At 39.0% G+C, this 72,089-nt stretch overlaps 2 protein-coding genes and 1 long non-coding RNA gene across 7 annotated transcripts; all 3 read left to right on the top strand.

Moving 5' to 3' along the window:
• Window positions 1–23,670: 23,670 nt before the first annotated feature.
• LOC143880276 (RING/U-box superfamily protein) lies at window positions 23,671–50,901 on the top strand. Of its 4 annotated transcripts, none has more exons than XM_077383120.1 (3): window positions 23,671–24,094; window positions 48,775–48,840; window positions 48,949–50,901. In XM_077383120.1, the coding sequence occupies exon 3, from the start codon at window positions 48,958–48,960 to the stop codon at window positions 50,668–50,670; it is 1,713 nt and encodes a 570-aa protein (XP_077239235.1). In that variant the 5' UTR covers window positions 23,671–24,094; window positions 48,775–48,840; window positions 48,949–48,957; the 3' UTR covers window positions 50,671–50,901. The 4 variants fall into 4 exon arrangements, with proteins under 4 accessions (XP_077239235.1, XP_077239234.1, XP_077239237.1 ...); XM_077383119.1 differs by having other exon boundaries at window positions 23,672–24,094; window positions 48,952–50,901; XM_077383122.1 differs by lacking the exon at window positions 23,671–24,094 and adding an exon at window positions 46,799–47,965.
• LOC143878968 (uncharacterized) lies at window positions 37,192–37,887 on the top strand. Its single transcript, XM_077381182.1, has one exon. It carries the CDS (start codon window positions 37,192–37,194, stop codon window positions 37,885–37,887), a length of 696 nt encoding a protein of 231 aa, XP_077237297.1.
• Window positions 50,902–65,919: 15,018 nt separating the features above from the next.
• LOC143880275 (uncharacterized) lies at window positions 65,920–71,874 on the top strand. 2 transcript variants are annotated; one of them, XR_013251620.1, is made up of 2 exons: window positions 65,920–66,493; window positions 70,098–71,874. It is a non-coding gene; the product is annotated as an uncharacterized LOC143880275 (long non-coding RNA). The 2 variants fall into 2 exon arrangements; XR_013251619.1 differs by having other exon boundaries at window positions 70,038–71,874.
• Window positions 71,875–72,089: the final 215 nt, after the last annotated feature.

Here is a 72,089-nt window from a genome sequence, read left to right as displayed (position 1 = left end):
TCTTTCAGTGGGGAAAAAAATACGAAACCCTCTCGAAAAAAAATAAGAAACCCTCTTTCAGCAAAAAAAAGGAGAAAAAAGAGTCAAGTTAGAAGAAACTAGCCTTAGGAGGCGACTGGAGAGGAGATTTGCAGACAACCGGAGGGTTGCACCGAAGATTTGGGACGAAGAGGGGCGTAGATGAGCTTATTTTCAGGCGGAAATTTTTCTCCTCGCCTCTACTTTGAAAGAGAAATGGATAGTGTTGAAACCATATCAAATAGAGCATAAGAAAAACCCTACAAATGCTTTCACACACACACACACACACACACAGAGAGAGAGAGAGAGAGAGAGAGAGAGAGAAGGAAAAAAACATGAAGCCCCCTCTCCCTTCTCCATTAGAACATTATTTGCAGCAAAAAAAAAGAGCAAAATAGGATAAAGTAAGAAAAAAACTAACCTGGAGATGGGGGGTGGAGATTTGCAGGGCACAGAGAGAGAGAAGGGGGCGGTGGTATTTTTCTTCAAACTAGGGTTCTACTAGAAACCCTATTTTGGAGAAGACGCTTGCTTTTTTCCTCTGATTTCTAGTACGGAGAAAAGGGAGAAAAGACAACACACCCTTCAATCGCTTATTCCATTTTTCTTTCCGCCAAGGGCCCACGTTTGAACAACCAATCAAAACACTCCTCTCTCCTCGACCGCATGAAAGTAAAAAACTGTTGACTGCATACTCTTTTTCCTCTCTCTCTCTCTCTCTCTCTCTCTCTCTCTCTCTCTCTCTCTCTCTCTCTCTCTCACACACACACACACACACAGAAAAGTGAGCGTACTTGGTCGAGTAGATAAGGTTATCTACTCGGTCGAGCTAAAAACGGTGGGGGCCGACATTGTTTGGGTGATTCAAACCATTCATTTGAAAGGCACTTACCTACATAGGGTGTCCACAAAAAATCAGACCCATAGGATCATCCTAACCCATCCAAATGTGGAGGGAAAATGGGGAAAAATGGACAGACACAGTATGTCCACAAATGTGCCCATTTTTCCCTTCACTGTTGGATGGGTTAGGATGATCCTCTGGGGCTAATTTTTTGTTGACACCCTATCTAGGCAAGGACCTTTCAAATGAATGGTTTGGATCACCCAAAAAATGTTGGCCCCCAAGGTTTTAGCCGACCGAGTAGATAAGCTTATCTGCTCAACTGAGTACGCTCATATATATATATATATATATATATATAGAGAGAGAGAGAGAGAGAGAGAGCTGGGGCTAATTTTTTGTGGACACCCTATCTAGGCAAGGACCTTTCAAATGAATGGTTTGGATCACCCAAAAAATGTTGGCCCCCAAGGTTTTAGCCGACCGAGTAGATAAGCTTATCTACTCAACTGAGTACGCTCATATTATATATATATATATATATATATATATATATATATATATGAGAAAAGTGTTCCTACACGATCGTGTAGATAAGTTATCTACTCCATCGGCTTAAAATACAGTGGGGGCCCACATTGTTTGGGTGATACAAACCATTCATATGATAGGTCCTCACATAGATAGGGTATGAACAAAAAATCAGCTCCGTAGGATCATTCCAACCCTTCAATTTGTGGAGGTTAAAATGGACGAGTATAAACCTTCACAAATCTGTCCATTTTTTACCTCCATAGTTCGAAGGGTTAGGATGATCCTATGGAGCTGATTTTTTGGGCACACCCTATCTATGTGAGGACCTATCAAATGAATGGTTTGGATCGCCCAAACAAATATGGGACCACTGTGTTTTAAGCCGATGGTGTAGATAACTTATCTACACGATCGTGTAGGAACACTAATCCCTATATATATATATATATATATATATATATATATATATATATATATATATATATATATATATATATAGAGAGAGAGAGAGAGAGAGATAGGGAAGAGTTGCTGCGCTCGAGCACAGAAACAGGAGGGTGGGGACATTTGGGGGGAGGGTGATCCTAACCATTCATTTGGAAGGCCCCATCATAGATGGGGGGCCTACCAAAAATCAGCTCCATTGGATCAGGAATGGGTGTCCATTTGTGGGGCCAAAAATGGACAGATACTGCACAATATCTGTCCATTTTTGGCCCCACAAATGGAGACCCTAAGGTAATCCAATGAAGCTAATTTTCTGTTGACACCCTACCCTTGAAAAGGGCCCATCAAATGAATGTTTTGGATCCAACCCAAAATGTAGCCCCACCCTGTTTTTGTGCTCGAGCGCAGCTAAGCTTAGCTGCGCTCGAGCACAGCAACTCTGTCCTCATATATATATATATATACTAGTAAAGCACCCCGCGCGATGTGCGGGCTAGAAAAAACACTTAATGATTATAAAAAGATGTGTTAATACTATTATTTAGAAAAATTGCATTAATTATAATTATTTCAATAGGGAAAAAACATATAACAAATGGAAGTTTTGATTGGCAGAGGTTAAAAGAGTGCAAGAAAATGAAAGTATTGAATTGCAAGAAAATAGGTTAAAAGTTTTCAGTGATAGACCTATTTACATGGCCCAACATATGATTGAAACTTCAAACAATGTAGACCCCATGAATTTTTTAATAAATACATGTTAGAGGGTGCCTGTAGTAGCATATTTTTTATAAGTAGAGGGCCTACCTATTTCGAAGATCTTGTGTAGTCATTCCTTACCTAAATACGCCTTTCGCTAAGAAAACCGTTTCCGTAGGATGATTCTAAAAACGAAAAAATTATTGATTAATTAAAAGAATATTTCATTGGATACTTCAATTTCTTTATTTTTATTTGGTAAAGTAATGGGAAGCCCTATTAGAATTGGATGTTGGGCTAAGAACAAATCATTGCAGGTTTCATGCTAGGTGAGACTTCCATCTGCATATGAATTTTGTTGATTTTATATATGGCTGTGAATATGAGAGAATTTTAAAAGAATATAATAGGCAATGAGAGAAAGAAAGAGGGAGGAGGGGGAGATGAAAATGAAAAGGAGAACAAAAGCTGGAAAAATAAAAAGCTATATTTACAAAATATTTATTGATACAGATATTTATGCTAAAAGTTATTAGCCATGTAAAAAGTGGAGCAGAAAGTAACAGGTAGGAAATATGGACAAAATTAGTATGACTGAGAGTGGCGATGACTGTTGTAGAGTCAGCTCTCCCATTCTCTTTTTTCAGTTCCTAATTGAACATGTTACAATGCAATAGTTAAGTAGTGTGATTAGTAATATTCTAAATAAAAAATTGTAATAGAGGTGAGGAAATGACATTGTTTTCATATGAAATGTTGAAACTGTCAAACATACCAATTTTCTTGTGGAATTTCTACGATTATTGTAGACATGGTTGTGAATAGTTGATATGGATGATCAGTGATTCTATGAGGCAAGTATATTTCTTTAGCCACTACGTTATATATATATATATATAATAACCACTACCTTTTACTAAGTTGTCAAACCTATCAATGTCTTCATTGATAAGTGTAAATAATAAATATGAAGTCGTTAATAGATTCACAATATACAACTAAAGATAAAGCATTAAAAAATAATAAATTAAATTGTACCTGTTCATCAGTTAAAATAAGTTGATTAATCGGGCATTGTTTTGTAGTATATTAAATTCATAAATATCGGAAATATTTTTAATCCGACATTTGATATTCCAAGTTGGTCTGTATGGGTGCATGTATATAAAAGAGGTATGCGAAGGGAGATTCATTTTGCAAAATAAAACATATGATAAGATAAAGAGAGAATAGAAATTTCGTAAAACCCAACATAGGATATTTGAAGGGGGGAAATAGAAAGTCATAGAGTGAATGACATATGATAAAGAAGCAATGAAAAATTGTTGTTGAAAAAATCAAAAAAAGATCGAAAGAAATGTGACAAAACTTTTATAACCTAAAGGAGTCATTGGGTGCCAGCTTATTTTAGGGACACTTTCACTGCTGGCATGTCATCCAGTTCACGTAGCAAAAGCATCAACTCATTCTTTAACGGATTTGTTAACTATAGTACTACTCTACAAGAATTCGTCGAACAATATGATAAGACACTTGATGATCGTCGAAAAAAAGAAGCTGAAGAAGATTTCAGGACAAAATCTTCAAACGCAATATTATTATCTTCAATGAATAAATTAGAAACAAAAGCTGGCAAATGTTATACAAGGTCAATGTCTACCCTATTCCAGATAGAGATGAAGGATAGCAATGATTGTTGGTTTGACTTATTGGGTGAGAATGACAAAGTGACAGAATATAGTGTAGGATTGAGTGATGAGGAGACTTAGAGATGGTGCAAGGTTGTCTATGAAGATTCTGAAGAAGGTGTGATGGCTACATGTGAGTGTGCCAAGTTCGAGATGGAGGGAATTTTATGCTAGCACATCCTTCGCGTAATATCCCTGAGGCATTTAAGTAGCATTCCCGAGCAATATATATTGAGTAGATGGACAATTGGGGCAAGATTTGTTTTCGACGGTGGGGTGTCTACGGCCGAAGAAGATAATGATGAGATGACAACTCTTCATAAATGGTTCCTAATTTTGAAGTATCAAAGATATTAAGATGAGTATCAATGTCCGAAGAGCTTGTTTAAGACGATGGATGAAACTCTTAATGAATGGATTGCGGATGGTGAACGGCGTAAGAAAGAGAAGCAAAATGCCTTGTCTACTAGTGGAAGTCAAGTACAGTCTAACATTGTCATGGAAACCCTAGAGATATCTATTCACGACCCCCAGATTATGAAAACCAAGGGCCGTTCGAGAAATGCTACACAGTTTAAATCTTCGATAGAGGTATCCCAAGCTGGATCCAAGAGACGGAGGTGTAGAAAATGTGGAGAATTGGGCCATAATATGAGAACCTGTAAAAAGAATTCAAAGGTATCGATTTGTACCTCCTTGTCTAGTTTTTTTAGGGGAGATAACATATATATATCACTTTTTTTCATTTACTATGTGTGCCAATAGATGTCGACAAAAAAGGATCAAGAGGAATCAAATGAGGATAGACAAGAAAAGGAAGACGAAGCAGAAGAGAACCTAATGGCAGATTGAACAACTACAACAGGTAATTTTGTTTTAGTTGTGCTCATAACCCAAACACTGCAACACATTATTTTTTCTCGTTTTCTTTTTCCTTTTAATGTGTCTGCTATATATAACTTACCTGTGCTTTACTATGGTACAGATTAATTGGCAGAGCGTAGATGGTGCTGTGGACATCCCAACTTTGAAGTATGAAAATGATTAATCTTTAGATATCTATTCTAAAGATGGTTGTAACTTCTGCCGAGTGTACATAGAACCCAGGGTGTGGTGGTTTTGCACATGGAAACGGTCACTATTTCTTTATCTTTCATGAGCCATGTGTAGAAAAAAAATATGTGCTTAAATTATGCATCCTCCACTAGTTGGTTGTAACTTCTTCCGAGCGTCAAACTAATTACTGGTGCTTTTTGGCAATGGCCCATTGTTTGGACGGTCTGGATGACTGATTTGTATACATGATTTGGTTGTATGGGCACTTTAAGCCAATGGAATTCCTTTTGTTCTTCACTGATTTGTATACATGATTTGGTTGTATGACTACTGATTTGTATACATGATTTGGTCAAGAAGACATCTCACATGTGAGTTCAAGAGAACATCTAAGAGGTGGGAGGGCTGTTCTTTAATGGCTTTTCATCACATCTCCACTTTCTTATAAGGGTACAGGGTGTTCAATGGACCTTATGAAAATGAAATAAACATCAAACCTAATCAATTTTTATAGTTCAAACATATGTGTTTGTTGTAGTAGTTCACCATCTATATAAATCTTTTTAAGGACTAGACTCAAGCCCATACACAACTCAAGAAGAATATAGCAACAACAGCGAAAATGGGTCGTATTGTTTCTTGCTTTTCAATTTTTAAGTCCAATCAAGGTAAAGTTGCAGATGTTTCTTCGCATTCCAAACTAGAGAAGAGGAAGACCACAAAGAAAAATGAAGAGAAGAAGAAACGTGAGAAGAGTGCACCTATCGTAATTCCAAATTTCACTTCATATTATCGTCACTCACTTCTTTAATTGACAGGGATGAGAGAATTAGGGTGATTTTTATTCCCCGAGTCTTTTTCTATTTTGCCCAACATTGTATGCATTTATGCAATTATGCTCATCCATTGATTTTTTGTTTTTTTGTAATCCATTTTATCCGATTTATTTTTAATTAATAGATTCTTTATTAATATCATCCCAAACATGGCTATGCCTTGTTTGGGATGCTGGAACTTTCCATAAATTCTAGTAGGCACTGAGTAAAAAGGAGTTAAAAGGCAGAACAGGTCATGAGCATCTAAAAATTTCAAAACATTGAGCATCTCTACTTTCCAAATCCATTGCAATATGACTACAACAAAACTCACCACTTTCAAAACATTAATGCTCTTTTCTTTATGGTTTAATGAAGAAATTTTCCTTTAAGATGGGTCACCTTTAGCACTTTATGATTTAATGAAGAAACTTTCCTAAAACTAGTTCTTTGAAATGGTGCAGGTTTGATGGCTGAAGAAACAGTTCTCCATCAGCACTGAACTCTAATTTACATAATCCAAGCCAAAGTCAGCTCTCAATCTGACACAAGGGCTTACAATTACATCTGCAGAACCTAAGACACGAGAGAGGAAGCAAAGGAAGAAGAGCCAAAATATAAATCATAGACATACAAAATAGTCGACCCAATTGAAAAACCATTTGACAATTAAGTGTCCATATGTGGGACCCGATCCCGCGGGAGGGGTGCGGCCCGCCTCCCCCTCTTGATCTCTCGTACCCACGCGAATGGCGTGTGCCTTATTATTATTGATATAAATCAGCTTTTCCGTGAACTAGGGATCACTAAAGCAATCCGAATTTCACGCAAAAGAGAATGACCTGAGTCGCCACCTAGGTAAGGGACCTATGACCCATAAGTGACACTGCAATAATCTGCGATCCCAGAAGTCTAGATTCGTTACCTGATTACGAGAATGGAAGGTATGACAGATTACCACCATATGCATCATTCTTGCCCAATAATCCGGTCTTCAATTCCAAAGATTAACTCTCTTGAATTTCTTTTAAAATGCTCATTTAAACTATTCTGATGTGATCTACGTGACATGCACCCTAAATCTAATCTCGATGTGGTTTCTATATACGTCTTTTGATTTTCTTAAATTGGTTTGATTCGATCTATGTGAGTGTTCTCCTAAATTCTAATTTTGGGAAAAATCTTAAGTGATTTAATCAATTTAATTTAGGATTTTAAATGAGAGAAGAAATAAAAAACTATCATAAAAGCCCATTGATTGTGTGTAGGGCTGACTCGTGCAAGGAATGCCATCCAAACATCCAAGCTGCCTACGTACCCAAGCCTCACTGGGATCAGAGTCGACGTAGTTCGGTGACCTAAACTAAGCTACATGCCTAAGACATTTAGGACATCGATCTAGACTAGACTAACTGTTTCAATAGTTTAAAAGAGATTATTTAATTCTAGTTGAGTAGCTTTTATTATCCTAGGACTTCATCTAAGATGCTATATGGTCCTATCTAAGTGCAAGACATCCCCTTAGACTAATGCAGGTGAACCTAGATCTTAGCTTAACTAGGCTTGTCCTATGGGAAAAGAGTTAACTAGTGTAACTAAATCTATAGCCCAATTGCTATCAATAACAATCGGCCGTGATGAGACTGGACTCCTAATTCTAGGACACCCTAAAACCTAGATCGTGACATAAGGATTCCTAAAGAGGGCTCTAAAGGTTCCTACGAGATGATACCGTAATCCAACAGTTCCAAAATAACTTAAACATTGATTAATCCAACTCAATTTATTAAGTTACTGATTTTCGGTTCTCTTAAGGGTTCCTAATGTCTGATATTTAAGGAAAACCTAAGGCTCTAAGGGTTAACAAGTTTCTTGCTTTGGTTGCACTCATGGAAGGAAATCATGCTTTCTACACTCATACAATTTGGCATATAAGTTATAATATCTTATTGCCTGGCATGTTCTCAGGATTTTGGTGGACAACGACCTTGGAGCCAACAACACATTATAACTTAGATACTTAAACCGTATAAGATAGATCGCAATTGGTAAACGATTATGAGTACAACCCATGCACCTAAAAGATTAGATGCATATTAAAAAATTTGTGACTTTTAGATTTAAATTTGATTTTTAATGGATTTATCAATTTCAGACCAGATTGTGATTTTACAAAGCAACACATACCAATGCTATTCCAATTCGACTCAAGATTCATAGAAATTTAATAATGATAACATATGACATTCAGAAAATTTTCATGATTTTTAGAATTAAAATAAATCTTTTATAAGGTTTTTTCTAAATCCAACCAGGTGGCAAATTCACAAAGCAACATATATAAATCCTATTCCAATTCGATCAACCATTTTACAGTAATAATATATTAATATTATAAGCCTACTGTAAAAATATCATCGATTTTTATTATGATTTACCACAAATTAAAAATTAGACAAAATCTGAAAATTTTGAACCAAAAACAAAAAACACATATCAATTATAATCCTAAAATCATGAAAAATTCACAAAAAGATCAAACATGAATTTTTATTTTTATTTTTTCTAAATTTCAGCTTCAGAAGATCAGAATTTAATCAAAACAAGTAAATTTTATTGGAAAATAGCCACTTTATGGGCAAAACGAAGTTGTGATTTTAAAACAATGAAGGAAATTGATTTTTCAAAATTTTATTCCACAAATACTCTTAAATATTTATAACATATTATGCTGGAAAGTTTCGTGATTTTTCAAACTCATTTAATATTTATTCGAATTAAAACAGACCTTAAATCAATTAAAATTATATTAAATTAATTTGAAAAATCATGAACATTTTTGAGTGATCTGGAAATATTAAAAAACTGCTGGAGCCAAAATTTCAGCTAATTCCGACTTATTTTGCTATAGATTTGATTTTTTCATCGAAAAATTACTCTTTTCTAGGCAATTGCTCGAAGAGCCATATCGGCTTCAAAACGAGCGAATCATGGCTGAAAATTTAGGTTTCTAGAAGTTTTTAATTATATTTTATTCTCAGAAAGAACCAGATTTAAAGAAAACTATTGATTCAAATCACTTGCTTTGAAAATCGGATTTAAACCCATATCGAAAGAGCTTTGAAAGAAAATTGATTTTTAAATCATAGAAATTTAATTTTTAAGTAAAAATCTGGATTTAAAAAGAATATGATTCATATTAGATCATGTCAAAATTTCATCCAAAAATACATCCATATGCATCATATATGAAAGAAAACTCAAAAACCTAACCTAGCATGCTTTTTCTAGTTCTAGTTTTGAAGGGAGACGAATACTGACCGTTGATCGCTTTTTCCTGTCTCTAGGGCTGGCAATCCAAGATATACGCTTTGACCAGCCCTTAACACACCTTATAAAACCTCAAAAATCGATTGAATAATCTCCAATATGTTGTGTGTTGAAGAAGAAGTGGAGAAATCCAATAGTACTTTGTGTAGGACACTTGTGGAAGAAGAACCAAAGCACTCACAAAGGGGAAAACGAATGGGAGAGAGAAGAGTGGGACAAATTTTCAAGAGCCCCTCCAAGGGTTGGGTTGGTTGTTTATATAGAAAAAGTTAGGTTTGGAAAAGGAATAGTAATCTCCAATGTGAGAGCTCTTACCTTTAGCTAGTTTCCAATTTTCTTCTTTTGCTCTCTTTCTCTTTAGTTACTAAATTAGATTGGCTTCTAATTAGGATTACTTGCAAAGCAAGGCATGCCATTTTGCATAAGGTAGATCTTTCAGGACTCTTCTAGAAGCTCTCACACAATGGAAATAACATATATATGAAAGATTCTTGTCCAAAAAGGACTGCCCAATGTTGGAGCTCTTTTTCGACCTATTTAGGGGTAGAATAAGGAAAACTCATGAACTAGAAAGTTATAGATCATTTTGAGACATTTGAAACAAGTATAATTGTAAATTTTTTAGACGAGAAGGTAAAATGTTATGGCCATTTTAGTAACCTGACCATACTAGCCCTTTCTAATTATAACTCTTCCTTTCTTTTTCTCTTTATTATTTTTTTCAAAACAAATATGATGTCACCAACCACCTCATCCCATGTTGGACGTTTTTGCATGTGGCCTCCCCATGTGAGGCGCCAAACCATATGGGCCAACCAACATGGGTGAGTCCATATGGGCCTCTCACATGGGCTTTCATCCAATTGGGCTTTTTATGAATGTTTTGGTTTTTTTTTCTTTAAAATTTCTATAAAACCTCATTAAATCCAATCTTTTATAAATGACCTGTCCCATATAACCTTTATGGTGCAGCCCCAAGCACATGGTCGAGCCATCTTCTTTTGAAAACATAATTTTTCGGATCAAAATACCCCTATTCGATCAAAACAACGAAAAGCGACCAAAATGACCTCAAATCGGATTGCCTTTAAAGGGGAAAGTTAAAAATAGAAAGTCTTCATAGTCAAACTTCAAAAATAGAAAGTTTTTAAGTTTGCTTCTTTTGATGGGTGATATCAAACAGGATCATTTGGAATCCCCTGAAAATGCCCTTAGCACTCAAAATTTCTAAATCAAGTGAAACCCCTGAGAGATCCTAAATTTAGCAAGTTTTTCAAAATTCATGGAATCACTCAAGATTTCTCAGACACAACTTGGGGGGTCAAATGTGACATATTAGAAATGACCAAAATACCCCTATAGTGCAAGAATTGATGAAAAATGAGGAAAACCCCGAGAAATTCCAAAAATAGCAATTTTTCCTACAATTAGAGCTTTTGACATACACATTTGAACATACTACATATCCTTTAAATGATAGCAGGAAAAGTTAATCAATTCTCATAATTTTCACATGCCGAATGTATAATGTACAGAAAACTGATGCATACTATAATTAGAGCTAAATAACATAGCACTAAAACAAGACACTGACACTAGCTTCACTATGTTTACACAATTGAATGGGGGCTGCTAATATCATAATGAAGTGAAGGATGTAACACCAAAGTGGTAAGGGGGGCTATACATATCAAAGTGAGGTGAATGATGTAAACACTAAAATGGTAAATGGACTGTACATATCAAAACGAGGTGAAGGATGACAACACCAAAGTGATAGGAGGGCTGTTCATATCAAAATGAGTGTGAGGGATGTAACATATCAAAAGAGTGGGGGTTGTTAATATCAAAAAGGGTATAAGGGCTGCATGGATGTCTGAAATTTCATCTAACCCACATATCTCCAGCTGACATAATTGAATTATTTTCATAGTGGGACTTACATCATCCAAAACAATGAGACACAAGGTTCTACATGATGATCAAAACCCTGTATGGTCTCTTTTAGGAATTTACAAGTATAGCAAAAGAGACTAACACATGATTTCAAACAAAATCCAAGCATTCCATGAGGGTTCCCTGATGAATACGGGTAGAAAAAGAAAACCAACAGACATTGTCATGGAATCCTAGCACTAATACTTCACAAAAAAGATGAAAGACTAACCCTCTATTCCGACAACACACATCATTTCCTCTACATATTTCTTTGGGTAATTAAATGAGATATAAAAATGCCACTAGGACTAAGCAAGTCCCCTAAGGATGGGCTTGGGATAACTCCTTCATCGCCCTTATCTCAACAATATGCTAGCTAAATTGGTTTAAACAGTCAAGTCTTTATCTTAATTCACCTCTCAGATTATAAAATTATAATTAGGAGTCACATATAAACTAACCATTAAGAACCTAAATAATACCTAGTCCCATCAAACATATATGAATAAAATTTGAAGTATGTGCGGGAGAAAATGATCCAATCCTAATCGTTTTGATAAACAATTATGAGTATGCAATCTGATTTCAAGCTTATTGGAACCTAGAAGAGAAACAACAATCCCCATATACCCACATTTTCATTTTCAAAACTTATGAACCTGTAGAACCAATTTTAACAACAAAATGACATTATCAGATGTTAACAATAACAAGGGTCATAAGAGACAATGTCTCAATTAGAGTCCTGGAAAACCCAACAAATTATAACTGTGACAACTATTAAAAAATAAAAATTTAGAAAAACAAGGGACATATTGAAATACCTTCCGATATAAAACGCTTAAATCATTGAATATGACCCTGTTTCTTTTGACATATACAAATAATACACATGTGAAAGCAATTTATCATAAACAGCATCACTCTCTTTTATTTGGAATCAAATTTCTGTTGGGTCAATCATAACGATTATAATGAGATGGACATGAAGAAATAGAAGTATATGTGTCCAACTACAAATTCTACTACATCTAGAGGCAATCAACCATCAATCATAACGATTATAATGAGATGAACATGAAGAAATAGAAGTATATGTGTCCAACTACAAATTCTACTACATCTGGAGGCAATCAACCATCATTTCAAATCATTTTTCCAATAAGTTTATCCTTTTTAAGAACAATGTAATGTGCAGTCCCAATATAAGATGCTAGCCAATGAAAAAAAAATGCAAAAGGAAGGATACAAGGGAAGTTAGAATTTAGAAAGGACTTCGAGCTTAAAGTGTAGCACTCAAACTGAGTAGAAACATAGAGGAAAATTTGCAAAAGAAAAATCAAAACCTGACACAAAAGGTTCAATCATTATGGGATCAAAAGCACTTAGGTAATATGAAGCAAAAAGTGAAGGAAAAGAATAAGCCCTCATCAAGCTTTTGACTTACACATTCGAACAGACTACATATCCTTTAAATGATAGCAGGAAAAGTTAATCAATTCTCCTAATTTTCACATGCTGAATGTATAATGTACAGAAAAGTGATACATACTATAATTAGAGCTAAATAACATAGCACTAAAACAAGACACTGACACTAGCTTCACTATGTTTACACAATAGAATGGGGGCTGCTAATATCATAATGAAGTGAAGGATGTGACACCAAAGTGGTAAGGGGGGCTATATATATCAAAATGAGGTGAAGGATGTAAACACCAAAATGGTAAATGGGCTGTACATATCAAAATGAGGTGAATGATGACAACACCAAAGTGATAGGAGGGCTGTACATATCAAAATGAGTATGAGGGATGTAACATATCAAAAGAGCGGGGCCTGTTAATATCAAAAAGGGTATAAGGGCTGCGTGGATGTCTGAAATTTCATCTCACCCACATATCTCCAGCTGACATAATCGAATTATTTTCAAAGTGGGACTTGCATCATCCAAAACAATGAGACACAAGGTTCTACATGATGATCAAAACCCTCTATGGTCTCTTTTAGGAATTTACAAGTAAAGCAAAAGAGACTAACACATGACTTCAAACAAAATCCAAGCATTCCATGAGAGTTCCCTAATGAATACGGGTAGAAAAAGAAAACCAACAAACATTGTCATGGAATCCTAGCACTAAGACTTCAAAAAAAAAATGAAAGACCAACCCTCTATTCCGACAACACACATCATTTCCTCTACATATTTCTTTGGGTAATTAAATGAGATATAAAAATTCCACAAAGAAGAGAAAGAATAAAAAAATAATCCTCTTTTCTCAGCCATTCCAGCATACCTTTTCCTTTCTATAGTTATGCTACAATAAACCAAAAATTAATTGCAACTCTTAAGTCTTTCCAAATTAATCAGAGAAGAAAAAGACAAGTGAATTCAATCAGCCATCAATAACATATATTATATATACTGTCCTGTACCAATTATGTTGTAAGGTATTTATGTCAAGCACTACAAATTTGGTCTACCATAAATTGATAAAACACATACAGCTTGAGCCCAGGCCTTGAAAATTCAAGTAAACAGTAAAGAGACTCAAGAATTTGGTTGATTTACAGGACAGACATGAGATTTGGATAAAGGGTATACTTTGCGTACCATTTAGGCTTAGCAATATCAATATAAGCATACAAATATAATCATAATTCCAAATGCTTACAATATCAGCAGGTTACACCATGATTTTGGGTACACCAAGTAGCTAATTGAGAGGGAACTGGAAGTATTTAAATCCATGGAATAGTAAGTTCCTGAGCTCTACTGAGTAAATATAATTAACGGAAGTATTTCCTTGCATTTAAAGGCACTGGCACACCAACACTTAAATAGAATTCTCACATAAATATCTTCAAACAGTGGGCATGCCATCCCAATTCACATAGCAATCAAATCCCAATTCACATAGCAATCAAGAGTAAAACCGAGAGACATGAGGCTCAGATTTCTTGCAAACTTATAAATCTAATAAATTACAATTAACTCGTATAAGGCTAAGAATGTGAGCTTCTAGCTTAGGTTCAAAAATGGGGTTTGAGAAGATGGGTTTCAAAGGGCTTTAAAGTAGGGTTAAGATGGAGATAGAATGGGAAGATTAGAGAGTTGGATACCTACAAGTCCAAAACATGAAACAAAACAGATAACCTACTGAATCTATATGCCTATAAACATAGTTGTGCTACTATCATTCCCACTGAAATGAAGGAAACAAGGAGGTTATTTCATTCTAGAATCTGGTGAGGATCAATTTTCCCATTGAAATCCTTATGTTTGAATATAAAACAACAGGTAAATACCATACCCCGACATATCATGATTTTCTTGTAATGCAAGAAGTCAATATTTCCTAAACCTCAGGTTTCAACTAAATTCATTAGTCAATGAAACGAACGTAAATGCAAGCAGCTCAACACATTGACAGATCCGACAAAATAATGCCTATTTAATTCGAAAGTCATACCTGGCAATCATACCTACTCAACCAAATTTTCCAAACAAAAGGACATGTGAATTGTCCTAGCACAAACATGCTAATTATTTCTAAAAGAACTAATCAACTCCATGCAGCTGTTAGGAAAATAATCAAAGTCTTTGGGATCACATGGCAATGATAAATGACTAACATCAATGAGCTAAAAGACAAATCATAGGAAGAGATAGCATATGCCCATCAAGATCCACAAAGTCAAAATAGAACCAGAGCTAAAGATTAAACTTATCTAGGTGCAACTCAAATACAAATATTATTAAAGACTCAAAGTTAGAATGAGATCAAGGCTAGAGTGAGATCAGACGCAACAATTCTTACAAGTGAATTAGGTGGGGGACAAATTAAATCGGTGCAACAATTGGAACATAGTAGTGCTATTACTAATGTGTTAGAATTCTAGCACAATCATTACCCTACTCCCATAGTTGCATCAGGCCCATCCAAATTCATGCTATTAAGCAATCATAAATTCACAAGATAACCTCCCTGGAGAAATAATTCTACATCAACCTCTCTTATTCACATAAGCTCAAAACTAAAGAATGGCATGTACAGGGTTTTAACACTTAAAAAAAATTGAGAGAGCATTGAGAAATCGACGATTGCTCCACCATTGAAGACATTACAAAGAGAACTATCCTGGAATAAGGCTTTTGGGTTTTTAGCAAAACAACGGCATCGAAATCACATTATGCATTCAAATCCATATTCCTCATCAGATTTTTTTAGGCAATTATCAAATTAATCCACAAATTCACACTGCCTCATGAATTTTCACTCATAATCTTTATCATGCCTAAAGTTTCTTCTATGAAACTCATAACTGATCAAAAAACTTGAGCATTTACCGAATCATAAAAAAAAAAAAATGTATTTCCTTTTAGATGATCTAATGACTAAAACTACTAACAAGTAAAACTCCTTTAGAACACAACAGATATGTTGACAATTCAATCAAAAGGATAATCTATCCATATTACTACAAATATCGAATTAATTTTCACAATATAAACGAGAATTTAAAGAAGATTACCTGAATAGCTGAGAACTAACCTTCAATTTCCATCTGTGCTCTCTTTTAATGCTTTGGATCTTCAATTTCTGCAACAAAACTTTTTTCTTTCTTTTATTTGAAGAACATTGATGGCCGGCAGGAGCTCTGATGAGATTGCCGGAGAATAGAGATCAGAGAAGAAAGAGAAGGGAATTAGGGTTTCAGGTGAATTTTTCTCTCTCTCTGGTTTTAGAAAAATTGCTCTGCTAGGGTTAAGAAAATCCTCATTCATAATGACAAATGAGAGCTTAACTTGGTATATATTGGCTAAGTGAGATGATGATATTGGCACTACTACTTTTGATGGGTGCGCGGATGCACGAATTTTGGTAGGCGCACGAAGAAATCATGTCCTATTTGGATTATGCTCTGCAATCTCCAGGATGATTCACCCCCCTTCTGCTTACACTATGATACTTACTCGCCTCGTCTTATTTGGCAAACCTTAACGGATTTGGACGAAATTTTACAAGGACCTAGCTGGGACCTTATCCTACCATAAGATGTAATTTTAGGCTCTAAATCACTGATTTGGATGGCTTTCTATTTACTTAAAGTGGTTTAGGGCCAGTCAAAATGGGGTGTCTACAAAAGCCCAAACTGATTGTTCTTCTTTTCTTTGTAAATCCACTTCATTTACGCACAGGAATTAAGCCTAACCATAATAAAGGATAAAAGAGTAAAAGTTTCTGATAAATCTCTTCAAATATGCCAAATCAAGTCAAGAGACTAGGTTTACCCTGGGCATGAGGGGTGCCTAACACATTCCCCAAATGTAACCATAACCCTTACTCAGATTTCCGTAAGGACCAAGCCTTAACAAACAGAGCAAAATTATGGGTTCTAGGCACCCAACCTAGAATACAACTGTGGTTACTGCTCTTTCAATGAAACTCGGATCTCTATCCACGTTTTATCGAAAAAGCAGACACGGGTCCTAGGCCCTAACCTAGGTGGGGACTCTGAAGCTCTCTTTCTTATGAAATCCGGACCTCGATCCCGAGTTCACAAGAAACGCAGACCATATCCCACTCTTCAAAAGAGCACCCAAAGGGGTGATCTCGCGCCTCCCATAAAAAGCAAGCGAGCTGCTGCGGGAAAAAATCGGCTCCCACACATAGATTGAGGGGGAGCTAGATTTACATTCTTCATACCCTAAGAGGGAGCTTCCACCTCATAATTAATTTGGTTTGTCATTATCAAAAAGGGGGAGATTGTAAGCCCAAGGGTTCACCATATCCATGTTTTGATTATCTACAAACTCAAATTGATTATATGATGCTAATGGCTTTGTTAGTGGTGTTGTTTAGCTAGGTTTTACCAAAATCGTCACTAAGTGCAAAGCGGAGGCTAGGAGGTGAACTACACATGGTGACTCACTCATGGACCCAAATTGGAGATTAATCAAGATTGAGACAAGTCACATGAATCAAAGCAATCAAGGAGTTCACTTGCACAAGTGGATTGGCCAAAAGCTCAAAGATCAACCATTGGTGGTGACCCTTTCAAAGCACTCAAGTGTAGTAGCCAATTCAAGTGGAGGTTCCCCATGGACCATCCAAAGCCAAGCCAAGTCAAGCCATTTAAGATGTTGAAGCCAATGCAATCCCAAGATTGAGAGTGTTATGCTTAAATTGTATTGGAGATCATTCAAGTTATTTTTACACATTTTCAAGACATTTTCTAGGGTTTTTCAAATTGATTTTCAAAACATCTATAAAACTTAAATTTTATCATTTAAACAAGTTTTAAATGGCTATACAAGCATTATTTGCAAAGGCCTAAAGTTATACTAAAAACCCTTAATTGAATTGCACATTTTCAAGTGATTTTTGCACATTTTCAAGGGATTTTCAAAGTGATTTTTAAAATTAACTTAAACCTTGAATTTCTCGGCACAAATAAGTTTTAAATGATCATACAAACCTTTTTTCGTAAAGCGAAAAAGTTATATCAAATTTCAAAGCTAGATTTCAATGTATTTGTCATAATGTGTTTCGAAGGTCTGCCCATCAGTTGAATACTCAAATGAACTCTAAATGAGCTGAAATTTGGTATGAACCTTCCCCTAATATGAAATGATATTCATACCAAATTTGGGAAGAAAAATCATCCAGGAAGTTGGTGTTTTGGCCAACCAGATCCTGGACCATACTTTTGGCTTACCTTTTAAGACTAGTATATTCCTTACAAGAGGGGTCAAATGATCTCCAAATGAGCTCAAATTTGGTATGAAACCATATCTATAATCAAACATTATACACACAAAATTTGGGAAGAAAAATCATTCATTAGCATAGGGAAAAGCCAAACCCGATCACGGACCAGACTTCTGGTTGATCATCTGGTTACTCCCTGGATGCAACCAGACGATGGACCAAATGTCTGACCAGATGTCTGGCTAGATGTCTAGTCTAGGAAAAATAGATCTGTTGGGCAATGGATATGTGGGTTTTGAATGTGGCAAATTTCCCTTTTGCCCTCCAACGGTCATATCTTATTTTTGCAATATAGGCCATTTAGACCTTCAAAATTAAGAGTTTTAAAGATCAAATCCTTATTTTTGAGCTTACACTTTCAAATCTTCAAGTTTTTCCTCATACTTCTTCAAAGCTCGAACTTGTGCAATTTTACACTTGAAGAAGATCTCCTTAGGCTTCCATTGTTATTCTTTTGGAGAGTTGAGAGCATCCATTGTATTATCCAAGCCTATTAAGAGGCTAAGAGTGTTTGTTCTTTGATTTGTCATCTTTGTAAACAGGGTTTTACGCTTCAGCCCTTGAGAAAGGATAAGCTTGCCTATAAGAGGGTTTGACACTTCGGTCCTAGAAAGGAGAAGCTTGCTTGTACTCGGCTCATTGATCCGGCCTTGTGGAGGATCGACATATTGGAACCCGCGCGTGGACGTGGAGAGTGGATGTACGGCTTGGTGTTGGATCCAAGTCCCGAACCACTTGAAATCTTGTGTTCCTTGTCGTTTGATTCTTCTCTCCTTTCTGCAAATTTGTATTGTAATATCTTTTACTTATTCTTTTAGAAATTAACAAGGGATAGTTGCATCTTCAATTTCTAGGGTTTAACACAATGCAAATTCAAAATTTTGAATTAGACCCAATTCACCTCCCCTCTTGGGTTGCCTAGTGGGATTTCAGCATGGCTACTTGTGAGAAGGTTTTCTCATAGTCAATTCCAGCCTTTTGACTATATCCCTTCACCACGAACCGTGCTTTGTAGGTCTCTACCTTACCGTCAGGGCCTTTCTTCCTCCTGAAGATCCATTTGCATCCAATGAGCTTAATGTCCTTTGGTGGATTAACCAAAGTACAGACCCCGTTAGTGTACATGGAGTCCATTTCAGATTTCATAGCTTCCATCCTTTTTTTCGCATCGATGTTTAACGTCGCTTCTTTGTAGTTGAGAGGATCATTATCATTTTTATCTAAGATCATATCATATGTCTCACCCAAGTAGACAAGTCTATCGGGTTGTTTGATCACCCTACTACTACGACAGAGTGTTTGTATAGGTATAGTGAGTTCTTGCTCAGTGTTTTCCTTTTTCTCCATTGGAATCTCAGGTTGCTCTTCCAAGGAAATTCTATTCCCTTTGACAGTATTTTGGGTGAGCTCTTCTTCCAAAAATACCCCATTCCGGCTTACAAAACAGTTTTGCTCGCTTGGGTTATAGAATATATAACCCTTTGTTTCTTTGGGATATCCAATGAAAATACACTTTTGTGTTCTTGTCTCCAACTTATCAGTACTTATCTTTTTAACATGTGCGTGACACCCCCATATCCTAATATGATTCAATGAGGGTTTCCTGCCAGTCTATATCTCATATGGAGTAGATGATACTGATTTAGTTGGGACACGGTTTAAGACATAGATAGTCATTTCTAGGGCATATCCCCATAGAAACAGAGGAGCTTCTCCAAAACTCATCATTGACCGGACCATGTCCAACAAAGTCATATTTCTACGTTCTGAAATACTATTCAATTCTGGTGTTGTAGGTGGGTCCATTGAGAGATAATTCCATTTAACTTTAAGTAATCCCTAAACTTGTCCAAGAGATACTCTCCACCTCTATCATAGCGAATAGTCGTTATTCTTTTCTATAATTGATTCTTGTAAGACCAAGGGTTCAACCCTATCTATATTTTGATGATCTACAAACTCAAATTGATTATATAATGCTAATGGATTTGCTAGTGTTGTTGTTTAGTCATGTTTTATCAAATTCATCACTAGATGCAAAGTGAAGGCTTGGAGGTGAACTACACATGGTGACTCATCTCATTGACCCATATTGGAGATTGATTAAGATTGAGCCAAGTCACATGAATCAAAGCAAACTCAAGAGTTCACTCACTTAAGTGGATTGACCAAAAGCTCAAAGATCAGCCATTGATGGGGACCCACTCATGAACCAAAGAGAAGGCTTTCAAGAATCATTCAAGAGAGTGCATAGAATGATAGAATGTATATCCCTCTCCTTAGGACTTATTTTTTATCAATGCACACTCAAAAATACCCCAAAACATTTTCAAAAGTGACCCCCTAAATCCTATCATAACTGGTCCAAAATATTTTCACTTATTTTTTAAAATATTTTAACAGAAAGATCTCATTGTTTCCATACAAATCGAGTATAAGAAACTCGGTCAGGTTAAATACAGTGGGGGCCCACATTGTTTGGGTGATCCAAACCATTCATTTGAAAGCCTCTTACCTATATAGGGTGTCCACAAAAAAATCAGATCCATAGGATCATCCTAACCCATCTAACAGTGGAGGGGAAAATGGGGAAAAATGGACAGACACAGTTTGTCCACAAATCTGCCCATTTTTCCCTCCATTGTTGGATGGGTTAGGAATCAAAATCCGATAAGAAACAAAGGAGATATGAATTTTACAACTTAAGAGCTGAAATTTGAAAAAATATAGCCGTTGAAGTTCTAAAAGTTGCACAAAATTATGGTTTTGCCCTTGTAAATGCTAGTTTTGCTTTCTAGCTATATATATGAGTTAAGACTTGCATTTTAAGTCAAAAAAAAGGTTTTCCAACATATCTACGGCTCATCCAAACACTTGCAAACCCGATTTGCCTTGAATATCCTCTCTCCGCCTCATTTGTGCCTTGATCTTGATTAAACTCTTTTGAGAGTGGATTAAGCTTTACTTGTAATCTTCTTTGAGGGAATATTTGTGTGAGCTTCAACTTGTAATCAAGCCTACATAGAGGCTATATATTCTTCTTATTCTTCTTACTTCTTTAAGATTGTAAAGAGAATTTTACACTTCGGCCTTTTAGAAAGGATAAGCTTGCTTGTAAGAGGCTATTCGATTCGGCCCGCTAAGAAAGGTGAATCAAGCTTGTAAGATGGTTTTTTTATCCGGCCCGTTAAAAAAAGAAGATCACATAGTAGAAGCGCCAAGGAAGTCTTGACAAGTTGTGAAGACCTTAGTGCCGAGACTAAGGTTGAACCACTCCAAAATTATCGTGTTCATCTTTTCTTCCTCTACCTCCTTCATCTTGATTGGTAACAGTTCTATATGTGTAGAATAACCTAACCCTTATTTTTTGCCCTCAAGTTATTTTAGTATATTGATTCGGATTAGTGCGTAGCCCGTTTATTGCACCCAGGTTGCCTGCTTATGGTCTCTATCTCAATGTCCGAGATAAATCACCAAATGTGTGTATGGAGCCTAAGATTGATGCCATTTATGAACACGAAGAAATGTCTAGTCTCTGCCCCAACTGGGAATAGTTGTGAAGGTCACATGAGAAAACAACCATAGAATAATCTTCATCAAACAGATATCTACGACTAACTTTTTACACTGCAAGCGATGGCCTGCAAGGGATGGCCTGGAGAAGAAAAGGGACCGAATATCATTTCCTCCCTCTACTCAATATAAGCCTACGACCCACGGGGGAATGGAGTAAAAGCCAGTCTTCACCTCTCAGCTTACCTTTTTTGAAGTTTATTTTCCAACCATTGACTGCAAAGTTCGGATCATCTCATGAGTGCGATTGTCTGGTCATACTATCTCAAAGAATAAGTCCTACCAAATGAAGTGTTTGGATCACATATATTCGTCCCCTTTTCTTCACAAGATTGTCTGGTCATACTATCTCAAAGAATAAGTCCTACCAAATGAAGAGTTTGATCACATATATTCGCCCCCTTTTCTTCAGGCCACGCCCTTTAGTGTAAAACATATGAGATTTTATATGGTGTGTGGCTGTAAAAACCCGTATTTTTTCAAAAAGTACAGTACGGCCCACGCATGGGATGATCCAAACCGTCCATTTGTTGGGACAGAACGTAAATAGGTTGTGCCACAAAAATCATTTTCATAGGATGATCCTAACCCCTCGATTTATATAGTGACTGTAATTTATGGAAACTTCTATAGATTGGAGGGTTAGGATCATCTTATGGAAATAATTTTTGGGGCATAACCTAGTTACGCTGTGTCCCAACAAATGGACGGTTTTGATCATCCAATGGAGTGGACTGTACGCACTTTTTGAAAAATACAGGTTTACATGACCACACATAATATAAAAATCTCATATGATAGAGGGAGCTATCCCAAGCACGGTTTTAAATTTCAATCGATTTCGGTGAGGACCGAAACCGAAATGTATCGGAAACGAAATTCCGAAATTTTGGAAATTTCGTTCAAAATTTCGCCCCAAAAAAAAAAAAAACCGGATTTTCATTAGTTGTACGGAATTTCACCTTAAATTTCGGGATTTCGGCTAAAATTTTGGTTTCGGATATGGCCGAAATTTAAAATCATGATCCTAAGTAGGGGTGGACATGGTTCGGTTCGGTTCTGGGGTATACCCAGAACAGTACCATATATACTCGGTTCCCAGAAATTGGAACCAGAACCAAACCACTTATCTTTGGAACCAAACTGAACTTGATCGGTTCGGTTCTGAGCTTACCCAACCTTTGACCAAATGGAGATATTTTGCCTAATCTTATATTTTTCCTAATCTTCTCAATAAAGAAAATTTTCGTGTTGTTTTTTGCTCCATGAACTACAAACAGTTAGATGAGGAATTCTAGATTGAAGGGAGCCCTTGCAAAAAATAGGTGAAAGGGCTCTCCTATTGGCTGCACATCACCATCATGCATTAATAACGGCTGAAAAGTCAAACATGATGGTGATGTGCAGCCAAAGGGGGAGCCCTTTCACCTCTTTTTTGCAAGGGCTCCCTTCAGTTTAGACTTCCTCCAGTTATATTGGTTTTCTATCAAATATTCATCATTGCGTCCGCATCAAATTAGCATAAGAACCTCTACAATCTATGATTTTAGCAGGATTTTTCAAGGTTGGCCGTGGGAGAAGATTGAATCCAGATGATGTTTTGGGACATTTGGAGGTTGAAATTATCAAGGGTTCATGGAAAAAGAGGAATGGGGGTGATTTTATCCGTTAGGGAGCGCATCACGCTCAGTTCTTGGTTCCAGGAACCCAAACCCAGAACCGAACCATATATAATCGATTCCCAAAAATCTGAACCCGAACCGAACCATTTAAAATTGGAATCAAACCGAACCAAAGTGAGTGGTTCGTTTTGGTTCCTCGGTTTGGACCCGAACCATGTCCACCCCTAATCCCAAGTAAAAAAGAGGGGGCAATACATCCCTTCCCCTAAAATGTCTTCTTATGATAAATAAGTGGGACATCCTTCATGCGCTCAGTGCGTAATGCGCGTAGACGCTCTTTTTACTTTTCGGGGCGGAGCGAAAAAAATTAATTCATTTAAAAGACGACTCGTTTTGGCAAAAAGCCAAAAATCCCGATTCTCATTCCTAAAAAAAAAACGCCCTTTCCTCTCTTAAACCCCATCGACGCGATTCCCCGATCTTTCATTTTCCAGGAAGGAATTTCTCACATTCGATCCCAAATCCAGTGTTTAGGGGCTCTTTGTCCTGAATCCTCCATTTCTTTCTTCTTTTCTCGAATCTCCCGAGGACTTCTCTCCTCCTTTTTTTTTTTCCTTTCTTCTATGATGTTTTTTGAAGAATCTGTAAACCATCAGTAGCTTGGAATTAAATATATGAGACGCTAATAGGCTGGAATTTGTAAAATCTTCGACGATCGGGCGGGGAGGAAATGCGAATCTTTCTAGAATAGGTATCATTCCATTACTCTTTTTTTCTTTCTTTCTTATAAAATCTTGATGTTATAAAATTAGTGCTCCTCTGATATTCTAAAGATGCTTATGCTCATTTTTCTTATAATGTATGCTTATAGATTTCATCATTTCCCTCGTTTCAATTCGATTTGTCATATTTTGATGTTCTAAAACTATTGCTCCTTTGATATTTGAAAAGTTGTTTTGGATTTTAGCAAGGAAAGAATCTTCTTGATTGATGGGTGTTTCCTAATGACTGAAAGAAATGCCGTGGTTTTTTCTTAGAGAATGTAAGAATGTCGGTTGATTGAATTTTCTGAAGGCTTTGTATATTTCATAGTGTTGATGATATGATTTTTTTTGTCGGTTAAAGAAAGGAAATTTGCCAAAGCAATTGCTTTATTGGAAGACTTGCACTATTCACAGATGAAACCGAATGGCATACAATGATGTTAAGTATGTGACAAAGATATGAATTCTACTACTAGTCATTTTGTTATCTCTGCTGATTTGTCACTCTGCATTCATAGATGGTGTAGTTTCAGTTGCATATTTTGTACGGGGATGTTATGCCATAGTTTCAAGACTGCTCCGTGTTATTGTGGACTCCCTCAAGTTGACTCCTTTTTACCTTAGATACATTTTTTTCCGAGTTTGAATTTTGTCCTACAAAGTCAATCAAAAATCCTTTGAACTTCTCAAATTATGACCTCATCAACCGAGCATGCGGCCACGTTGTGCTGATTCGACTAGGATTTGCTTCGGCCACATTTTGACTCACATCTGCATTTTGAAACACTCTGTTTTGCATGCCCATTTAAATCATATATTGTGGGAAACAACACTACTGAACATGCAAAAACTTTAAGAAATGTAGTTTTGGAATAATCTAATACAGAAAATCTTATTCCTGGATCAAATGTACAAATCCCTGAGGCTATAATACTACTGACAAGTGATGTGGTTGTGAACGGGCTATTTTCATGCTAGTGCATCAAAATGAAAAGCTCGCAAATACGTTGACTATTGTGGCATAATCTCTATATGTAGTTTAGGATGCACATTGAGAACGACGAGATTAGAAGGATCATGGACAGATTCCGATAATCTTGGCACAGTTATTGATGCAGGGGCATCCTTCGAGAAGAAAACCGGGGTATATAATGCTTCATTTAGTCTGAATTTTAGTTGTTTTTATTATTTGTATATATGTCGAACCATGATGACTTTTAGCTGATTTGTAGGATGATTTTAGGTGGTTTTAAGTTAGATCTTTCTTGAAAATGTGAATAGTAATTTCGAGTTTATTTTTTTCATTTTAACTCTACATGCTATTATGATTTCATGTTTGTAGAGTTTTCTCTCCCACCATTCTTACTTCATCTTCTGTTTCTGCGACAATTCGACATGGAAAAACATATAATAACTGATAGCACCATAAGTGACATCTACGTCAAACGTAAAAGGAAACAATTTAGTATCTAAGGGGATGGTGATGGAGATGAAGAGAAGCGACGTGGGGGGGAGGTGGGTGGTCGATTAGAAAGCTAGAATAAAAAAATAATTGTAAGGGAAATGATATATTTGCTCCGTTTTCTTACTTGGGACAGCCCCCTCTAGTGTAAATGAGTAGTAAAAAATACACTAGAGGCAGCTGTCCCAAGTAAGAAAAGGGGCGAATATATCCCTTCCCTAATTGTAATTTGGTTTGAAAATATTAGAGCTTGTGAATTGGTGATTTAGGTTCCAAAATCCAAGGTTTTATGCTTAATATTTGAAATGGTAGAATTTGGAGTGTTAGTGTGCTTAACACCATCTTTTAGAACGAGGCGAAGGTTTAACTCAGCATTGTAATGGAGAGAAAGAGGAAGGTTGATGAGGTTGTTACTTCCTCCTTTATTTATTTTCCTCTACCCTTTCTTCAATTTCCGCTTCCTTTTCTTTTTCTCTTCCTCTTTCTTTCAAAATCAAACCGCTGAGTAATTTGCTTGAGGCGAATGTTTAACTCAACATTTTAATAGAGAGAAAGAGAAAGGGATGAGGTTGATACTTTCTCTTATGTTTCTTTCTATCTCCTTGACGTTAAAGTGCTTAACACCATCTTTTAGAATGTGGCGAAGGTTTAACTCAGCATTTTAATGGGGAGTGATAGAAAGGTGGATGAAGTTGTTACTTTCTCTTATGTTTCTTTCTATGGTGTTTCTCTCTGGCCCATTCGAGGAGAATGGACAAATAATAAAGGTTTAGGGTACTTTGGGTTAGAGTTTGGTTGGCTCCGAATGTAACTTCTACACTGACTAAATGTTTTTCTCGTTGTTTTGTGTTTAATTTGTAAACGTAGGATGTCTCCATATGCATCATGAAAAAACTTATATTTTAGATGGCATCATGTCAACACTTGCATATGGTGTTCAGTCGAGTGTTTATTGTGTCATGTTTATTGTGTTTATTGTGTCATACGTGTGTTGAACTAGGTCATATAACACTGTGTCCTAGCACACCGGAAATAGGAAATTATGTGTACGATAAGTCTAGAAGTTTTATTTAGCTAAAGTTAGCTCTCTAAAAATACGATTGGAAAATTAACTGCTTTCCAGATGTTCTTAGGCTGAAAATAGTAGGAGTTTTAGCTTATTTTGGACTTTAACTTTATTATTTAGTGTTTCCTTGGGATTGATATAAGAAATGTAAGGGATTATTGGGGGGATTGCAAATTCATTTTAGTGGTTTTGATTTTTCTTTTTCTCCATTATTTTGGTACTAAGGAAAGATCCTGATTTATTGAATGCTGGTGCTGCTAACATGACTGTGAGGAGAAGAGGGTGTGGACATTGTAGTATGAACTTGAATCCAGCCCAACGCTTAGATGCAATACAAGAGACCACAAGGTAGAGGGATAGAGTGTTGTAGTAGCAAGCAATTGAAATAGTAATAGCAGTACTGAGTTGTATATAAGTGAATGTTTCTCTCTTGAAAGTTCTCAATTTCTATTCACTGACTAGTATCATCTTGTTAAACAGAGAAATGAAGATCTAAACTTGCTCATAGACCAGGGCATCAAGTTTCACCTTGAAATTTGATCTTGATCATATGTCAAGGCTAGATACGACTCCGTGTGCCGAATGTGAAATATAGAGTTGGAGAATCCACTGACCGAGAAGACAAAGTGAGAGAGAGAGAGAGAGAGAGAGAGAGAGAGAGAGAGAGAGAGAGAGAGAGAGAGAGAGATTTTCAAAAGGCAGTGTCAAGAACAGTCTGACTGAGAAGAGAAGAGAGAATATCTCCTTGCGTTTTAGGTCCTAGTTCAGAACTATGGAGGATTGTAAGATAAATTAGAATTAGTTGAAGAAGGCACATTCGAGGAGGAAGAAAAAAAATCCTTTTCACAGTCACGCAAAGAATGATTATGCTCAAAATGTGGTGGATTGGAGAAGTGGGTGGTGTTTCTGGATTTTTCATAAGGCTTTGATGTTCTAGATTCTTACTTATGTCCAAAGAGGATACATGTAATGTTGATTATCTGGACGAGTAGGTCGATATTCATATCGTACGGAGTGGTTGACTGATGTAACTTCTACGATGAGGAGGAAGTTCCCCTTCTCATTAAAAAGAAGAAGATGAAACTCTCAAAAATTTTGATATGCCCATTTATGATGGTGAATCAAATTTTTGAAAAAGAGGATATCAAGGAAGAGTACATCATATTGATGTGTGAAAACAAGGTGAAATTCTCTATGTTAGATGAAAATGCATGAAAACTTTTCAAGGCTCGTTCCTTCAGATACTTGCTTCATTGGAAGGATTCCTCCAAACATTTCAAATAAAACTTTATGGTCGAAGATATTTTACCAGAATAGGTCAATGGTGGAGGCCAAAATGAAGAAAACTTGAGGATGAGTTCCCTCCAACCATGAAGGTTTGGTGCAAAAGCATCCTTCAATGAGAAAAATGACTTAAGGGCTTCGTATGGTCTAAATTTTAGGGGATTGATTGTTTCTGTTAATAGGTAATTATGTTGATATTTCTTTATCTGATTTTAGGATGAGTTAAGCTAGGTCTTGAGTTGGGTTCATGTTAAAAAAACGTCAATAGTATTTTGAGGTTTATTATTTTTTTAACTTGATGATTGCTATTAGGACTTTAGGAAAATATTTTATAGCCATGTTATACTAGAAATTTCTGTTTGTTGCATTTGCTACAGAAAAATAGAATTCGGAAGTTATTTGATGGCCATGTTCTCAGGATTGAGAATAAAAGGTATTGTAGCTTTGCTTAGAGTCATTATGATAATTAGTGTTAGAAATAATTAGGAGTTGTTTGAGGATGATATTAGTGATATAGGAACTTCTTCTCTTCAGATTATTGTTTTGGAGAACATCTTAGCTCTAAGCTTCTCTTTTGTTGTGTTCTCTTTGTAAATCACGATCCCGAGCTCTTATTCCCTCTTTTATTGCTTTTTGGTTCTTCTATGAGTGTAGAAATCCATTTTGGTGGTTTGTATTCTTTTTTCACCGTGACTATTGGTATTTAGTGTGTACGTTGTGCATGATGTGAATAAAAAAGTCTGTTGTGCTTGAGGATGCTGCTATATCTGTTGTGAATCAAAATTTAACACATGTGCCTTAATTAAGACATACCATGCATGATTCTGTGGTATTTGAGGATACAATTAGAGTTACAAATAATTAGGAGTTGTTAGACATACCATGCATGATTTTTGTGGGTATTTGAGGATACAATTAGTGTTAGAAATAATTAGGAGTTGTTTGAGGATGATATAAGTGATATAGGAACTTCTTCTCTTCAGATTATTGTTTTGGAGAACATTTTAGCTCTAAGCTTCTCTTTTGTTGTGTTCTCTTTGTAAATCACGATCCTGAGCTCTTATTCCTTCTTTTATTGTTCTTTTGTTCTTCTATGAGTGTAGAAATCCATTTTGGTGGTTTGTATTCTTTTTTCACCGTGACTATTGGTATTTAGTGTGTATGTTATACATGATGTGAAGAAAAATGTCTATGTTGTGCTTGAGGATGTGCTATATCTGTTGTGAATCAAAATTTAACACACGTGTCTTAATTAAGACATACCATGCATGATTCTTGTGGGTATTTGAGGATACAATTAGTGTTAGAAATAATTAGGAGTTGTTTGAGGATGATATAAGTGATATAGTAACTTCTTCTCTTCAGATTATTGTTTTGGAGAAAATTTTTGCTCTAAGCTTCTCTTTTCTTGTGTTTTCTCTTTGCAAATCAGGGTCATGTGCTCTTATGCTCTCTTTTTTCGTTTGTTTGTTCTTCTATGACTGTCTAGATCCGTTTTGGTGGTTTGTATTCTTTTTTTACTGTGGCTATTGGTATTTAGTGTGTATGTTGTGCATGATGTGAATAAAAAAGACTATATTGTGCTTGAGGATGCTGCTATATCTGCTGTGAATCAAAATGTAAAAAGCATTTAAAAAAAAACATACCATGCATGACTCTTGGAGGTATTTGAGGATATATATATATATATATATATATATATATATATATATATATATAGTTTTTATATGGTGCCTGACCATCAAGTACTGTCAAAGCGGTACCACTCTTAATATTTGATCCAACAGCGGCACAATTTTAAAAGGCTGCTGTTGGATCAAATATCAAGGATGGTACTTCCATCGTACCACCTTCACGTGACTTGACGGTTGGCCACCATAAAATTTCTCTCTCTCATCCGTCTCAAAAATTTTTTTTTCTCTCATACGTATGTATGTATGTATGTATACTAGCATTCTTGGCCCATGCTATGCATGGGTAATGGGCCCCACCTAATCTAAGCATGACGTGTTAAATGTGGGCTCCACCCTATGCATGGGCTTGGGTGGAAATTGTGGGACCTACCCCATCTAATCATGTGGTAAAATTGTAGCCCCCACTCGATGCATGCAGTTGGGTGGAGTTGGTGGGACCTAACCTATCAAAACATGATGTAAATTGGCGGGCCCTGCCCTATGCATGGATTGGGGTGGAGATGGTGGGCCTACTCATGGGCAAGGTTTCAAATTCCAGTTTCAGAATGCGTTTCGTTCCTCACCAAAATTTCAAAATTTAAGACGAAATCTAATGAAATAAAATAAAATAATATTTTATCTCGTACAAAATTTCGAACGAAATTACCGAAATTTTGGTAATTTCGGCTGAAATTTCAGGAAAATATTAAATAAAGAATACAATCCAGATTTTTTGGAGATTTTCCTTAAATTTCGGACTGAAATTTCAGGGAAAACCAAATTTCAACCGAAATTAATGTTTCGAGTTTACCCAATTTCGGTTTCAAGATTGACCGAAACCGAAATTTCAGATTTCGGTCGAAATCTAAAACCTTGCTCATGGGATGTAAAATGGTGGGCCCATCTGTTAGTGTTGGCCTGCAAATGGACATTAACTACCCCCTGGGCTCACTCATGGTATACCTTTCAGTCAAGTAGTGTCGGCCCGCAAATGCATTTGCTAAAACCATTTCAAAACTTATTTTGTAAAATCCTTTTGATAAACATCTTATCAAATCCACCTGGCCAGGTACTTTTCTAGGCATACTGCTCTGACCAAAACCGTAGATGTTATCCTATTAAATAAGCAGGGAATTCCATGTCGGGTATCACTATTGACCTCAAAGGTTTGTCCAACACTCCAGTACTACCCTCTAGTGACTCCAAGAGAATCACGGTTAGATAGACTAAAAATGAGAGACTCGCCAATAGAAAAATATGACCCCTCAGGTTAAAGGACATGTAAAGGGTCATGTCTGGTAGAATAGCTCAATGTTCCCTTGTCCACACGCTATTCTAATGTGATCCTGTTCAGTACGCAATCTCATTGTTGTTACCCATTCTATCTTGCTTAGGGTCCACTACCCAAGTGATTGAGATAAGTCACTCCACATCTCTTGCATGTAGCAAGATAGATGCTAGTTGTGTACAAGAGGAGGTGTCCAACCTCAACCCCAACTAGGAACTGCTAAGGTCTGCAAAGAACCGGAATCCCATATTTCCTTGTTTCCTAGGATCTATGAATCCATTTGCATGGGTTTCCTACTTTGCTACCTAAGGACAAATACGTGTCAATGATAAGTAATATATCACACATATTTAACTTTTAATACCCATAAATTATCATGAAAAAAACTTTTATTAATTAACATGCAAAATATACTGGGTTTTAGGGCACTAAATCTAACACCACCATATACATGAGTTTGAGTAGAGATGGCGAGCACTGCCATATCGAAACATGAGGTGTAAAATGGTGGGCCTCATGCATGCTATGCGTGGGTGTAAAATGATGGGCCTCACCTTATCAAAAACACGGGTGTGCGTGGGGCAGCTGACAGTTTAGTTTGATTTAATCTTTGAACCCACTTCTTTAAAGAAACTGAGGCATTTGTAGGTATATTTTTGAAGTTGATCAATTTAACTTTTATAATTGCTAAATATGTCGGTTGTAATTTATTTTGATAGTTATTTTCTTTGTTTTGTCTTGTTGGATCTTCCACCTTAAAATATGTGCACATGAAGCAAGAAACCAAAGAGGCACTTATTGTAAATGTTCTATAACATCAATTTTTATTGTCCTTAAATAAAACTTCACTGAGTTAGACTAATTAGTACCTAATCCACAGCCCATTTGTGACTCTCTTGAGTCCTTTCTCCTTTGTCTGATGTAGAGTGTTTGAACTTTTATCTATTGACTAGTTCGTTGTGCTCCCAATCCCCACAAGGCTCGTCAACACTCCTGAATGTAATGCTTATTTATTGTCTTTGGAGCATAGTTTCAAAACTCCTGTGTGTCATCGTGGACTTCCTTGAGTCGACTCCCTTTTGCCTTTGCCGCGTTCAACGTTGGCCATACAAAGTCAATAAAAACTCCTTTCACTTTTCAAAGTTATGAACGCGTCAACTTAGTACTCAACCAAGTTCTCACATTTAACTCATCATCCTTCTGTGTGGTGGGGGTGTTTGTGGAGTGGGGTGTGGGGATTTTTTTTTGGGTTGGGGGGCGGGGGGGGGGGGGGGGGGGGGGGTTGTTCTCCTCATTGTGACAAACCATCAAGAAAGACTAGTAAGGAATATATTTGGTGGGTTTCTCAGTCCAAAGGTTTTCATAACATTCTATAATGGCTGCTCCGAGGCCACTTCCTAGACCTTTGTTGGATGGCTTCAATTCTTCTTGAACAACCAGGGATCAGATGAGATCTTCTCCCTTTAGATTTGTTATCACGTTTTTAGACGTTTTAGGCTTTGAAAGAGAAGTGGAGAAGTGGTGGAAGTAAAGTCTGGTTGAAGGGCCAAGCAGTTTCAAGTTGAATCGATGGAGTTGAAGATAAAAGGATAAAAAATTGAATAGAAGTGTTTTTGGGTCATTTGCGAGGAAAAAAAACCAATCTTAATTTGAAATTGAAAGAATTTGACAGAGTCAAAGAAGGCATACATCATATGAGTCAGTAGAAGTGAAGAAAGATTCTCTTGGATGTCAAGTACTTGCGAGATGGGGAGAGATATGTTGGAGATGGAGATTTAGGACTCTTTGGTGAAAGAAGGGACAAAGCTGGGGTGCAACTTGGTTCGGGTTCAACCGAACCCGTCGGGTTGGGTTGAGTTCAGTTCGGGTCGGGTCGGATTCGGGTTGAGGGCTTGGGCAACCCGACCATAGTGAAACCCGACATTTTTAATATTTTTTATTTATTTTCTAAGCTTAAAATCTCAGGTTGGGTTGGGGACTCGGGTTGAACTCGGGTCGAGTCGGGTTCTGGTTGGGAAAAAGGGTTCCTTGGGTCGGGTTGAACCTCGTTGGGTTGGAACTCGGGTCGGGTCAGGTTTGGGCTGAGTAAATGGGTGCTCAGGTCGGGTTCGGGTTGGCATCAACCCGACCCGAGTTGCACCCCTAGATAAAGCACAATTTGTTGTCCAGTGCGATTTTATTGTTTCGAAGTGCCTTGTAACAAGGTTTTAAATTTCGGTTTCGGTTTTGATTTCCATTGCGATGAAAATAGAAAATTTTCAGTTTCGATTGAAAATTTTGGTGGAAATCTTGTAAAATCACTGAAACACATGCAAATGATAGACTTTAAACATGAAATTTTAAGAAATGCTAGAACCATCTCTTTGATGTGTTATGTTATAAATATACTTTCAAACTCTTGCTTATAGAGGAATATGCTTTTATTTGGTCATGATGTGATGTCTGGAGATCACTCGTTGATGTGAGGTCATCGCTCCAGAGGTGTGCTGTTTTGGGTTTTTCTTACTTCTTTCTTGTCTTCTGACGGTAATATCATCACCATTCTCTCTTCTCTTTTGTTAGAAATTTAAGGGTTTATCTTTCTTCTTTCTCGTCTTCTCACGGTAATATCATCACCATTCTCTGTTCTCTTTTTTTAGAAATTTAAGATCTTCTATACATGTGATTTGTGAACTAGAGTGCTAATTTTATTTAAGGGTTTTAATACGAGAATCAATCAAAATAGTCTGAAAGATCCGATATGAGATTCAATGGATGGATTGTATCATTCTCCGCTATCAAATTCTTAACATCTATTGATCTTGAGATCCAACTGTCAGATCAACTTGATCTTATTTTGGATTAATTAGATAGACCCTAATTGTGAAGTTTGAGCCATATTGGTGTATCATATTTGAGCTATTATTAGAAAGTGCTTGAAAACATAATCTAGCCTCATGATTGGATAAATTTACTTAAGAAGAAGACTGGATTGGCTTTCCTATATTAATTCCACACTACCATCCTAACCCTTTGTTGAATCACCCTTTGTTGAATCACATATATTCTTTTTGAATCATCAAGGGTGAGAATGAGACCTCCCTTTACATTTGAGAACCTGTGGGTAAAGTTTTTGGGCTTTGAAAAAGTAGAAAAGTGTGGTTAAAAGGTGGAAATGTTTCTATTTATGTACAAATCAAAAAGTTGAAGATAGAGGACCAGAAGAAAAATATCCCTAGTTCATTGGCGTGCAAGAAAGATGAAACTTATTTTGATACGGAAAGAATTGGTAAAGTCAGAGAAGATAGATGGTTGAGTGAGCTAAATTGAAGAAAGGTTCTCTAAAAAGGATTTTGAAGATCTTTTTAGATGGGAAGAGATTATTTGGAGACAACAATCTAGGATAAAAAGATTTAAAAAAAAATAAATGAAGTGTTGGCAGAGGTGATTTCGTTGTTTTAAGGTGTGTTGTTGAAGGTATACAAATTCTCGTGTGGTTCTTATTGCACATAAATGATTGGATTCAAGAGTTAGAGAAGGGGTGCAATGTATGTTTATTAAGATTGACATGGAGAGTGCTTACAATCATTTGGAGTTGGGTTTCTATTTTACTTGTTGGCTTATAATGGATTTTGGTGATCGTTGGCCTAGGTGGGAGTGGGCTTGCTTATTTATAGCATTATTCTTAACTGTAATAACTGATAACCTACTCTCTTAGAAGCTCAAGATATTGAAGACAAGGGCACTCGTAGTTGATACTCTTGCTGGAGCAAGTTGAAAATCTTAGTATGGTTCGAAGATGGTTTGAAAAGCTATGTCAACTCTTTATGTAAATTTTTATAAAAACACTGGTGGGTATTTATGTGGTAGTAGAATGGCGATGTATTTTTCCAAGGAAAAATATTGGGTTGCAAATCTCTTCGCCTGTGGTGCCACTTGTCGTTCAGGAAGTCAATTACCTTTTCTCTTTGATCGGGGAAGACAGTTTACAAGTGTCCAGTGGTTTGGTCATCCAAACCATTCATTTGTTGTGATCTTCAATGGGTGAATCTTAGACCAAAAATCCCCTTCAATTGGAGAATCATAACCCACCAATTTGTTGAGATTTTGTGCCTATGTTTTTAAAGTTCTTGAACCATCCATTTTACCCTCAACAAATTTGAAATGCTTAGGATGGTGCAGTGAAGAAGATTTTCCGGGCACGACCTATCTACGATGTAAAGCAACAAATGAATGGTTTGGGTCACTGAAAAGTGGCCCCTCTATCTACTGTAACTTATTTTTCATTGAAAGGAGGGGTTTAGCCTCTTGCAGTATGAGCCATAATTGCCAAAGTCAGAAGAGAATGCAAGAAGTGCTGTGGGAAGCAGCTAGCACTAAAGGGTCTGTTTGGCTGCTTAGGCACACTATTTGGGGGGGTCGGGGGGGTGGGGGTCGGGATTTTAAATGTCTGGTAAAGCAAAGCAAAGAGTAAGTAAAGTTCCTGTTTGGATGCAATGTTAACCGGTGGAGAGGGAGGAGGGGAAGAGATAGAGCGAGAAAGTTAGAGAGAGAGGAGGGAGGATTACCCAAAAATCTCTTATGTTTTGAGACATTTCTTATGGAAAAAGAAGTGATGCCATGTCACCAAACATGCAGTTATTGCACCTTTTTCTTGTCTAGTAATTTCTAAGGATTTGGCTGTTACTTTCGCAAACAACCACAGATAAAGCAAAAAGTGAATTTTTTTACTTAGGGATTGCTTGAGGATCTCTTTTACTTGGCATTCAAAAAAAGCTTAAGGGTCTGTTCAGTTGCGCGTATTTGGAGGAAAGGAAACGGAAACAAGCCTTAAATCTGCGGAGATGGGTTAAAAGTGGTCATTTTGTTGACTGGAAACGAAAATGGTGCGTCCCGCGTGGAATCCGTGATAAATGACGTGTCTCGTAGCTTTCCGCCTAATATTTTCCGCCCAAATACATCGGATTTTTTGAAGAAAATGAGTTTTATCGGGGAAACGAAAAAAGAACTCATTCACGACTCACGAGCAAACCCTTCTCTTCCTCATTTGCAAAAACGATCTTCGTCCTCCATCTTCTCCGTCGAGACCACCATCGTATCTAGCAAGTCCTCCATTCCCTACGGCGAGCCTCCATCGTATCTGGCAAGTCCTCCATTCTCTCCGGCGAGAATCCATCTTCTCGCGAGACCACCATCGTCTCCGGTGCGCCTCCATTATCTCCGGTAAGCTGATCTCCCTCTCTCTTTTTTATCTGTCAATGATGGGTTTTCTATAGAGGGTTTAGCCCTTTTTTTTGCTTTTATTCCATAGATCAGATGTACTATTTTCCAAAGAGGGTTTAACCCATTGATAGAGGGTTAGCCCTTTTTTCTGCTTTTTTCCATATATCTGTTGTAATATTTTTTGGAGAGGGTTTAACCCTTTTTTTTGCCTTTTTCCTCTAGATCTCTTGCATTTGGATTTTTTTTACTGTTGATAGAGGGTTTAGCCCTTTTTGATCTTTCAATGATGGGTTTTCTATAGAGGGTTTAGCCCTTTTTTTGACTTTTTTCCATAGATCTGTTGTACTATTTTCAACAGAGGGTTTAACCCATTTATAAAGGGTGTAGCTTCTTTTTTTTATGCTTTTTTACATAGGATTTTTGTAATATTTTTTTTACATAGATCTGTTGTACTATGATCCATTGCTTTGCTTCAAGTATTTTATCTTGTTTGTCTGTCATAGTAGCATGTTGGATTATATTGTGGTTGAATGTTGTGTGAAACCCATTTTAAACATATATGACGTTATTTTTTAAACCCATTTCAAACCCCCTTTCCTTTGTTTTGCAGGTGGTCAACCTCTCATTTGATTTCCATTTCCAAGAACTATTCCATCATTTCCAAGCTAATCAACACTCACAATTATTTTATTTTTTCTATTTAGGTAGATGTGCTTGTGTTGTTTGGATCTGCTTGGATGGATGGATGGTTTATGGAGGGGTTGTTTATGGATGGATGGTTTATTGAGGGGTTGTTTATGGATGGATGGGTTATGGATGGATGGTTTATGGAGGGGTTGTTTATGGATGGATGGGTTATGGATGGATGGTTTATGGATGGTTTATGGAGTTGTTGCTTAAGGATGGATGGTTTGTGGAGGGATAATATATGCATGGTTGGATGGTTTATAGAGGGAGTGTGTATGGGTGGATTGATGGTTTATGGATGGAAGTGCTTATTCTGATTGTGTTGTTTGTGATTATCCTGATTATTATTTTTTGTTTAAGATGCCTTATTTGTGATTGTGATGTATTTTCCATTGAGTTATTGAGTTCTTATTTAGAGTAAGATGCCTCATCGTCCTACAAGGAGGAAGAAAGAGTTGATGCGAAGAGCTGAGTTAAAGCGTAGGAATGAGCTTGTTGGGCAAGCAGTCGCACTACTAATGGCTGGTGCTGCTGCTATGTTAGTACTTTGGAAAGAGTACTACGAAAAGTATCTTCTCAGAGCTCCATATGAAAGCAATTACTTCACGCGTCGTACGTTCATTTCTTTTGTCATCGATTCAGATGAACATTGTCATAACTTGCTACGGATGAACGTCAACTGCTTTCGTCAATTTGTTGAAATATTTAAACGGGCGGGAACCCTAGAAGATACAATCCATTGTAAGGTGGAGGAGCAAGTTGCTATCTTCTTGCATATTGTGGCACATAATCAGAGGGTTATGACTATTAGAGCATGTGCTGGACGTTCAGGGGCAACTGTTTCGACATATTTCAACAAAGTACTAAAGGCAATTTTGGGTATGCAAGATTTCTTCATCAAACCACCGACATGTGAGACACCATCGCAGATTGAGGGGAATCTAAGGTGGATGCCATATTTCAAGGATTGCATCGGTGCAATAGACGGGACATACATACGTGCTAAAGTACGTATTGAAGAAAAACCTGCCTACTTTTGTCGTAGGCATTTTATAGCTCAAAATGTTTTGGCGGCCTGTGACTTTGACCTAAAATTCACGTATATCCTAGTGAAATGAAAGGGCAGAGGCGGTGCCACAGAAGGTGTTACCATGAATTTCTCTCTTTCTTGTTGGTTCCATTATATTGCTTTTAAAATCTCTTTCTTAAGTTTTTTTGAGTATTTATTTGTATTAGTGGATTATTTGGTAGGCTTAGGGGGCATAACTTGCTTTATATGTGGTAAAGAACATATTCTGTGCTGTTTCTTTTCCGTTTCCCTGGCAACTGAATGCATATTCCTGTTGTTTCTTTACTGGTTCTTTTCCGTTTCCTGGCAACTGAATGCGCACTCCTACTGCTTTCTTAGCAGTTTCTTTTCCTTTCCGTTTCCTTCTGCCACGTAATTTCCTTTTCCTTTCTGTTTCCAGCGCGCAACTGAACAGGCCCTAAGCGAACGATGGAGAAAGTGAAGACTTAGCATGTGGTATCTGTTGAGAGAGGTAGAGAAAAGAGAGAAAGTAAAGAGTGAGAAAAGATTGAGTTAGGGTTCTCCCCCTCACTCATGTAATATAAATAATAAAGAGTGAAGTACAAAGACAAGTATGGCCTTGGGCATTACAATAAAGACCGAAAGACCTGTTAACACTCCCCCTCAACCTGGAATGTAGATATCTAACATTCCTAACTTGTTATAATCATCAACTAACTTAGCTCTACTTAGAGGCTTCGTGAACATGTCTGCTAATTGATCTGTAGATTTGGTAAACACAGGAGATATGTAGCCTCACTGAATCAAATTTCTAATGAAATGACAATCCACTTCAATATGTTTGATCCTCTCATGGAAGACTGGATTCGTGGCAATGTAAATGGCGGATTTGTTGTCACAGTATAACTAAGTTGGAGAAGGAGGAAATCCAATCTCTGAAAGTAAGGAACGTAGCCACATGAGTTCGCCACTCGTATGAGACAACTCTATATTCTGCCTCGGCACTGGATTTAGACACGACATGTTGTTTCTTACTTCTCCATGAAACAATATTACCTCCAATAAAGGTGCAATATCCTGTAGTAGACCGCCAGATCCTGCCCAGTCTGCATTAGTGTATCCTTCAATTCTCTGGTGCCTATGCCTCCGAAATAACAACCCTTTACCTGGCGAACTCTTCAGATATCTCAATATCTGAAGTACAGCAGCCCAGTGTGAAGTGCGTGGTGAGCTCATATGCTGGCTAACAACGCTAACTGCAAAGGTAATATCTGGACGTGTAACAGTAAGATAAATGAGCTTACCAACTAAGCGTCTGTATCGCCCTGGATCTTCTAATAGGACTCCCTCCTCAGGAAGTAATTTCATATTCTGGTCCATAGGAGTTGAGGCAGGCTTGACTCCCAAACAACCTGCATCAAGAAGATCCAAAACATACTTCCTCTGTGAGAGGTAGATACCCCTAGTCGAATAGGCAACCTCAATGCCACCTGTATCGCTACCAGTGATAATGATATCATCGACATATACTATCAACAGAACACAACCAGCCTGAGATTGAAAATTGAAGACGGAGTGATCAACTGCGCACTGCTTCATGCCAAAGCGAATAAGTGTAGCACTGAACTTCCCAAACTAGGCCCTCGTAGATTGTTTGAGACCATAAATGGATTTCCTCAAACGGCAAACAAGAGAAGATCTCTCCCCCTGAGCAACATATGCAGGAGGTTGCTCCATATAGACGTCTTCCTTCAAATCACCATGAAGAAATGCATTCTTTACATCCAACTGATGAAGATGCCAACCATGATTCACAGCAAGGGATAGCAGGACACGAACAGAAGGAATTTTCGCAACTGGTGAAAAAGTCTCGCCATAATCAATCTCATATGTCTGCGTGTACCCTTTGGCAACAAGTTGAGCCTTAAGGCGCTCAACTGTGCCATCAGGAAGGTGCTTGACTGCATAAACCCAGCGACAACCAATGCGGCGAGCACCATATGGTAGAGGGACCAAATCCCATGTCTGATTAGCCTGAAGGGCCTGCATCTCAAGATCCATAGCCGCCCGCCAGCCTTGATGATCAAGTGCCTCCTGTAGAGTCTTAGGTAGAGAAATAGAGGACAAAGACGAAACAAAACTGCGAAATACAGGGGTGAGAAAGTCATAAGACACAAAAGAGGAAATGGGATGAGCAGTACTGCGAGACCGAGTGCGAGAGGCAATGGGAGAGTCAGAATGTACTTCAGAAGTGGGGATCTCCGGCTGAGATGATGATGGCTCGGGCGGGGCTGAATGAGCAACAGATTTGGCCCGGCGCTGATACTGCTTCAAAGGTGGAGGTAGAGGGGCTGCACGAGGCGCTGACGTCGGCATAATAGTAGAATCAACTGTAGGGGAGGAACTGGACACCGGAGGTGTAGAAACAGGGATGGGATCAGGAAGAACCGGAAGAGGAAGAACAGGAGGATGCGAGGAATCCTCCTGAAGTGTAGAGGGGGAGGGATCTAACGGGATGAACGGACAAAAAAATGACTGAGTCTCAAAGAATGTAACATTCGCCGAGACAAAGGATCGTCGCAGGCGAGGGCTGTAGCAACGATAACCCTTTTGGGTTCGAGAGTAACCTAGAAAGATATATCGTTCGGCCCGAGGATCCAATTTAACTAATCCTTACCCAAGAACGTGGACAAAACAGAGACAGCCAAAAACTCGAGGAGTAAGAGGGAAAGGGTCAGAGGTAAGACGGAGAATCGAGAACAGAGAGGTGCCTCCAAGGACCGAAGAGGGAAGCCTATTCGCCAGGTAGCATGCTGTGAGTACAGCATCAGCCCAATAGGCCTTAGGGACCCGCATCTGAAAGAGTAGTGTCCGGGCCCCATCTAACAAGGAGCAAAGCTTCCTCTCAGCCACTTCATTTTACTGAGAGTTATGAGCACATGAGGACTGATGAAGAATGCCTCGCGAAGAGAGGAATTCCTGAAAACCATTTGAGTAAGAGAAATATTCTTTTGCATTGTCAGTGCGAAACATTGGATAACACATGAGAATTGATTACTAACTTCAGCATAGAAATCACGAAATACAGAAAAAACTTCAGAACGATCTTTTATTAAATAAGTCCATGTCATACGTGAATAGTCATCAATAAAGACCACAAAAAAGCGAAATCTAAATAAAGAGGTAGTCCTCGCGGGACCTCATACATCAGAATGAACAAGAGCAAAAGGGTGTGAAGCCCGACTAACAGTCCTAGAGGGAAATAACACACGATGATGCTTCCCAAGTTCACAGGCCTCACACTGAAAAGACCTAACAGATGAAGAAAAAACGAAGGGAATTCTGCGTAAACGCTCCATAGACGGGTGTCCTAGACGACAGTGCCACTGGTATGCATCAACCGATCCATGTAGAGTCGGATGGGACGGAGTGCAGTCGAGACGATAAAGGCCATCCACCTCACGGCCCGAGCCAATCGTCCTCTCAATTGAGATGGGCAAAGGCATCATACAAGAGGAAGTAAATGCAAAGGAAAAAAAATTACAAAACATAAACCCCTCGGGGTAAATGATAAATAAGAAAGAAAGCACGAATCTATCAACCTTCCTACAAGCCAAGGAAGCTGCCTCCATGTTAGCCAATTGGATAATTTGATGAAACAATATATATGCCCCTCCTCATTGGCATATATATAGGTCCTCCTCAAGTGCATTGGCGAGCTTCCAAAGGTAACTGACGTAATCTTTAACTCGTTGAATAATGTTAATGGAATCTCCCCCACAACAAGAAAATTAACTCATTGAATAATGTTAATGGAATATCCTCCACAACAAGAAAATCAAGGAATTAAAGGAATGACATGTACAATTGCCATGCCTTGATGAGTAGGAGGGTGCGATGGCCGCTGTAAAACCTTGGGCGTAAGCCTGGGCAGAGCGGCCATATGTGCGGATCTTGGTGGTAGTAGCAAATATTCAAATAATAATAATAAAACAAGAAAATCAAGGAGCAATGGATCCACCAGACAAATCCTAGTCCTGATAGCAAGACATTTTTCCTTGTTGGAGTTGTCTCCCCCCCCTAATAGGCTTGGTGCCTAAGAAATCTCGCTATTCGCATTCTTGAGGATTTCTCCAATACTAGCCGACTTTTGGTTTCCCTAAACTTGAACCATCAAAGTTAAGCATAATGATAGTTAAACATAAAGATACCACGGGGCATATGGAAGAGGGTGTATCCCTATGAATGGAGCTCCCCTTAAAAATATCTCACGAGCGTCGTAAAGGACCATACCTCGAAGAGATCCCCAATGTGGCACGATGGAAATCAATGCTCGCTAGAGAGATTGAAGATCTATGTTTACTTTTGTCTTGTGAAGGAGCTATGCAAAAACATATGATCAACCTTCTATTGCCCCCCAAGGGTTACGGGGTTCGCATGGACCGTTGCCCATCGATGCATTAATATAGGATCTCAAAAGTCGCGGTTTCCAGCTTGCGAATTGGTGCGTTCTATGTAGGAATGCTGAGGAATCCCTGGATCATCTATTGGCGGTATGCCCTTTCACCTTCAGAATCTGGATGGCTTTATTTAAATCCTTTGGAGCTCATTGGGTTATGCATGACCGTATATCGAGTATTATCTTACATTGGAGAGGTACTTTCAACGGCTGTCTCGGGAAGTCTCTATGGATGGCCATGCCTTATGCGATAATAATATCAAATGATTAATCATGACCCGAATCCGGATTTTGTAATTATTTATATGAAAATTTTCAGAATTCTTGTTTTCAATCCAATCGTAAATTTTATGCCAGTCATACCTGTGCTCTTTTTTCTCTTAGCCCTTGTTTGGCAAGCTGCTGTAAGTTTTCGATGAGATCTTTAATACTGTCCTAGAAACATTCATATTCATGATTTATTCGATAAAATAAATTCAACTCTAACATAACAATGGATAAGACCAGGCCTATTCTGGAGTGGAATGGCCGCAATTTCCAGAATAAATGTAAAACGTGGCAGCATGTTTTGCTGGACGTAAAATTGTCTATGATTTCATGGAATCGCTCCAAAATGGGACTTCCTTACTCGGCGGGGGAAATGCTTCGCCACTGGAATGATGTTATTTCGGAGAGAAAGTCTCGTCTACGGATCTCACCCTTATGGACACCTCCACCCGAGGGCTGGTTCAAGCTCAACTTCGATGGAAGTTCCATTGGAAACCCTGGGGGCCTGGTATTGGTGGTGTCGTCAGGAATGCCGCAGGTCAAATCTTCATGTCGCACGCTGGATCTGTGGGGGTATGTGACGCAAATGAGGCGGAAGCGAAGGCGCTCCTTTTTGGGCTGCAGGGGTATGAGTGTAACAATCTGGGTCTTCTCATTATCGAGGGCGAATCTGCAAACACCATTGCTTGGGCCTGTGGACGCTGCAATGGTCCATGGAGGCTGCATCATACCATTGACGCCATTCGTGACTAAATCCGTATCATTCACCCTCAGATTATCCATAGAAGGAGATCGGCGAACTTTATGGCTGATCAGCTTGCTAAGGAAGGGGTCGACATCCCGAATACATGTGTTATTATTCATAATGGGGGGAGTGGATCTCTGTGATTTGTATCATATTTGAACTCTGGGAATTATGTAAGTGGTTTTGATTGTACTCCCATCGGGGGACGGCTCGTCCCCTCTTTATATCTCTCTCTTTTGGGAATAAAAGTTTCTATTATCTTTCAAAAAAATAAAAATCTCCAACTCGCTCTGTTCTGTCATTTTCCTTTCTTCTCTTCTCTCTCAACAAAACCATACACTTGGGCTTTGTCCATTTTACGACTCAAAGACTCAATGACGCTCGTGAACAAACAAGGAGATAGAGGGGGGTCTCCATGATGATTCCCGTTGAGTTTTTAAAAAGTGTTTTGGTGGTTCGTTAACAAGACTTGAGAATCAGGAAAATTAAATGTACTGTTGTGTCCAGCCACACCACCTACACCCATCTACATATCAAATAGTCCAGACAACCCCAATCTACTCTATCACATGCCTTCATCATGTCTGCCTTACATAGAACACCACCAACCCCACTCATACGATTGTAATCCAGACACTCATTTGCAATCATAACCTCATCCAGAATTTGACTACCATGAATGAATGCATTTGGGGTTTTGATGAGCCCCCCAAGAACCTCACGTAGATGATCGACTAAACATTTGGCATGAAACTTATTAGGCACTTCCCACGAAGCTAATGGGTCTGAAACCAGCCAGGCACTCTGCCCTGTCTCGTTTAGGAATGAACAAAATAATGGTAATCCCAATGTTCTTATCCGGAATCATACCACCAAAGAACTCCCCACAGGCGGCCATAACGGCATAACATCGTCACGCACTGCTTCCCAACACCCCTGGGAAAAGTCATTTAGAAGCCATCAGGATCGGGACTGTGATTTCGTTTCATCAAAAAGAGATCCTCATTGAACTGTGTACCTCTCACTTCTCAGCCTCTGCCTTAAGGATTTCAAACTCGTTCCTAGCCGGGACTGCTAAAAGGCCTCTCTCCATGAAATACAAGGACTCACTAATAGATAAAGTCATCAGCAATAAACTCTGGGTTATCACACCTTGATCCATTTATCGTCGACAACAGGATACAATTGGTTCTTCTCCTAGCATTGTCAATTCCATGGAAATACGCAATGTTTTTAACCCGTTATGCCACTTCGAGTTAGTCCTCCGACACCATTTCATCTCTTCCTGCAAAATGATATGTTTATACTCCCTCATTGAGCTGCGCCTTCTCGTTCCGTTAACCGCCCGCTGACCCAATTCCTGATTCCTATCCAAGTGGCTGATCCTATCAAGATCAACCTTCATCTACAAATATAGACCCATATCATCCTCAGCCCACTACCTTTTTTTTTTAAAGGTGACAAATTTCATTAATATTCAGATGGCATTCGGGACCAGGAGTCCTAGCCTGCAATACAAAATATTAAGATGAATTGGCACGGGCATACCTGAAGCCAATTCAAAAGCCAAAATAAATTGCAAAAAAACACCAACTATTCCTTTCCTCTATTCTATAGCATCCCTTCTTTACATATTTCCTGACATTCTTTCAAAACTTTCGTCTTTACCTTTTTGAACTGCACCCAATTCTGGTCTCCTAAACAAATACTTCTTGAAAGTATAGGTAAACTGAAATAAGATTACCAAAGCTTCAAACTTCTAAGACTGCCAGACTTGCATCCTGAGCTACTAAATCTTCCAGGTCTAATGTAGAATTCCAGGAAAGATAGCAAAGCTAGAGCATCCAAACAAGAAAGCCTAAGCGAAAGAACGAATCTCTCAAGCTCTGGCTAATGGAAATCCAAAACTTCTGGATAACGAATGACAAATCACATTGCTATTAAATAATAGCTATCTTTAAAGATTATGGAGAGAATTTACTCTCTACTTATCCTACAGCCCGAATCCTGAGATTTCAACAAAAGCCACCAGATCAAATCACAGCTTCATTACCCCCCCTCCAGGCATTACTGAGGAGAGGTCAATACCCTTCTTCTAAACTAATTACTTAAAAATCTTCTCCAATCTTCTTTTCAAGTTCTTTTTGTCTTGCCTTGTTCTCTTCCTTATCTCTTGTCTTCATTGCGAGAAACATGTCTTTGGTTGCCCCCAAATCTTCCTCATATTCAATCCCAAATACATCTCCCATTGATAACAAATATTTGAATTCGTCCGAAAATGATTCCCGGCTCCTAGAGTTTTGAGCTATCATCAACCTGCTTTGTCTTACCTACAGCCCGAATCCTGAGATTTCAACAAAAGCCACCAGATCAAATCACAGCTTCATTACCCCCCTCAGGCATTACTAAGGAGAGGTCAATACCCTTCTTCTAAACTAATTACTTTAACATATTCTCCAATCTTCTTTTCAAGTTCTTTTTCTCTTGCCTTCTTCTCTTCCTTATCTCTTGCCTTCATTACGAGAACATGTCTTTGGTTGCCCCCAAATCTTTCTCATATTCAATCCCAAATACATCCCCCATTGATAACAAATTTTTGAATTCGTCCGAAAGCGATTCCCGGCTCCTAGTGTCTTCTAAGCTATCATCAACCTGCTTTGTCTTACTTTTAGGGTCCCTACGAGTTCTTTGGGTCCCCTCTGCTCGTAAATCTTCAATCCGACCTGAGATGGCTGAAGCAACAGTTACCTTAGGATTCAGGTTAATTCTATTGTTCTCTAGGTCTCTGATAACAGTTTTTCTTTCCTCCTCCGAGAGGCGCCGCAGGGTACGTCTTTCCTTTTCTAGAACTTTGCTGAATATAGGGAGATCAAGGAGAGGTAAGTACAATTCCTTATCACTGGTCGATTCAGAGTTAAGGTCAAGACAGGTGTTGCTGGAGGGGATTCTCTTTAACTGAGCCCAAAGTTTTTTTAGCGGGCTAAGAGAAGTCTCACAAGGGATGAGCGATTCCTTCCTGACAAGTTTTTCATTATAGCGGAGATTTTTTTAGTAGTTCAATATCTCCATCCACATACGAAAATTCCTGGGTAGGCAGAGAGTTTCCACCCTAGGCCGATTCCTTTCCTGACATAGCTGGCGAAGTGGCGGTGTCAAAATTTTGAAGGAGCTTCTGAGATTCCACAACCATTCTCCTCCTCCTGTGATTTTCCTTCCTAACAATACCTTTAAGTTTTCTTGTAAACACTAAGAGACCACCTCGAGTAGCTAGTACCTGTATTTCCGAGTTAGTACTTCTACGGTGTACGTTAACTTTTCCTGTACGTGGGCGCTTGTCTTTAGAATTTTTATTTTCACTATTAAATCTAGTTTTATCTTTAGAGTCTCTTTCTCTTTAGTCGAAGTCAGTATACAACTGTCAGCAACATTTTTTCGAGAAGCTTTTCTTTTCTAGCCGCGTGTTACTGCATTTAATGTTTTCTGTGCCTATCCATTTTCAGTCTGACTCCATTTTCCAAGCACAGTAGCTTTCCTGCTTTCTGACATTCTGGGTGAGTTGGTGGCAGCAAGCTTAGGTGATTCAGAATTCAAATCGGGACCCACCAACGGCTCCCTGGAAAAGTCGCAGGCATCGGGATTAGCGCCTGTCACCTTTTCCGGTGAGGCGGCCTGTCGCCAGCAACTGGACACTAGAAATCTGTTCGTGGCCCTCACAAACGTCCAAATTATCCTTACTGCTTGATTCCCCCACTACCGAAAACGCCAAACTATTAAGGCTATCCTAAAAAATCATCATAACTCCAACTGAATAAATGCTGGACTCCACTCTTAGATTAATGGAGGGGGGGATCTTTTTCCAAAGGGGAGTTAAGACCAGGGCTGAGGCGAAAGACATATAGTGATCATGATTACCAAATAGCTGGGTTGAATGGGTGCCTTTGTTAAAAAAAGTCAAAAAAAGTGATGTGTAATTCTCATAGAATTTTGGGAGAAATTCAAATAATTCTCTCCTTTTCTCTTCTGCTATATATATATAGTGGAGATTGGTTCACTGCTTGAGGATAAATTCCATATATTGATCCTTAGCCCACTACCTTAGCTTGGACTAAACGTACCTAAGCTTGTAAGCAAGCCAAATATATGCAGGACTGTTAGCTATAATAGATCTCCACCACTCATATAGCATGTTAGTCATCTTAGGCTCCTTGGGACAATGATTCGAGGTAGGCTATCCCATAACAGGATCAATAAAATGGGACAGTGATTCGAGGTAGGCTCAGGGAGAATCAGCTGAATAGCAATTGGAAATATCACATTCCAAGAAGCAAGGAATAGGAATCTGTCCAGACGACTGATGGGGGTATGTCCTAACTGCTTGACTAAGTGAATCAAGTGCTGGTCATCCAAAGGTCATGACCCATTTCGGGTTGTCCTTCCAGTAATACGCCAATCTCCCTAGCTATGGATGATACTCATGATCTGATCTCATTGACCTGGCGGGGAAACAATTTTACACTCATTAGTCACCCAGTTCTGGGCATGTGCATTTATAGCCTATGGTCCTATTAGCCACCTTATCATGTTCCACATTGTATCTTGCTACTGTTTTGCTAACAACTGGATGAGACCTGAACTTCCCGGGGAACATTATTCAAGAAATAGGCTTCCAAGGGCACCCAATTTTTTGTGAAGGATGTGAGTGGTTTATGTATTATTATATTTACCATTACCAGTTTGCTTTCGATTTTGTGTTATTTTTAATTGAATCAGTTGGATCTGAAGTATGGATTTTAATCTCGTGGCCAATATCTTAGGAACACTCTCTTTCGTAAGCATTAAATATGCACATCAGCAAGGCCAAACTCTAAAATGTAATATATATATATATATATATATATATATATATATATATATATATAGAGAGAGAGAGAGAGAGAGAGAGAGAGAGAGAGGAATATGTTCGTGCGCTCAAGCTCTAATAAGAAATGGTGCGCTTGAGTACACCAATCACATGGGTCCTACAATTTCTGTGAGGATCCAAACCATTCATTTGCAAGGCCCTATCATAGATAGGGTGTGTACCAAAAATCAGCTCCATTGAATCATCCTAACCCCTCCAAAAGTGGAGGGCAAAAATGGGCAGATTTGTGGTCTGTCCATTTTGACCTCCACAAATGGATGGGTTAGGATGATCCTATGGAGCTGATTTTTTGTACACACCCTATCTATGTAAGGCCCTTTCTAGTGAATGCTTTGGATCATCCTAACAATGTGGGCCTCATTGGTTTGAGAGCTCAAGCTCACCATAAGGTTCCAACGCTCAAGCTCACAATCCTTTTCCTCATATATATATATATATATATATATATATGCACACCTGGCATGCAACTCCATTGGAGTGGTCTTCACATAGCTAGTATCTTTTTGTTTTCCCTTTATTTGAATGGTAAAATATGGATCTAGACAATCCACTCCTAAGTAAAATAAATTCTTCTGATTTGCAGGCTAATTACTCCGCCTACCACCTGCTTGGTCACTCTTTCCAGATTGTTCCAGGACCCATTTAGAAGGTACCCTGTTTCTTCAAATTTATTCCACGTATTCCTTTTTTGTTTCTCATTTAAAATTCGCCCTCAACCTTGTTTTTTCTCAAATTTCTGATTGTTTAACTTCCAAAGCAGTTGCATATGGATTCTCAATCACAGTCGATACATCAGGAATCTCCTCAGTCAGTAGAAGACCTTGCGCATGTGAATGGTGGTTCTGTTCACCATTCTGACCTGCAAGAGCCACGTTGTGTTCTATGCAGAAGAGTCTTTTCTCCGGACACTGACACCAATGAGACTTTTGAGGCAATATGCTTATGTATGGAATGTAGAATTATGTTTCTCGAAGATCTCGAGACAAACAGACAAGGCTCTCATCGCAGAAGGCAGTACAGATCCAGGTACAGCAGTTCTGAGTCAATTGAAGATCTCTTCTCGCAACAGTTTTCTCAGCTGATTAATCTTGTAAGGCAAAATCAACATGCTCTCGTAGTCTCTGCCTCCGAGCATGAAGCCCAAGTAGAAAGTGATACTACTTTCACAGTGGTGCAGCATTCGAGTTCTTATACAACTCATAGCAGGTCTAGAGGGTGGCGGTCCTGGCGGAGGGCGATATCCGACAATGAAAGTGAGGGTTTTGATAGCTTGGATTCGATTTTTGGTGAGAGTGACTCCAACATTAGCTTTGGTGGTTTTGGGGCTCTACATGGTGAGAGTGACGCTCTTTCATTCAGTGCTTATGGTGGGGACTCAGATGCTTCAGTTGATGGACACAGTTTAATGGACAGAGAAACGTTCGTCCAACTTGATGAGGGGAGCAATATTGATAGTGACACCGATATTGACCCAATGCACGCAGGTCTGGATCGGTGGAATTCAGATGACCAAGATGAGGACGGTGTATGGGAAGAAGCTGATGTGGAACACGGTGCAGTCACTGAATCAGGGGGTTGGGTCCGTGCTTCTAATAGTGAAAATGGAGAGGACAGCCACATAAACTGGCAATTAGAGGTTCATTCTCCTCGAAATGGTGGCTGGAGCTGGAGAGTGCAAGAAAATAGGCATGCGTTCATCTCTAACATCTTTGCTAACGTAGAGGAGTCAGAGTTACCCCCATACGCTGGGAACTCTGGTGACTATCTTGATGCCAGAGGGTTTGAAGAACTCCTTGAGCAATTGGCGGAAACTGACAGCTCTAGACGAGGGGCACCTCCCACTTCTGCATCTTTTGTGGGCAGCCTGCCTCATGTGATCATCTGTGAGGAACACGAAAAGCATGGTAGTTTGATCTGTGCGATCTGTAAGGATCCCCTAGCCGTAGATACCGAAGTGAACCAGCTCCCGTGCTTGCATCTCTACCACCCTTCTTGTATCTTGCCATGGTTGAGTACGAGAAACTCATGCCCCGTTTGTCGATATGAACTTCCAACTGATGACAAGGATTATGAGGAAGGGAAGCGCAACACGGGCAATATATCAGAAATTCATGAGATTGAGCAGCAGGACACAAGTGAGGACAGTTCCTCTGATATATTGGATGATGCTGAAGCGGATGAAGGGCAAGGATTTAATCATGGAAGAGCAGAGCCGGGTAACACTGTCGATATGAATCACTCTGAAAATAACTCTAATAGAGTGAGTACTAGGGGAAGGTGGTTTGTTCTGGCTGCTGCTCCAATTGTTAGTATTGTTGGTATTGTTCTTGTTTTGTGTTTTCGAAACCCTCTTGCTGAGGGACGGGTCCGTTGTGGGTTCGGAGAACAGGATCAACAGCCATTTCGGAGATCTTCTAGGAGTGCCTCGGAACCAGTGAACAGGGCGAATAGAAGCAGCCGATGGTGGTCTTTCTTTTGAAGGCAAGTGATTCTCTTATATGTTTGGTAATGAAATTACTGGTTTTGGGCCATTTCTTTGTCTGCAAGAGCAGATTTGCCTTGAGGCTAGCCTTGTTTTCACGGCTGTTTGCCTGTATGTTGACTGTGTTTTGTATTGCCTGCTTGTGTAGTACATTTGGAATGGATTGTGTTCCCCTGGTTTCTTTGTTTAGTAAGTGAAAAAATAAGCTTGTTTTATCTTTTATGGAAACATTTCTCTTCACTTATCTGGATAACATTTTTCCTTAACATAAATCGATTAAATAAACTTTTTTCTGTGATCATTTTGATCTCCCAATAATTTTGAGTCCAACAATCAAAAATTAATTTTAGACTTACAATCGGTTCTGAAAATCCAAAACAAACAGGGCCTTAGTTATCGCCAAGGTTTTAAATATCGACCGAAATCCGAAATTTAGGGTTTCGGTCGATAACGAAATCGAAATTGGGTAAAGTCGAAACGTTACTTTATTTTGACTGAAATTTCAAATTTTCAGTTCGAAATTTAAGGGATTTCAACCAAAAATGTGGAATTTTTGCCAAAATCACCGATCAGAAATTCCAATAAAAAAAATTTGGGTGAAAAAATGCCGTTTTATGGATTTCGTCTAATGTCGCCCGAAATTTCGGTTTCGGTGAGGACCGAAAGGCATTCCTTATTGCCAAGCATGTAGGTTCAATCTCCAAGCTGCCTTTCCTTCTGCTTAGGCTTGTAACCAACGCCTCCAGAAGTTGGACTGGGATTATTGTAAGGGGAATCAAGTTGCTTTGAGAAACACTTTTCTACCATTGATCTATGCGTGGATATGGGAACAACCACCCGGTGGAATCTCATTTTTTTACCGGCTCTAATAAGACGAGCCCTGAAAACCGAAACAGGTGCATAAATAGCATATCCATCTCTAGCTAGCACCAGAACGGAAGCTCTTATCTTAAAGGTTTATCTTAAAGGTTAGAAGTTATGATGAGGCCTTTTCAACCTCACCTTTGCCTTTCTTTAATAATCCCTGGCTCGCTGATCAAACAACTATAGCGGTAGCCCTTTTAAATACCACTTTTTTTTTTCTTTTCTTTTTTTTTTTTTCTTTTTTTTTTTTTGAAAAGTAACTTTTATTAAATGCATCAACAAACATTACAAAGAGGGGACAAGAGGTCACCAAAGGGAATTACATAAAACTGTTCATAAAGTTGAAGCCCCCAGAGAGAACTGAGTGATAAGAATGTTCATCCCCTCTTTTGCCAGAGTATCTGCCAAGGAGTTCGTAGTTCTCCTCCAATGTTGTAATTGAGGGTGTAGGATTCTTACTAAGTCCCGAATGTCATCCATAATCCAATGAACTCGCCACGGACCGCCACCCCGATTCTGCGCCCAAGCAATTACATTGGAGGAATCACCTTCAACAATCAGAGTTCCCAAATTGTTGTTGGCATACCATTTTAATCCCGTTAGTAACGCCTTCGCCTCAGCCTCGTTTGCATTGCCGAACCCGAGAAAGTCATTACAGAGTGCCCGTCAGTGGACCGTAGAATTCCGCCAACGCCCGCCCTGTCCGGGTTACCAAACAAGCTACCATCAAAGTTGAGTTTGAACCAGCCCTCTGGTGGTGGATCCCATCTAGGAGTAATTTGATTGCATGTCCTCTTTTCCTTCGTTACCGTAATCCACTGCCGCAATATCATCCCCACAGAGTAAGGAATGCCGGCATTTCTACAGGCCCAAGCAATGATAGATAACTTAGAATGCAACAAGATATACCGCCATGATTTCACTTTTCCGTTGAAAATTCATGAGTTACGTTCTAACCATATGTGCCAAATAATTGCATAGGGGGTAGCCGTCCACATACAGTTACCAATACATCCATTGAAGAAACCATTCCAGTGCATGAGGACCTCCGATATACGGTTATGAAGGACCCAGGTAACCCCAAAGGATTTGAAGATAGCCATCCATATTCGAAAAGCAAAGGGGCAGGTCACCAGTAGATGATGGATTGATTCTTCATCGTTGTGGCACATAACACACCATTTCGCGCATTGAAAACCCCTTCGCTTGAGGCGATCGATAGTGTTAATGCATTTGTGAGCTACGGTCCATGCAAATGCCACAATACGGCGGAGGGGCAACATTGCGCCACACACGTGCCAGATTGGAGTTGGGTTCGGATCTTTCATTCAATTTCTGGAAAAACGATCGAACTGAAAACTGACCTTGAGAATCAGGGCACCAGATCCATTCATCATCCACATTGGGCGATAAATAATAGTTAGAGAGCTGATTGATGAGTGCCTCGAAAGGCGAGATTTCGTGGTCCTTCAGGTTGCGACGGAGGCGCCATTTCTCTGTCCACCTCCACGCACCGCATAGGCGCATAGTCCGCAATTCTCGCCTCCTTGTAAGATGCGATCCGGAAAAGATCCGGGTAATAATCTTGCAGTCTTTGGTCACCGAACCATAGGTTGGACCAGAATCGAATTGAGCTCCCATTACCCGCCTTAAATCTGAGATAAGGTAGGAAATCATTTTGGGCAGAACATATAGATTTCCAAGCACCAGATATTTTACCAACAGAAGGTGTTCCGCATATCCACTCTCCCAGTCACAACCATATTTGTCACGGATTATTTGATGCCACAACGCGTTTTTTTTCCGTGCCAAAACGCCATAACCACTTGCCAAGCAGTGCCCGGTTTCTAAGTCTGATCTTCCCAATACCCAAACCCCCTTTCTTCCGAGCTTTGCATACAGTCTCCCATTTAAGCAGATGTTTAGCTTTTAAATACCACTTGGACTTGTACAAATTAGTTGTAAGGTCGATCCAAGCCCTCTAAAGTAGAGCATTGAACCTATCTTCTGTTATTCCCATGAGAATGGGTAGAGCTTGCCTTAAAATAGAGAAAAGAGAGGGAGCTCTTCCAATATTGAGCTCCCAGCTCTCCTTCTCTATTTCCTCATATTTGTTTTAGGGCAGTGATATTTTCCCTCTGATGGATATTCCCTTCTCCCTTACTTATATCGTTAGAATATATTTTAGGGGTGTACCTGTACATTTTTTTTTACTCCATTTTGATCGGACGTTCTCTCTTCTTGAATCTTGGACCATCAATCGTCATTCGTCATATAGGGTTGGGCCAAGAAAAGCCAACAAAAGCTAAACCGTTGATTTTTTTTTATAGTACGCATACATTTCCTTTTAGCATTGATGAGGACTACCCGACACCTGATAGTCTATAAGATCTAGTCTTGATTGCATGTACATGTTCCCAGTTTGCCTCATTTACGAAATAAGTCCGGCCGTGATAACCCCTTGATCGTCTCATCTCTGGCCCTTGATTTTTTTTTTTTTTAAGTCCTTTATCTTACCCATGGGACCCCTTGATCTGATGATCTTAGGCCCTTGATTCATAAAGCTGAGGCCCTTGATTCATAAAGCTGCGTTTACGGTTTTGCCAAGAAAAGTTATATCGCATGGGACACCTATTCGGGATGGGACCAAGACCACATTTTTTTGTAGTCCTTTTATCTTATTGAAGTTTGCGATTTCATGGAAGGGTGAATCTATTGACACCCATTTTCATTTTGTACAATTCAAATGTCTGTCTTTCGCAAAATGATAAAAGCAGCCTTAGGCGCCAGACAATAAGTCCCAACAAAACAATGATATCATGCAACCAGGTCCTTCTGTATAGGGTGAATGGTGCAATTTTTTCTCTGTTTTCTTCACTCAAACAAGCCTCGCTGTTATCTTTTATGAGGTCGCATCTGTTTCTTTTCACTAACCCATGTAGATTTAAGCCCATTCATTCCCATTTGTAGGTGTTGGAACCCTCCTCTTTAGTATCTATTTCCTCCTCAACTAACTATTTGGTTGTGCGGCATAGACTCGGAAAGTAAAAATAAATATTGGAGAAAAATGTTGACAGTGGAGATGATGGAAGATGGAAATTGAGATGCTTCCAGGTGTGTAGTCGCTTTCCTTGAGATCATATTCGCCCCCATCAATTGTGTGCAAGGAGAACCACGAATTCGCCTCCAAGATACAATGAAGCTTGGTGGATCTTCACCAAATATTTGTAGACGTTTTTCACTAAACAGCAACAAACCCCAAATCACCCTTTGAATTTGCAAGCGAGATACTAGTTTTTGATTCTAAAGAATAAAATAACACTAGAAGAAAACTTTTAAAAGAGAATGAAGAATGATTTTTTAATGGCTTTAAGAGAGTGAAATGCTTTAAAAATTCTCAATTTCAGAGTCCCCACAGTGGAATTATCTGTAAATAATAGTTTTTTGGCTCTTTTGATAGAGCCTTGAATTACATACACCCCTACAGGACACCTTTTCAATTTGATTGAAATCTGACCGTTAGATAGCACCCATCCGCAACTCTACAGTCTAGATCAATCCCTAAGTTACTATTGGTTTGTGTAAAATCTCAGCTCTCCCCCATAGCCACCAAATCAAGATTGATCACCAACCCACGGCTCGGATCACACCCAATCGGCTTACGATCATTGGGACGTGACTGATAACGATCCGACAGTCCAGATTGCACCCGATCGGACACTAGCCATTACCTATAATCCGATGCACCAGTTATTGGAGCACATCCGAGCAATCGATCACCATACGCAATCAGTCGACCGATTTGGCCATTCACTGTCGGATTACATCAATCTTAATCCAACGGCACAGATCCAATCTAGAAAAATTTAAGTGCTCCAATCGTTCCTCGCGAAGATGCTTCGCTCAAAGTGCAAAGTGTGCCAAAAAGCGCCACAGGCCCCACAGCCCACGCCGTGCGTGTGCGATTGCATCGTCCCGCATGTCCACCCTTGCCAAAACCCATTAATGCAACAAAGCAAGAGAGAGAAATGAGAAAAGTTTATATAACTCTCTCCAACTTTTTTACTTATGTTTCTCTTCCCACAAAAGTACTTTTCACCTCTTTTCAAAAAAGCACCCATATTATGAAACGAATGCAAAGAATGAATATGATGTGTTTCCCTGTCTCTCTCTGAATGATAGGAGGAGATGTTGCAGTAGATAAAGATAAGAGATTTACATGATAAGATGTATCTTTTGGTTACCAAAGATATCTCCAAAGAAAAGAGATACATGTTACACGGTTTCATGGGTTTACGAAACACGCGGTTACACAATACATTGGGTTTTCACATCCCTGGTTGCAAATCTTATCTTGAGATTCCGTAATACTCCCTTGCAAGTGTAACGGTCGGGAACCGACCGTGAGCTTGTCTCTTAAAAATCAAAATCGAATGGAGCTCAAGGGTTTCGTGAGAGTGTATGCGAGTTGAACGACGCTAGGAACGGCAAGTTTTCGGTGTGCAACTTTGTCTTGAACGAAATGGTAATCAACCTCCACGTACATGCTTTGTTCGAGCATGAAACATGGGATTGGACGTTAAATAGATGACACCAATGTTATCAAAATGCAATACGGATGGCCGGTGAAGACGAAAACCAATTCCCTGACGATGCCACTTGTAAGGAAAGAGGGACAATTGCCCCCCTTATTTTTTGGAAAAAAAAATATATACCTTTATTTTTTAATTTTTTTTTATACTTACGCCTTTTTAAAAAATATGCCCCCCTTTCCAATCATCCCTAAGATAGTTTAAAATTTTAATGTTACCATTTTTATCTCCCTTCTTTTTGCAAAATTTACTATAATTTTTGCCCCCTTGTGCAAAATTTTAGATAGAAATTTTTTCTATCTTAATTTTAAGATAGATAAAAAATTACTATAATTTTTGCCCCCTTGTGCAAAATTTCTAGCATCGCCCCTAAGTGAGTGTAGCCACATAACTTTGGCGGCAGCATTAGCAAGTCCTTTGTATTCACTTTCGGTACTAGAGAGAATAACGGTAGGTTGTTTGCGGGAGCTCCAAGATATGAGATTAGGACCATTGAATACACAATATCCGCTTTTAGATTTCCTTTCATCGGGGCAGCCGGCCCAATCGGCTTCAGAAAGGCACTAACGGTAAGTGATGGAGAGCAACAGGGTAAAAGTCCATATGTAATCGTACCCTTTAGATAACGTAGAATATGCCTGACGGCTGCCTAATGCTCAGTAGTCGGATGGTGAAGGAATTGGCATATTTTGTTTAAGGCAAACCAAATATCAGGTCTAGTAAGAGATAAATATTGTAAGGCACTAACCGTACTTCTGTATTTTGTAACATAGGAGAGGGCATTTCCCGAAAAACGTGAAAGGGACAAAGAGGAAGCCATCGCGATGCTGCACGGTTTTACACCATCCATATTTGTTCAACGTATTAAGTCGGCCATGTATTTGTATGGAGGGGTGAATCTCCACATGTCCGTGGCAACAACTCGATGGTTGGGGGTCTATTTTGGGGTCGGTGGGATTGACAGGAATTGCCACCTAGGTCCGTGGCAACACCATCCCAATCCGTTGGAATCGATGCATGAATTACACTTATCTACCCCACACAAACTGAGAGTTTGATGGGGATTGACAGGAGTTGCCACCTAGGTTAAGGCCAAAGACCCATGATGACTTCATTTAGGCTAGGTCTACCCACCAAAGGCTGGGTAAGGGCATGGTTACATGGGAGGAAGGGGTTAGGCACCTCTCATGCCTGAGGAAACCTGGTCTCGAGGTTCAATTAGGCTAAATTAAGAGAAACATAGTGCTGGAATTAGAACTGGAAAGCTCTTGGAAACTAGAAATCACCCATCTCAAGCTTACGATTGTAACTATTCTGGTTTAATCTTACGTCATTAAGACTTACGATACGATTATACAAGAAACTTACAATTGTAAGTCTGGGTTAAAAACAATAACAGATATCCGAGGAATATCAGATTCGTTTTTATTCAAACCAACACCACCATTGGGTATCCCATGGATATCAGAGAACCCAATGGTATTTCCAAGGCTGACTCCCGAAATGGGGATGCTTGGTTATGACTATCCCCTCAAAGAGGGTTTAGAAACAAACATAGAATTTAGGTCATCAAAGCCATTGAATAGAGCTGATGACCTAATCTTTACTAGAAAAACACAATGAAAAGTACGGAAATATAGTCCTACCATCCTTGCAAACCCAAGGAGCATGGAGGGTTCAACCCTAATCCCAATGGACCACATAAATGACCGGGATGTCAGGGGGAATGCAAAGAGGAAGGACACTACATTATGTTAGAAGAATGGAAATTGGGGAGCTGCCATGGAGCGTAGGGTCTAGAGAGACCTAAGCCCCATTGCTTCCCCTAATTTACACTAATCTAGGCTGATTACTCTACTAATACGAAGGAAATGAAATGAAAGAAAAACTAAATAAATAAGTTAAAGTTACCTAGGGATTGGGAAATCCCCTAATCCTCTGCGAATGAGGGTACCGCTCCGAATCCTCAAGGCTCCGGCAGGATTCCGGTAGGGTTTCGACGTCCAAAAACTCCCCAAAGCTCCTAAAACACTAAAATGGGCATAGGGAGGCCCACAATTGTGCCTTGGAAGTTCCAAAGTTGTCCTTCTTGAATGTCCAGTCCACCTACCTATTTAAGGACGCAGAAAACAAAGAAGATTTGCGCCGTTTCCAATGTGGAACAAATCTTTCTGTTCTATTATGATTATGCTAAAACTTATGATCATATCCCATTAATGGCTTACGGTTATCCCAATGGGTTACAATCGTAAGTTGGGTCAAAAGGTGTAAACTGGGAATATTTCAGGTACTCTCCAATTTCCAGGTTTGATCTCAGAGATCTCAGATTAGCTAGCTAGCTGAGGGCTTGGTTTGCAATCTGGTTCTGACAGGTTTACAGTTGCAAAGAAATGTATTTTCAGTTCACACGGTCCGCTGGGAATCTTCCTGCTTTCCGCGCCTATAAAGGGGTAAGTGGCCAATTCATTGAAGAACTTGAAACTTTGAGGATCATCATTGGAGTCATCATCGCGTTAACCAATCATTAGTCTGACTTGAAAAATGGGGTGTCAACAATTTTCTTTGAGAAAGCAATAACATCAGAAGTTGCTTGTAATTCGATACCTATAGAGAAACATGGATGAACCAAGTACTTAATAGCAAACTCTCGTGCTACGCTATCCATAAGACAAGTGACAAAGACGTATCATTTCCAGTTATATTAATACCATCAACATAGACTAGTAAAAGAATACTGATACTAGGCCACTTAAAAATGAATAAAGATGAGTCAGATCGAGAGCAATGCCTCTTAATAATGAATAAAAATGAGTCAGATTGGGAGGCAATGAAGCCGATATCGAATAAGTAGGAGCTTAGCCGAGTATACCAAGCTCCAAGTCATGTTTGAGACCATATATTGCCTTTCGTAGACGGCACACGTGCAAAGGTACAGGTGGGTCCACAAATCCAAGTGGTTGAGACATATAGACCTCTTTAGAAAGGTTCCCATGGAAGAATGCATTATACACATCGAGCTGCCGAAGAAACTGTTAGGAGAATTAGGGTTTAAGCAAGGATGCTTAAAGCATTACACCCAAGGTATCTAGTTTGGAATACCTAGTTTGTTGCCTCCAGCCCCTATATATAGAGATACACTAGGGTTATAAGAGGTTAATGGGCTCCAGCCCAAATGGGCCCACTACACCTGGTCCATTACCTATTGGGCTTATATTAGAACATACATGGGTTATATTATATACTCAACAATCTCCTCCTATGTTCTACATATAGCACAATCTAATAGATAGATAATGTGATGTCCAAACAAAATTATTGAATTATCCATATCACCATATCAATAAAGATTTGTAATCCAACTGAAAACAAAATACTTTAAAACATAACCAAGAGTTTTAGAAATAATCTAAACTCAAACATAAGCAGTTTCATATGTAGGTGAACTATTTAATCAACGGAAAAGAAAATAATAGTTCCCACTGCACTATAAGGATTCACTCATCAAGTAAGTCATCCTCATCAAGATCCAAATTGAGGCAATCTCCTCCATTTTCACCAATTCCTGTAAATTATCAAATATGAATTTCATTAAAAAATGAATCCAATCATTTGTGTATTTTACTAAAAGTATTTAGTTCTACCAGAAGAACTTAGTACAATTTCATAATGGCTGAAAAATAAATATCAATGTCAATAAGCATCAATGTCAAGTTTCAATCAAGAACAAAACCTAAGTAGTTTCTTTACAAAGAACCATTCCATGTTTCCATTTGGAATGTTACAGGCATCATATCCAAATTGAGTTAAGCTGTATCATCAAGTTTGGAATGAAACAACCTTTCCCAAGAAGAACATGTCATCAAATGTGGAATGACATAAGGATAACTGTAAACATCATTGAAACATATCAAGTGCTTATCTTGGCCAAGATAGGGAGATTCGAAAAATTCAAAATAATATGAATGTAGGTTAAGACACATCTGCACAGTCTTTAACCCATCTCTCCCGCAGTTTTGAATATTCGATCTTTGTTCAGTAATGTAGGTTAAGACACGTCTACACAGTCTTTAACCCCATCTCTCCCGTAGTTTTGAATATTCGATCTTTGTTCAGTCCCTTCGTAAGAGCATCGGCCATATTATCCTTCGATCTCACATCAACCAAAGTGATAATACCTTGTTCTAGAAGATAATTCAGCGTGACATGTTTCAGCTTGACATGTTTCCTCTTACCATTAAAGAGTGAGTTTTTCACAATCGTAATTGTAGCTTGATTATCAGAGAACAAACTTAAAGAGTTAATTTTTAAATGAGTCAATGGAATGTCCAGGATCAGATCTCTTTTCCACTCTGCTTCATCTCCTGTAGAAGCTAAAGCATAAAGTTCCGATTCCATAGATGACAGAGCAATACAAGTCTGTCTCTTTGACTTCCATGCAACAGCGGCTCCACCCAGTGTAAAAACATAACCACTGGTAGATTTACTGTCTCCTAATTCTGAGCCCCATGATGCATATACCCTTCCAGGATAGGAGGATGGCCATTATAACATAGAGCATATCCTTGAGTACCCTTAAAGTATCTCATCAGCCTCATAAGGGCATCCCAGTGCTCATGGCCAGGATGACTAGTGAAACGACTCAGCATGCCAACTGTAAAGGCTATGTCTGGCCTAGTGCAACTCATAGCATACATGAGACTACCAATCAGTTTAGAATAATCTAACTGATTCACACTGTCTCCTTCATTAGAGATCAGTTTCTTGGTATAATCAAATGGTGTCTCAATCGGTTTACACTTACTGTATCCCCATGTAGAAAGTAGTTTTTCAATATAATGGGCTTGGCTAAGAGTAATCCCTTGCCTTTCAAAACTTACTTTCATACCAAGAATGATGTCAACCACACCAAGATCTTTCATGTCGAATTCTTGAGCCAAAGTGGTTTTCACGTCACTCACTACAGAGAGATCGGAACCAAGAATCAACATATCGTCTACATACTAGCAAATAATCGCAACCTTATTCGACACAGAACGATAGTAAAGGCATTTATCTGAGTAACTGGTCTGAAAACCAAAGCTCTTTACTACCTTGTCAAATTTTTGATGCCACAATTTAGGTGCTTGTTTAAGACCATACAAAGATTTGTGTAACTTACAAACTTTGTTCTCAAAACCTTCCACGACAAACCCTTCAGGTTGGTTCATGTAGATTTCCTCTGTGAGGTCTCCATTAAGGAAAGTCGTTTTTACATCCATTTGATGCACAACATACTTCCCAATAGAAGACAAAGCAAGAAGAATTCTTATCGTTGCCAAATGACAGACCGGTGAGTAAACATCAAAGTAGTCTATCCCACTGACTTGAGTATAGCCCTTAGCTACTAAACGTGCTTTATACCGAGCTATGGATCCGTCAGGATTAAGTTTCTTCTTCAAAATCCACTTACAGCCTACAGTCTTAGCCTCTTTTGGCAAATCGACTAGCTGCCAAGTTTGATTTTGTAACAGAGAGCTCATTTCATCATCAATGGCTTCTGCCCACAACAAAGAGTCCCTAGATCTCATCGCTTCCTTATAGGTTGATGGATCAGTCTCTACATGGTAGGTCACAAAGTCCTCACTAAAGTTCTTGGGTACTCTTTCTCTTGTAGAAACTCTTAAAGGTTCTGATGTAGAAATCAGTGTAGGACAGGTGTCAGAAGTATTCTGTTCAAACTCTACATGCGATTCTGTAACCATCTCAGTATCGCCAGGTAGGTTCAAACCATGATCTCTAAGAAATTTATTCTCAAAGAATACTGCATCTCTAGATTCTATAACCAAATTGGTAGATAGATCCAAAAACCGATCAACAGCACTATCTTCTGCACCACCTAGATAAACACAAGTGTTTGTTCGAGGTCCTACCTTAGGTCTTCTAGGGTCTTGTATTCTCACATAAGCAATACAGCCCCAAGTCTTAAGAGTGTCATATCTACAAGGATATTTATGCCATAACTCATAAGGAGTAGAAGGCAACTTAGAGTGTGATACTCTATTCAGGATGTGATTTGCAGTTAAAGCTGCTTCTCCCCAATAGCTAGTAGGCATGCCAGCTGTCAATAACATAGAGTTTAACATTTCAGTTAACGTCCGGTTCTTACGTTCAGCTATGCCATTAGATTGAGGTGAGTAAGGAGCAGTAGTTTCAAGTATTATGCCCTGAGAGGCACAGAATTCCTTGAACTCTGTCAAAGTGTATTCTCCTCCTCCATCACTCCTAAATCGCTTAATTTTCAAGTTCAATTGATTTTCAACACGATTCTTAAAAATTTTAAATTTATCAAAAGCTTCATCTTTCGATTTTAGGAGATAAATATGACAATATCGAGAAAAATCGTCTATAAAAGTGATTAAATACTTCCGACCACCTCTAGTAGTGAAACTTTTAAAGTCACAGAGGTCAGAATGTATTAATTCAAGAAGTTGTGTGCTCCTAGAAACCGAACGAAAAGGTTTTCTAGTGATCTTGGTTTGGGCACACACTTCACATTTGTCAAATCTAATCGATGTATCTAAAGGTATATTATAAGTTTTAGCAAGTTTGACAATTTTCCTATTGTTTACATGTCCCAATCTAGTGTGTAACAACTTAGGATCAATCAAAGTGGAACTAACCTGACTAACGGTTTCATTTGCTAAACTCAGTCTATACATACCATCGATTAAGAAAGCACAGCCAAAATAATAAGAGTTAACAGTTAAAGTTACTCTACCACCCAAAAAGGATGAACACATACCAGCATTGTCCAAGAGACTAATAGAAATTAAATTCTTTTGAATAGTAGGAACTACTTTAACATTTTTTAAAGTTAGTATTTTACCTGAAGAAAGGACCAGGTTCGCAGTTCCAGTGTGAGTCACTTTTGCCTCAGCTCCACTACCCACTGTAACGGTCTCTTTCACGCCAACAGCATCCGTAAGTAGTTTCTTCGAGTTGCAAACATGGCAGGTGGCTCCTGTATCTAACCACTAGTATGAAGAAGTACTGGCCTTACCATTGCCTAACATGGCAATAAAATTCTTAGGCGCAGCACTGCCCACCATCATATGAGCTTCCTTTTGTGGTGTGTCAGATTTAGCCTTCTTAGGTTGTTTACACTCTGCAGCAAAGTGACCCCATTTCCCACAGTTAGCAGCAGATTGTTGCTGTCTAACCATCTCCAAGTTATTCCTAGCTCGATTCTCATCTTCGATTCGAATGAATCGTTTGAGATCATCCAGTCCCACTTGCACCTTTTTCCGATACATCTCGGTTTTGAAAGAGTGCCATGCAGATGGTAACTTGTATATAATAGCACCCACAAGAAATGAATCACAGACAGCTATTTTTTCATTATTCAACTTAGATCTCAAATTCTCTAGGTCAGTTACTTGAGGAGTGATTTCCTTGTTTTCTTGAAACTTGAAATCCATGAATTTGTCCACAAGATGGGTCTTGGACAATTCTTCTTCCTTCTTGAATTGAGCATCTAAGTTGTCCCATATTGCTTTAGCAGTGTTAAATTTACTATAGGTTTCTGCAAGACGATCTGAAAGACAATTCAACAAGTAGTCTTTGCAGAAATCCTCATCTCTAAGCCATTGAGATTCATCAACTTCTTCATCCGTCTCAGCAAAGGTACTCAAAACAGTGTAAAAACAGTTCATGTATTTTAGACTGAATTGAGTCTTTCGCTTCCATGAGGTAAACTCAGATCCTCCAAATGATTGAAGTTTGACCATCTCAAACGGAAGAGAACTCTTTTCTATTGAATTATTTATATGAAATAAAAAGTGAAAAGATTGCACCTGATTGGCGAATCGCGAGAACCCAATCCAAGAAATCGAATCCAAGAACCCAAGTTCAAGACCGAGCACCAAGAATCGAAACCAAGCCGAGCTCCAAGAATATGATATGGGTTTTGTCCCCAAAAAGTAATAATCCGGCAAAGGTAAAAGTACTCGACCAAGAGTTACACTCGGATCCACCAATGCCACAAAGCTCGGTTCGACTAAGCAAAAAATATTCAAAAGCGATCTTGACACCAACAACTGAAACTCCAAGAGGGTTTCGATATTTGTGCTTATGGCCAAGAGAGTTTCGACAATTGTTCTACAAGATAAAATCTATGGCCAACAGGGATTATATCCAAGACAAGTCTCTCACAACAGGAATTTCACTCAGCCGTTCAAAGTGAAAACAAGGTCTGCTATTATAAACGATTTCTGAGGAAACCCATTCACTATCAGTAGAAACCCAAATCGGCTTTGGTTTGGGTTGGACTGCCGTGTGAATAGCAAGGTAGGAGAGAGACAAACTACTTCTATGTGTGAAGAAAAACCCACACCCAAAAAGGAGTTTCTATGTGGGAATATCCACACGCCCAAGTCTGCTTCATAGAGTTAGCTAAGAGAAACCCACCATAGTGTTCTGCTTCACAAGGATTTGCAGGTGTTAATAGAAGAGGGTTTTCGGTTTAAGGGGGATAACAAACACAATTCTCAAACAACTAGGGTTTCAATCAATTCAACCAACTAAGGTTTCAAAGAACTAGGGTTTCTCAAACCCTACAGGCCCAAACAAAATCTGTGGGATAAGAAACCCAAAACCACAAACGAATTTTGAGGCCAAGCCCTAAATTGATTTCTGTGGAATAGGAGAAAGAGAGTAGCAGTCTTTGTTGGTGGCTGCTCTTCAATTGAGATCGAAGGATATCACGCCCAAATTTAACGTAATGGAGAAGAATCCCACGCCCCAAAAAAAACGTATTAGGGTTTTCTAATGCTTTAAGGTTGTTAGGAGAATTAGGGTTTAAGCAAGGATGCTTAAAGCATTACACCCAAGGTATCTAGTTTGGAATACCTAGTTTGTTGCCTCCAGCCCCTATATATAGAGATACACTAGGGTTATAAGAAGTTAATGGGCTCCAGCCCAAATGGGCCCACTACACCTGGTCCATTACCTATTGGGCTTATATTAGAACATACATGGGTTATATTATATACCCAACAGAAACCACCCATAGGTCAGAGAAAGTGATAAAATCAGCCGAATAGTGGTGGGTTTCACTACAGGGCTAAATGTCTCCCCATAATCAAGACTTGCGTAAATCCTTCTGCAACTAGTTGAGCCTTGAAACGACCAATGGTTCCCTCAGCACGTTGCTTGATTCGAAACACCCATTTACAACTCACAACGTTTTAACAAGATGGGTGTGGTAGGATCTCCCAGGTACCACTTTTGTAAGAGCATTAAACTCTTCTACCATAGCCGCACGCCAAGCAGGAAGTTTAGAAGCCTGTGAGAAACATGTAGATACTGTGAGGGAGTCGAATTCTGCGACGTGGGCCATGGGATAATGCGTTGACAAAAGAACTTTAGCATTTCGAGTCCCATCTTTAGACCAAGTAATCATCAAGTGGGTATTAGTCGTGGTTTGTGCAACTGTAGTGGGAAGCGGACTATGAACAACAACAAGGTCAATGGAAGGGGCTGATGAAGGGGAAGGGACAGGGGACGTCTGATCTGCCATAGGGAAAACTTGATTCTCAAGAACATGTGTGTAGACACCCACATTTTGCTTTACTTTAACCAACAATAATCTAATATATTGATCCATCCTCAAATTTTTTGAAAAAAACAAAATGATAAAGAGATGTACCTGGTGAGATGATTAGATCCGAAAAATTGAAAAATACCCTGATTAGTGAATTTAGTGTGTTAAATCCATGTGAGAACCCCCTTAATCATTGATTTATATGTTTTAGGTCATTAATATCTTGATCTGACTTTACGGATCATCAATCGGGACAAAATAAGCTAGGGTCACTTCATAGCCCGGACCCTGATTCCATTCCGAGACCCGATTTCCGTAAATCGTTAGATCAATGACAGATCTTGACCTGGGTCTCACCATCCAAAACCACCTAACCTCTCCTCTCATCCTAACCATCCAAACCTCACCTAACCTCACCTAACCTCTCCTCTCATCCTAACCACCCAAACCTCACCTAACCTCACCTAACCTTACCTAACCTCACCTAACCTTACCTAACCTCACCTAACCTTACCTAACCTCACCTAACCTCACCTAACCTCCTATCCCATTCTCCTATAAATACCCTCTCATCCCACCATCCAAAGAGAAGAAGAAAAAGAACCCCTCTCTTAGAAAATTCATCCCTCTCCCTCATCTCTTCAAGGGTTCGGCCATCCTTGCCGGATCGGGTGATTTTATACGTTGGGTGATATATATCAAAAGCGGTCATTATCAAGCAAGGAATCATCTTCAAGGAATTAACATCAAAGAAAAATCAAACACAAAGTGGGTTTTCAAAGAGGTAGGCATTTATTTCAATTCTATGTAGGGTCTGTTTTCATGCATATCTTTTACTTTAAAAGAAAAACCATGTTAGGAAGCATCTAGGATCAATCTTTACTCATATTCTTCTTGATGGTAGACTTTGAAGTTATACATGTTTCCCTCTTCTCTTAACCCATCTGGTCTTCATTTTTATTTTTCCCTAATGGTTCACACCCTGGTTCCCCCTGGTTAGCCTCTGGTTAGCTCCTGGTTGCACCCAGGTTCGCTGCTGGTTGCACCCAGGTTCGATACTGGTTGCACCCTGGTTCCCTGCTGGTTCGCACCCTGGTTCCCTGCTGGTTCGCACTCTGGTTCCCTACTAATTCGCACCCTGGTTCGCACCCTGGCCAGCCCCTGGTTATACTCTGGTTCGTACCCTGGTTCACACCCTGGTTCCCCCTGGTTAGCCTCTGGTTAGACCCTGGTTGCACCCAGGTTCGTTGCTGGTTGCACCCAGGTTCGATACTGGTTCGCACCCTGGTTCCCTGCTGGTTCGCACTCTGGTTAGACCCTGGTTGCACCCAGGTTCGCTGCTGGTTGCACCCAGGTTCCCTGCTGGTTGCACCCTGGTTCCCCTGCTGGTTCGCACCCTGGTTCCCTGCTGGTTCGCACCCTGGTGCACCCTGGTCCGCACCCTGGTTTGTACCCTGCTTCCTCCTGGTTAGACCATGGCTAGTCTCGGGTTTGCTCCTAACTTAGACCCAACTCACTAAACCCCATACCCATAAGCCTTAAACCCTATAACCATAGCCACACATCAACCCAAGCCATACCTTTGTCCACTCACTGAGGCACACCATTTATCCATAAATCTGGTTACATTAAATCTAACCCAGCCAGGCCACCTGCAGCTTAAGACAAATCGCCCCAATACAATCCAACCAAGTGGGATCCCAACCCAGCTCAACTGAGTCAACTCTAGCCAACCTCCCTAGTCGAGTTGACCCAACTCTCTAGTCGAGTATGCTCAACCTTTTTAACTGATTGGACTCTCCCCTTAGTTGACTCAATCCAATTCCTTAATCAACCCATCCCAATGCAACCGAGTCGCATTCGACCAAGTTGCGGCCTTCCATGTCACAACCGAGTCATTCCCCTATTCTACTAATACCCTTTTACACCTAATAGAACTTCCTCCCTTTTGCCTAACCAAGTCATATTCCAACACAATCTGAGTCGCATGTCTGAATCCATTTGGCCGAATCTCATAAGCCCGCCCATTTTGAATTCCCAAAATTCAAACCCTTGATGATTCCTATATGCTCAATTCTTTGATGCAAATTCCCAATTCCAAAATCCCATTGCTAAATCAATGTTTCTGAATCTCAAGTCCAATGCTCAAATACAAACCCGATTCCTGATCCAAATACCAATTCTGTTTTCCAAAATCCAAGCAACCTCGCCAGCGGAACTACGTGTGGCTTGATCCCCATCGCGGGGTACGTAGGCAATTTGGCACTCCCAAGTTCAGTCGCACCTTTCTCTATCTTTCTCATTCCCTCACACTATTTCATCATCTCTTCCATCCCTTTTTTCACTAACCTCAAGAACTGAAATCGATTCACCTCGTGTCTCTCGGAACCGTTGGATTACGGTTTCCGTCGTAAGGACCCTTAGAGCCCAATTTAGGAACACCGGTGTCGTGTCGTGTCCTAAGTTTTAGGGAGTCTTAGGTTTTAGGGAGTCCTAGAGTTAGGAGTCCAGCCTCATCACGGACGTTTGCTATGTATAGCAACCGTGCCATAGGTCTAGTTACACTAGTCACCCAATCTTTCCCTAGGACAAGCCTAGTAAACTAGGATGTAGGAAAACCTGCATTAGTCTAAGGGACCATTTGCATTTAGATGAGAATCATATAGCATCTTAGATGAAATCTTAAGATAATAAAATCCTCAACTTGAATTAAATAACTTCTCCTAAAACTGTTGAAACAGTCAATCCCGTCTAGGTCGGTGTCCTAGTTGAGTTAGGCATAAGTAGCTTAGCTTAGGTGCACCGAACTACGTCGACTCTGATCCCAGTGAGGCTTGGGTACGTAGGCAGCTTGGATGTCTGATGGCATACCACCCGCGAGTCGGCACCACAAACAAATTGTGGTGTTTTGTATATTAATTTTCTTGTAAATGCTTAATCAAATCACTTAGGACTTTCCATGAAATTAGAATTTTAGGAGAACTTTCACTTAGATTGAATCCAGACAAATTAATAAATCAAGATACACATTTAGGATTCACATTGAAATTAGATCATAGGATGCATGTCACTTAGTTCGCACATTAACATAGAGTTGAATGAGCCATTTAAAATAAATTTAAAAGAGTTAGCTTTTGGAATCGAAGACCGATTATCGGGCAAGAATGGTGCATGTGGTGGATAACTCCCCATACCTTCCATTCTCGTAACCAGGTAGCGAGTCTAGATTTCTGGTTAATTACGGGTCCTAGATCCCACATCTAGGTGGCGACTCTGTCAGTCTCTTTCGTGTGGAATTCGGATTGCCTTAGTGATCCCAAGTTCACAGGAAAGATTAATTCAAATCAATAATAAAATGCACACGCCAATCGCGTGGATACGAGAGACCAAGAGAGAGAGAGCGGCGGCTCGCGCCCCACACCCCTCTCGCGGGATCAGGGTACCACAGTCTGGCGACTCTGCTGGGGATCACCTAACTTCATCAAAATTTCAAAAGATAATTCATTTGAATTTAATTTAACTGGCTCATAAAAACTCTATACTTGTTGGATTAGTTTGTCTTGTTTTATTTTCTCATCACATTTTACTCGAACTTAATCTAACAAAACCTGAAGGCATCATAGATTGCGCGAACTTATTGCACACACTTACATCACTTGCATCTAAACTCTTGCATCTCACGTGCACACACGTCCTATTTTAGGAACCCGGAGTGTTATCTAGCATGGTTGACTGGGATTTCATCACCTGGTGCCTCTGTGCTAGAGAAGCATTCCACCCTTAGCCTAGTACCTTTATGGTACGTAAACGGATCTCTTGTTCACGTACTGATACGCCGGACACTGGTACAGTATATCGAACAGGGATTCGCGCTAAGGGAACTCTTGGCCTTACCCCTAGATTAACCCACACATGCATGTAGTATACGAACACATGTACATCACGTGTGTGAGCCTAGTTTAGGATATCCTACCCATTGGTGTCTAGATTAGGCCGTGGTCCATCTTCCAATGGTCACGATCGGTCCTTAGATACACGAACAAAGTCATGAGTCGAGATTCTCTCTCCACTCCGATAGATTAGGATTATGGTTGATGCCTTCAGGTAACACTGATAAAATGTGAAAAAAAAAAAAAAAAAAAAAAAAAATTTCCCTTTGGGGTTAGGATATAAATCCCATCATTTCCAAAGATCTCATAGGATTAGTCATTCATGATCTATCCGTCGAAAGCAATCTTATGCTATCTCATCTAATCTCTTGATCGTGCGTCTTTCATTCTTCTGTCATACAATTCGATCGTATCTTCATGCCATCCCCTAACTGGCAGGAGCAGAATCTCACAATTTTTTGATTATGCAATCTCATGATCTGATCATGCCTGGTCCAGATGATCCAATCTTGCTTGTATCCTTGGTCTCTTCCTCCTCTAGGGGCTACCTTTTTCAAGATTATTTTACTAAGTCCTTCAGAGTTCACTCTCAGAATCCTTGAGCTAGGCGCATTCCCCTATGCGAATCAGTCATCATTGTCCAAAATTGAAAGTATCAGCCATGATGATGTTCAGAACGAACCAGCCTTCGCCGAGCCTTCAACGCCAAACAGTTGCAGCAGTTAAAGTTTTAGTCACTTACTATTTTATGTTGAGTCAGTCATCATGGTCAGTATAATTGTTGAGTCCGGTCTTACAGTTAAAGGTCAATGCCTAGTCCAGGCAAGTTATCTTCTGTTTCCCTTTCTTATTTAGAGTTGTGAATCCTGAGCATGTTCAGGATAGGTCGTCTGATGTAATAGCTTTTCTTTAAATAAAATTTCAGTCAGTTCCAAAAAGTTCACTTGTGTCTGTTCTTAAGTGTGCTTCTGATCTTAAAATAAGACTCCCTCCTCAAATGAGGACAAAATTGACGAAACTCCACTTGAGTCACAACAATTACTTGAACGAGAGGAGGAGCGCCAATCCCAACCTTTCAAAGATGAAATTGAAATGATAAACACTGGCACTGAAACTTTGATTCAGTGAATGCCGATTGAAAATACATTACCCTCTAAAGAGTGTGAAGAATTGATAAAATTATTTCAAGAATAAGAAGATTGTCTAGAAAAGCTACAACCGATACCAGGGGCAAGACATAGATGGAAAGCTCAAAGAAAATGAAGAAAGTGAGAAGATATATGCTATACAAGGGGCATAGAGTGGAAGCAACTTTCATATTTCCAATCAATGACCTTGGTTCTCAAATTCATAACATAAAGCCAACAAATTCAAGATGAAAAGTTCAAGAGCAAACAATGAAAAGTGATCATCAGATATAGAGAGTACGAATCCATAGATGGAGGATGTCAAAGAACAAGTTTCGCTCTATGAAAGTCAAAAGCACGTATTAGAATCTTGAAAGAAGAAGATCCATTATCTCTTACCTGGAAATGCCGTCAAACTCCGCGAAAAAAAAAAACAAAAGAGAAAAATAATAATAAATAAATAATCAGTACCAGAGGGACTCTAGTAACCTGGATCGATTCCCAATTTGAACATCAGAAGGCCTCCTTTGGCCGAATAAATCCCAAAATCAGAACCCAACGTCAAAAGAATACCGGTTTGCAAACCCTTTGAGCCTGAATGAAATTTTATTGAAAACCCATCAAACTCGGGGCATTCGCCCCTAACTACGCGAGACCTGATCCCTACACTGGGGTACGTAGGCAACTCGGTTGAACCGAGTTCGGTCGATTCAAAAAAAAAGAAATACAATCGTTCCCGAAAAAAAAGGGACAAGTTCCAAAAGAAAAGAAATTCAATCGTTCCCAAAAAAAAAAAAAAAAAAAGGGACAAGTTCCAAAAAAAAAAAGAAATTCAATCGTTCCCGAAAAAAAAGGGACAAGTTCCAAAAGAGGAGAAGTCAATCATTCTAGAATGAAAGAAAAAAAAAGAAAAATCAATTAACCTTCAAACAATTTATCTTCAAACTAGGGGCATTCGCCCTGAACTACACACGACCTGATTCCTACCTTGGGATATGTAGGCAACCTGTTCACAGGTTTGGTCGAAAATTTTGTTGAACCTTAAGCCATTCTTTGAAAAGCCCTATCCTACCTATGAAGTCCTTCCGGTGTTCAGAACTAATGATCTAGGTCTCGAGACACAATAAAAAAAAAATGAAAAAAAAAAATGATGATGAATAAGAAAAAGAACGGAGTTTGAAGATCTGCTAGACTGAAAACCTGAAAGGGCGGTCTAGGCAAAATTTAAGATCATTCCCCTGCTAAGTTGAAAACCCGAAAGGGCGGCTTAGGCAAAAGCTAAGGGGATAGCCTGCTGGATCGAAAACCTAGAAAGGTGGTTCAGGCAAAAGTTAAGGCTAGCACGGTCCGCCAAGTCAAAAAC

The sequence above is a fragment of the Tasmannia lanceolata genome, unplaced genomic scaffold, assembly GCF_043159265.1.
Source record: "Tasmannia lanceolata isolate RefF3 unplaced genomic scaffold, GAP_Taslan_0.1 ptg000006l, whole genome shotgun sequence".
Classification (NCBI taxonomy): domain Eukaryota; kingdom Viridiplantae; phylum Streptophyta; class Magnoliopsida; order Canellales; family Winteraceae; genus Tasmannia; species Tasmannia lanceolata.
The sequence above is the reverse complement of the archived record's forward strand: the minus strand, read 5'-3'. Positions and strand labels throughout refer to the sequence as shown.

Excerpts from the sequence above, each read along its gene's own strand:
- LOC143878968 (XM_077381182.1), top strand. The coding sequence starts at position 37,192 with ATGCCTCATCGTCCTACAAGGAGGAAGAAAGAGTTGATGCGAAGAGCT.
- LOC143880276 (XM_077383120.1), top strand. The coding sequence starts at position 48,958 with ATGGATTCTCAATCACAGTCGATACATCAGGAATCTCCTCAGTCAGTA.